This window comes from Vigna unguiculata, chromosome 11, assembly GCF_004118075.2.
Source record: "Vigna unguiculata cultivar IT97K-499-35 chromosome 11, ASM411807v1, whole genome shotgun sequence".
NCBI lineage: Eukaryota > Viridiplantae > Streptophyta > Magnoliopsida > Fabales > Fabaceae > Vigna > Vigna unguiculata.
Genome location: NC_040289.1, coordinates 31,929,025 through 32,001,113, shown reverse-complemented (window position 1 = coordinate 32,001,113; position 72,089 = coordinate 31,929,025). Strand labels below are relative to the sequence as shown.

Here is a 72,089-nt window from a genome sequence, read left to right as displayed (position 1 = left end):
GTACTCAAAAAATAATAATAAACACTAAATTGAAAATAATAAAATTTATAAAGGACATAAAACTTAATTAAAAAATATATACAAAATAATTATATTAATTTAATTTTTAAATATTAAATTACTTTAAATATTTTTTGAACTAAACAATATTACAAAATATATTATAAAATAATTCAAATATTTAAAGTAATTCAATTTATTTTAATTTACTCAAATTGTGATGGAATCAAGTTTTATTTATTTAAATTATTATAAAATTCAGTTTAGTTCTTTTAAAATAATTTTAAAATTTAGTTCAGAAAAAACCTATTCACGTATTGTTTTGGTTGGATGTAGCGGACAAAGTACAGAATATCCTATATGTTATGGAACCATAGCTAGTTGGAGTTGTTTAAGGATTTTTATCTTCCATCTTTTTATGATATTTTTTTCGTACTTATCTACTATTTATATATCTGTGTATAACCACTTGTAACTTTTGGTTATTTTATCATTTGAATGAGTCTTTTATCTATATATATTGTACTGTCAAGGAAAATGGTCCTGCTCATTTGGATTTCGACTCGATAAATATTTATCATAAAATAATGAGTTTCAGTCACAGACCGAGGTGACGAGCATTTGGGTCGAGGTGGCCGAGGTGACGAGCATTTGGGCCGAGGTGGCCAAGGTTACGATCATTTAGGCCGATGTGGCCAAGGTGACAAGCATTTGGGTCGAGATGGCCGAGATGACAAGCATTTGGACCGAGGTGGCCGAGGTGACGAACAAATATCCCTGGATTTTAGGAATAACCACCCCCCATGCGAGATTTCAGGAGAGAATAGTGGAGAAGTGGGTAGGTTGGTTAGCTAAAGATCTAGCAGTAAGATAGTAGTTTTAAAACTGAAAGACCCTATATATACATGAGGGATTAAGGAAAGAGGAGAGTTTTTCAGACGAGTGAAAGAGAAGAAATTCTTACGGCAGAGTTGATTCTCAGTTCTGGTTCGGTTCCTAATTCCATACCAGAACATTGGCGCCCACCGTGGGGCCCAGTAAAACGAGGTCCCAACCAAAATAATGTGAAAAAATCACGATGATAAAGTACTCCACGAAAAAAGCATCTATGGCGGAGTTAGCAACATAGAAGAGACGACAAAGGTCTTTTGATTCTCAACGACGAGGGCTCGCGATGATCTCTGATGAGGTTTCAGCGGTGGCAATCTTGACGAAGCTGAATGGAGAGGTGAGCTCTAGGCCGACCTCGAAGCAAGAAGGGGTTCAACGACAGTCAGCTCTAGGTCTCTCCACAAGCACGATGCTGGACAGAGAGGTAGGCTCGGGACCGACCTCGTAGCAGGAAGTGGGCCGACGTTAGTCAGCCAAAAATATCCCCTCAAGCACGAAGCTTAATGAAGATGTATGCTCTTTGTCGATCTCAATTGTATCCTCTTTATAAACTTTTTATTTGTATTATTTTACGTAACATTAAGAGCTCATGAATTACCAATTTTACAAAGCACCAAAAGACACTCAAACTCGACTAAAAAGCAGGTCGACCTGTGCAAAACAAAAAATGTCTGACAACTCGGATTCGACCTCGTCACGTGCGAGAGAATACCTCAGTATGCTGAGGACTAAACTCGGATCCGACCTCGCTACGTGCGAGAGAATACAACATTATGCTGAGGAATAAACTTGAATCTGACCTCGCTACGTGCGAGAAAATACCTCAGTACGTGAGGACTAAACTCGAAGTTGACCTCGCTACGTGCGAGAGAATACCTCAGTATGCTGAGGACTAAACTCGAATCTGACCTCGCTACGTGTGAGAGAATACCTCAGTAGGATGAGAACTAAACTCGAATCTGACCTCGCTACGTGCGAGAGAATACCTCAGTATGTGAGGACTAAACTCGGAGCTGACCTCGCTACGTGCGAGAGAATACCTCAGTATGCTGAGGACTAAACTCGAATCCGACCTCGCTACGTGTGAGAGAATACCTCAGTACGATGAGGACTAAACTCGGTCCGACCTCGCTACATGCGAGAGAATACCTCAATACGTTGAGGACTAAACTTGAATCCGACCTCGCTACGTGCGAGAAAATACCTCTATACGCTAAGGAATAAACTCGAATCCGACCTCGCTACGTGCGAGAGAATACCTCAGTACGCTGAGGACTAAAACTCGCATCTGACCTCGCTACGTGCGAGAGAATACCCCAGTACGCTGAGGACTAAACTCGGATCCAACCTCGCTACGTGCGGGAGAATACCTTAGTACGCTGAGGACTCAACTCGGTTCTGACCTCGCTGCGTGTAAGAGAATACCTCAGTACACTGAGGACTAAACTCAGATCTGACCTCGCTACGTGCGAGAGAATACCTCAGTACGCTGAGGACTAAACTCGGATCCGACCTCGCTACAAGCGAGAGAATACCTTAGTACATTGAGGGCTAAACTTGAATCCGACCTCGCTACGAGCGAGAGAATACCACAGTACATTGAGAGCTTCAATCGACTAACCTCAACTTAATGAGTTTATCTTTTTTATGTCGAGGTCTTCCTCGGGCCGACCTTATATGTTGAGGTCTCCCTCAGGTCGACCTCAGCTTGATCATTTTACGTATCTTATGTCGAGGTCTCCCTCGGGCCGACCTCATATGTTGAGGTCTCCCTCGGGCCGACCTCAGCTGGATCGTTTTACTTATCTTTTGTCGAGGTCTCCCTCGGGCTGACCTCATATGTTGAGGTCTCCCTCAGGCCGACCTCAACTGGATCGTTTTACTTATCTTATGTCGAGGTCTCCCTCGGGCCGACCTCATACGTTGAGGTCTCCCTCAAGTCGACCTCAGCTTGATCATTTTACTTATCTTATGTCGAGGTCTCCCTCGGGCCGACCTCATATGTTGAGGTCTCCCTTAGGCCGACTTCAGCTTGATCGGTTTACTTATCTTATGTCGAGGACTCTGTCGGACTGACCTCAGCTTTATCATGTTATATATTTACTTGTCCTATACTAGAATATGTGGACGATTTATGACAACTATTCATCCCAGCAAGTTGAAGACTCAAGGTTGGAGGACTGTGTACCGTCTAGGGGAATGGTCGACCTCAACATGCTCATTTGGATTCCGACTCGATAAATATTTATCATAAAACAACGAGTTTCAGTCACAAGCCGAGGTGACGAGCATTTGTGTCGAGGTGGCCGAGGTGACGAGCATTTGGGCCGAGGTGGCCGAGGTGATGATCATTTAGGTCGAGGTGGCCAAGGTGACGATCATTTGGCCGATGTGGCCGAGGTGACGATCATTTGGGCCAATGTGGCCGAGGTAACGAGTAAATATCTCTGGATTTTAGGAATAACCACCCCCCATGCGAGATTTCAGGAGAGAATAGTGGAGAAGTGGGTAGGTTGGTTAGCTAAAGATCTGACAATAAGATAGCATCTTTAAAATTGAAATACCCTATATATACATGAGGGATTAAGGAAAGAGGAGAGTTTTTCGGACGAGTGAAAGAGAAGAAATTCTTATGGCAGAGTTGATTCTCAGTTCTGGTTCGGTTCCTAATTCCAAACCGAAATATATATATATATATATATATATATATATATATATATATATATATATATATATATATATATATATATATTTGTTTGCTGATAAATTTTTTATTTGCTTCAAAGAAAATAAAAAAAGATATTATCATTCCAAAGAGCTAAAAAAAGGAGAAACTTGTAGACTTTTCTTCCATAAATAAACTATCGGTAATTAATATTGGATAAGGAATCAACGTTTATGTTAAACAATTAGCGAATTTGGAGAACAATGTATATTTATTGTTTATTATCTGCGTGTGGCCGAAGATATTTCATAGGATATAATTAATCCAATGTTCAATGAAATCAGACATTAATTAAATAGAGTATAATAAAAGAATATATGTACACATAAAGCAAAATTTGTCAGTGGATTCTAACTATGATATTCGTTAACAAATTATTGAAATGCAAAGTTATATATTATATCATAAGAAAACGAGCAATGCAATGAAGTTAATTTACAGAGAAGTGTCTGATACTAAAGTTATTTAGCAGAGCTTTTTCTAATAATATAGTTTAATAAGTTTTATTGAATTTATATAATATTATCTTAACAATTTTACACACCAATTACAAAAAAAATTAATTAACTTAGTTATAATTTGTGCTTATTACCATATACAAGTGGGCAGATTTTTACTAAAATTGTTTGGGAGCCAAAATAATATAATTAGAATTTATATATTTAACATTATTGTCTCTATAAAAAAACTACACTATCCAAATGATTGTTCATTATTTTTTCATATTCTTGCATTTATCAAATAATTCAATCATAACTAAATTTTTCAGCTATTTTTTTTCAATATAAATAATTATATTATTGGCTATTCATTTTCCATTTTACTATTGTGCACAGATCGATTCAAAAGTCATTACAAACATTTCATTTCATTGTTATACGATAAGTAACCATATCGTCATGTTTTGATCTTTACTCCTCTTTTATCAATTTTAAAAAAAATGAATTTATTCTTTTATTTTTCATCAATATACCTATTTTAAAAACAAGTTTAAGACTAAAAAGTAATTTATCATAATATAATTAAAAATTGAGAAACATAATTACAAAAAAATTATGATAATCAACTAACAATTAAAAACAGTCTATAAAAAATATCTTAATACATTACTTGCTATTCTATATTCATAAAAAAAATGAATATACAAAAGAGTCCTGACATAAAAATAGTGTTAAATATTAAACAAGTATTTCACTACTAAGTGAGATAAGAGAAAATTATCTTTTCTTAAAAGATATAAAATTTGAGGACAGAGATAATAAGTTTTTGTTTAATTTTTTTTTCTTTGATAATAAAAGAAATCAAGTAAGATTAAAAGATGAATACAACATGTGAAAAACTAAAAAGACAATGAAAATAAAAAATAAAAAATATCTTAATATTTTTTATATATTTAATTTTATATTTTATTATTTATTAATATTAAATGCGGCTTTGAAAGAAATTAAAAATACTAAATAAATTTTTATTAATTTTTTAATATATTACTATCTAATTTAAAAAGATACACATAATTTAAGAATTAAAAAATATACAGTTTAACAAAATTTAAACACAGATAATTAAAAGAAATAAAAATTAAAAACATTAAAAAAAAGTGAAAAAGTTTGGAGAAACCATGGCCAATGCTCCTTCAATGCTCCGCCACCGCCTTATTCAATGAAAGTGCATATTATGTTTAATATTCTAAAACAAAAATTTCAATAAAAAATTTAACAAATTCTAAAAATAAATTTTGATATGACATAATTAATTCACATAAAGTGAATTAATGACATAATTACTGCATTATTTTTCCATTTTCTTTCGCTGCATTATTTGAATTAAATTGTTGCACCATTATAACTCATTAATTAAGAAGCAACTAGACACGTTTATTTGTCTCCATTCAGTATCATTTACAACTTATTCTCTCTCCATGTCAATGATAAAAAAGTTACACAAGCTACAATATTATATTTATAAATAGATGTAATTATGATTTGAGTCTCGACAGAAGTAAGAACTTCTAGTATAGTATTTATTAAATTTTTGTGTTTTATTAATTTTTAATATAATACAACTTCTTACTCGAGACCTTTGATAGATTTTACTAATAATTATATCTTATATAGTCATCCTAATTAAATATCATCACATAATACTGACAGATTTTAATAATAAAATATGGTTACATAATATTAAAGACTTTAATGATGAGATCTCCCTAAGAAAATGTAGTTTATTTAACAAATGTTATTTTGAAATCAAAGATGTATTGTATTTAACTAATATTATTTTTAAAGTAAATAAAAATTATAAAATTAAAAATATAAAATTAAAAATATAAAATTAAAAGATAAAAAAATTTATAAATTTATAAAATATAAAATTACATAATTAGAAAATTATTAAATTATTAAATATAAAATTAAAAATATAATTTTGTAACTCTAATTTCATAACTTTTTTAATTATTTAATTTTACAATTCATATTTTCATATTCTACAATTTTGTAATTTTGTAATTTTAAAATTTATAATTTTTAATCGTAACTTTATTTTATTTTTGTAATTTTACAATTTCATTATTAAATAATTATACAATATTATAATTTTATAAATATATAATGGCTTAATTATATTAACCATAAAATTAAAAAAAAATATGAAAAAAAAATTGTTAAATTATATTTTTCATTTTTATTTAATAATTTAATAAGTTTATTATTATCTAATAATATAATTTTATAGTTTATAGTTTAATATATTTTTTATCTTTTAATTTTATATTTGTTAATTTTATAATTTTAATTTGCTTTAATAGTAATTTTAGTTAAATAAGTCAATCCTTGAAGAAGATTCTTGTCATTAAAATCTCTCAACATAGTATTAAGTTGAGATATGTAAGCAGAATGACAATATAAGATTTTAAATCATGTCATACACTTAATAGTCAAATCTAACAGTATGACTTAACTGAAAAGTTTTAAACTTTTGAGAACTCTGTCAACAAAAAAATTTAATAGGAACTTAATCAAAAATTTCCAAATTTATTAAAGTCTCAAAAACATGATTAAAACTTATAAATATTATATTTATATTTATCCTCACTAAGTTTAATTAAAGTAGAACATTATCTTGTTAATGTAAATCAAAGGGTTCTGCACCATTTTTTTAACCTTTCCATAAGTTATAGTATCACTTGAAGAATTTTTTTTTCTACACTTTTGTCATAAAAACTAAACTTCGCTCCATAATAAAATATAATAACCATAATACATTTAATTCTTTATGATATATATATATATATATATATATATATATATATATATTAATCAATTATTTCAAAGAATTAAGATGGTTGTTTTTTATGGATTCAATATAGAGACTTAATCTTATGAAATAAATATCTTCCTATTGTTACACTTTAATATTTATTAGGAATTTAATCCATTATGATTAAATTATTAACCCATTATATTTTCATTAAAAAAATATCTGATTTTTTAACTTTGAAGAGAAGTTATATTTTTATTTTCTGAAAGAACATATAAAACAGAAAACAGTGTAGTTGACCCAAAATTAGATGAGGAAATCAAAAGCCAGGGTATCAGAGATCGAATATTGCATATATAAAATAAGTGACTTATTTTGTTATTTAGGTTAATCAATAAGACATTATGTGTTTGCTGGGAACATTTTTAGTGTGAATTTGTTAATGGCCGGCAACTAACAACCTAAGCATAAACGGGGAACAATTTAGGAATATAATGCGAATATTATCCATCAACTTCTAATCACGAATCTTACGGGACGGCCAAAACGGGATTGGACCACACACTCTTCTTTCACTGCCTCCTTTTTTTTTTAACATCAATTTTCGTATCGCAATCTAATATATTTAGAGTTGTCAAAGTATATTGGAATCCCTGAATCAATCCGATATATTATAAATTTTGGATTGGGTTAAAATTATTTTACAAATTTTAATACAAGTTGATTTTTGATTCGGTTCACCTAGAACCTAGTTCACCCAGGTTGAATTCGTTGTGAGTTGGGTTAGCTCACTAATCCACAAAAAAAGATTTACAAAGTGTTCTTTGTTAAATTGGATTTTGTATTTGGATCAGGTTATGATGTTTTTTTTTAGCTAACACATAGATGATTTGTATTTAGATTGTATTAAAGTTTATTTAAATTTTAATTATAATTATAATTTAGTTTTGACTGAAAAAAAATAAAAAAATTATATTTTTTTAATTAAGTGAGTCCATGAACCAACTCGTTTAATCTACCAATCCATGATAGGTTGGTAAGTTGAGCCCGATTCAAATTTCTTTGACTCGCTAATAAGTAAGCAAGACTAAATTAACTTACTAAGTGATCAACCAATAATTAGTCGAATGATTAGTCGAATCAGATCGAACCAGATTGTACGTTTTGATAGTTCTAAATATATTTGCATATTTTGACGCAAATCTCAAGTTACACCTATCAACTACTCACCCAATACATCTCGTAAACCTCGTTAAATATATATTATAAAGTTCATCAATTAAAAGAAAAGAAAAATAATAATATATTTAGATGCCTAAAATATAAAATGGATACAGCGTGAGAAAAAATAAGTCGGTTCAAATACATCATGCTTCCGGATTAATTCCTATACATAAAAATTACACCTCAATCCAATCAACAATGTATTTCATATCTCTAATTCAATAACAAATCCTAGAATGTAATGGTTCTTTTACAGGTACATAAAAATTCAACTATCACTTACATAAACAACGTTCCTCATTGATAAAAAAAAAAAAAAAGTGTTGAACTAAGTATCGTAAATTGAAAACTTACCCAGTCATAATTTCAATTGATTTGTCTTAATTTATCAGAAGAATGAATGAGTTATCGGTTTAAACTTCTAGAGTGGATAAATAAACAAATTTTATAGAGATAAAAATTTATAATAAACTAAAAATAAAATTGCTATAATTAGTTTATAGATTTTTTCATTCTTTATCCATTAAAAATTATATCTCAAAAAGAATAATCCAAATCTTACCATATCACTTAAAAAAGTATAAGATTTAAAGTTTTTTATTACTTTTATATTTATTATAATGATAAACTTAGTTAATAATTTGATTTCTATATTACTCATTCCTTATTATATTATTCTAAAAACTATAAACTTATTGTTTATAATAAATCATCAATTCTAAAATTATAATTTAATAACCTATTTATAAAAAAATATTTTAAAAACTGAATTCTTTTTATTGTTTTTATCTTTCGAGATAAAACATATCTATATAATATATACTAAAGGCTTAATAGCATTTGGTCCATACATTTATTTGTATTCAATGTAGTCTTTATATATTTTTCAATGCTATTAAGCCTATACTAAAATATTATTTTATAATGATTCAATGTTATAATATCAAAACTAAAATACATAAAATAAATTATATGCTCTAAGTAAAACGTTGTTAATAAAATTACCTAGTGTGCATTAAATAGTAAATATATCTTTAATCAAATTATATTTTTATAAAAATTGATTATCTTAATTTGAAATATTTTTGGATATCTTAATCATATGAATTAGTATTTTTTTTTCACTTTAATTTTGAAGAACAGAAAAAAATAAGTTATGAAAAAAATAAGATTAAGGAAAAAAAAAAGTGGAAAGTACCGGATGCAAAAAGAAAGAAACATAGGCGCAAGAAGAAAGGACAAGAAGTAAAGTTCGCTGAAGTCTATCAAATGTTCACGGTAGCCCAAAGCCCAAAGCCCAAATCAATATATCATAACTAAGAAGTAAGAGAAAAGTTAAAAAGAAAACAAAATTAGAAAAACATAAATATATATTGCAATTAGAGTGGAGTATGTAGTCTCATTGGTTTATCAAAATGAACATCCGTATAAACATGCAGTATAGAAAAAATCCATTGGTATATTTTTCAGCTTAAATAAACTTTTTACTAATAATAAATATCAATTTATATAATAATTAAAAAAAGTTCGTATTAAAAAATTACTAAGAAATTCAGTTCGAATTCTGTGCTAACTGAATTATACTAGTAGCTCTGGAATTTATCCAGATACTCAACTTAATTAGAATTCAAAATTTACGAAAAAATTAAAATAGTCATAATAAATATTAGTGTGACTTTAATTCTTCATTTCTACTCCTATATGAATTTAATTTATAGACTCAATTGATTGAGAGTAAACAAGTTTTCAATTGAAGAGCTTCATACACTATATTAGCATTTTGTGAAATTTGATGTAGAAGTAAAAGTTATTGATGTAGAACATTTGACAAGAAAAAATATTAAAATTTGGGAAAATTTAAAGAAAATACAACGAAGAATTGGAGTGGACAAAAAAGAAGAAGAAAACTGAAAAAGAAAAAAAAAATAGAAACAAAATATTGATATTGACTTAGTTTAATAGTAAAAATCTGGATTAGTAAACCCGAAATTAACAATAGAATCGTGATTAAGTGGAGTGAAGAAAAGATAAATATGAGATTCATCTTGAATTCCAGAATCAAATAGAGATAACTTTTCTTGTTCCTTACCCATTATAAGAGACTCATTATGAGCATGAAGAACAAGTATGAAACGATCACCAGGTAGTTTTTGCTGAGTCTCAATTTCCTTCTTCAGATCTTCAATTGTTGCATCATTCTTCACTTCAATGTAGAAAAGTGTTCCTGTCAAATTCTCCACCACCACTTTCATGCTTTAACAATTTTTAGAACTTATAAAACAAACACAACGAAAATGATACAACTTGGGTAAAAAATTCGTTCAAGTTTATAATGTGTGGTTGTTTTCAGTTTCTTTTATAGTTAAAAAAACAGATCTAAAATTTTTATATCGAGATTACTATGTGGTGGTTTGTAACGTAATATTAGAATGTACAATTTCTGTTTACTTATCTTTTCTTTTTGAAAAATTTTAGAAAAAACTATGAGATTTTTTTTTCAAGTTTCGTATTTATCTTACATTAAAGCATTAAGCATTATACAATTTTGAAATTTTTTTAACATTTTCTTATAAAGTGGTATATATAATATATCGTATACCTACTGTATCAAGTTCAAAGTAATTGAGTCATACTATTAAACAAAAAGAAATCTAACTATAATATATATATATATATATATATATTTATATTTATATAATAATCTTGAAGGTTATGAAGTAGAGATATTAAAATGGGTTGGAACCCACGAGTCAATCTGGCTTACCACGGGTTCGGATTGAGTTGGGTTGAAATATTTTTACAAATTTTAATATGGGTTGATTTTTTATTCGTTCACCTAGAACCCGGCTCACCCAGATTGAATTCGTTGTGAGTCGGGTTGGTGAGCCAACCCGGAGTCACTCAAGTGTTTTTTTGTTAAGTTAGACTTTGCAGTTGGGTTATGTTAGGTTGTTTTTTTTAGCCAACACATAGATAATTTGTATTTTTGTGATTTTGGTTTGTATTTGGATTGTATTAAAGTTTATTTAGATTTTAATTAGAATTATAATTTAGTTTTGACTAAAAATAAATAAATAAAATTGTATTTTTTAAATTAAGTGAACTTGTGAGCCAACCTGTTTAATGTAAGGCCCACTTTTCGTGCTGCCCTTCTTCTTAAGGCCGCCCCTCACCTTTGGGCCTTAGGGCTGGCCCAATAAGGGAAAAAATGACCTAAAGCTATCCAAAACCCTAATTCTGGCATTTTTGCGTAAAACAGATTTCCACACACCCTTGAGCTGCTGCTGCCGTCTCTGCTAGGGTTTGGTCCTCCATTCCGTTCAAGTTAGTTCAACCCCGTTGCTCCTGCACGTAAGTTTGTTCCATGACCTTAAACCTCCTCTAAGTTATTTTCGTGTTCTATGTTGGGGTTCACCGTAGTAAACCTAATCTCCCCTCTGTGCCACTATCTCCAGCTCTTCAATCTGCTCGTGGGGCTGCTGCAGTGGTGGGCTTAGGTGTCAAAGTTTTTTTGCTAGCTCATTATAGGTAAGGGAAGCTAGGACCCTCGATTACTGGTGTTTTTCAGATGTTTTGTCGATTATTTCATGACTGTATTGGTTGGTGGTCGTTGTGCCCGATTGGGATTGATTTAAGCATGTTTTGGTTTGTGATTTTGGCTGTTGTACGCGAAAACAGTGGTGGGTGCTGGTTTTCTCGCCCAAGCGAGCTAGTCTCGCCTAAGCGAGACTATCAAAGGCTCGCCCAGAACTTTTCCTCTAGAATTGTCGCCTAGGCGACTTGTGTTCTTTTTGAGCGAGGGGTGCTCTCGCCTAGGCGAGAAGGGACCCGCCTGAGCGAGACCTCGCAGAGGCCTCTGGCCCCTTGTCGCGCCCTCGCCTAGGCGAGATGGGGTTCGCTTGAGCGAGAGGGTTCCCCTCGCTTGAGCGAGCTTTGTTAGCTTGAGCGACACAGAGGGCAGTTTTTGATGTTATGATTGAGTGGTTCACCGATGTTTGACTTGTTTATCTGCCCCAATTACTTTACTAGAAGGATTGCGTGATGATAGCATGATTAATATGTTACTTATGAAATGGAAATGGCATGATATTTGATTGGGTGTGAATTGGAAAGCATGACTGGTATGAATTGTGGATTACACATGATATTTATGTTATGGGAAATTATTGATTGGTGGGAGGAACATGTTTAAAGTATGAGTAGGGCATAATTCCATGACTCTTGTAATGAGGGATCTTGGTGGCGCCTCATCGGTTAGACGTAATTCCATGGACCCTCTTAAGGGAAGTCCCTAGTGGTGCCTCGACAAAAGGACGTAATTCCACGAGGGGTCGTGGTGGTGCCTCAAGGCCAGGGCGTAATTCCACGAAGGCCACGTGGTGGTGCCTCCTGAAGGGTATAATTCCGTGAAGGCCTCGCGGTGACGCCTCATTGCTAGGACATAATTCCACTGTCACGTGGTGGTGCCTCAGTTACGTATCCGGATAGTTAAATCTTAGGGTTCTATATGGATGGGTACTTCACATGTGAGTGTCTGCTATGTATGCTTGGATGTGAAAGGGTATGTTGAGTGCCTGATATGATGATTTATTCGCTAGCTTACCCTTTCGTTTGCTTGTGTGTTATGCGTGGTCTCTTCCTTTGCAATGATCATCAACCTTGTTGATGTGAGCAGATGTGAGAACCCTTGGCAGTGGTGAAGCTAATAGGGATGTTGCAGCTTGATGGATTGGATGGTATTGGGCCCACTGTGGGACCCATTGCTGGAGTACTTTTATTAGTTATGACTTTTCTCGTCTGAACAAGACCTAGTATGATTATTTGTCTTTCCAACATCTTTCTGTTTGGGCCGTGTGGAGCCCTTTTTCTTGTAACCTGGGTATATTTGATGTATTGCATATCTTTATACCTTAAACCTCGTACTCTTTGAATATTCATGTATGTGATGTTTTATTAAATTGAGGTTATTCAGTTTTTGGGATGTTACATTTATGGTATCAGAGCAGTCGATCCTTAGGTCTGTGGACTTAGGTGTCCGCTTAGCTTTCTCTGTATCTTTTTGAGTATTCTTCGCTAATTCCTGTCTTATCAAGCCTAACCATATGATTTCCTGTGTGTTAGTGGACTATGGCACCATCTCGTAGGACTCTGCAATCTTCCCAGGGCGATGTGTCAAACATCGCAAGGGCGATTGAGGCAATGGTAGCTGCTATGACACAGCAAAGCACGGTAATGATGCAACAACATGAAGCATCAATGCAGCGATAGACGACAACGCTTGAACAACAATAATTGATGATGCAGCAGATGGAGGCTGCTAGGGCGATTGTTGAGGATGCTCACAGACAGCATATGGAGGCCCTCCGCCAGCTGGAGGAGAACAAGGTAGCTGCCCCTGCTTTTGGCCCGGAGCCACGACCTACAGTCAGGGAGTGGAGCCTGGAGGACTTTCTGAAACACCACCCGGTGAAGTTTGGAGGCAAGACCAGTCCGGACGCAGCAGACCAGTGGCTGAAGAACTTGGAGAGGATATTTGATGCCAAGATGTGCCCAGAGGAGAGTAGACTGACATTCGCGGTGTATATGCTCACAGGTGAGGCTGAGCACTGGTGGGTCTGTATGAAGTCCATGATGGAGGAGAGGCAAGAAGCAGTTACTTGGGAGGTCTTTAGGAGAAAATTTCTCTCTGAGTACTTCCCCGACAGCGTTAAGTATGCTAAAGAGGTGGAGTTTCTACAACTAACATAGGGAAACAGATCTATGACTGAGTATGCGGAAAAGTTCAAGCATCTCTGTCGTTTCTACACCATGCCACTGGATGAAGAGTGGCGATGCAGGAAGTTCGAGAACGACCTTCGTAGAGACCTTCGTCTGATGGTGGTCCCGCTATCCATCAAAGACTTTGCCGGTGGAGAAGGCAAGGGTCATAGAGAAGATGAAGGTAGAGGTGGAAACTCAGTGTCCATCCCCGCAGAGAGTGGTAGGACCATCTGGGTCCAGACATAGGCATGAACAGAGGAGTAAGCCCTATACTAGGCCCCATTTCCAGTCTCAGGGGTCTAGGGAGTCTTCCCCCCAGCAGAGCAGGATTCAGTGCTACCAGTGTGGGGGACCACACAAGAGGAATGTTTGTCCATAGCTTGCAGGCTTTAAGAAGTGCAACAACTGTGGTAAGGAAGGCCACATTGGGAGGGATTGCCCCACCCTTGCTAGAGCAGTGACACGACCTCTAGTACAGGCTCCTATAAAGAACCAACAGAGGCACAAAGGCAACAGGCCTCAGGCGACCGACAAAGTGTACGCCATGACCGAAGCGGAGGCTGCAGGCTCAGGTAACCTTGTTATAGGCCATTGTTTGATAGCTGGGAAAGCTTGTTGTGTGCTATATGACTTTGGAGCGACACACTCATTTGTGTCAGATGCATGTGTGAAAAAATTGGGTCTGCCGGTGTTTGAACTACAGTGTGAACTTGTAGTGTCTACTCCGGCATCGGGTTTGGTCAGGACGTCGTCCTTGTGCGTTAGGTGTCTGGTGGAGGTAGAAGGACGGAGGTACAAAGTGAATCTGATTTTCCTACCTCTGCAAGAGTTAGAAGTGATCTTGGGGATGGATTGGCTCTTTGCCAATCGCATCCTTATCGACTGTCGAGAGAAGAGATTGTTATTCCCCGACTCAGAGGAGCCTAAGTTATTATCGTCCCAAGGGGTTTTGAAGGAACTGCGAGGTGGTGTGCAGTGCTTTGTGATCTTCACGCATCTAGAGGTGGAAGGAGGAAGGATAGAGTCCGCTATACCTGTGGTGCAGGAATTCGATGATGTATTCCCCGAGAAGGTGCCAGGGCTACCTCCCCACAAAGAGGTGGAGTTCTTTATCGATCTAATGCCAGGGACGGGTCCGGTGTCGATGGCTTCATACCGCATGGCTCCGGTAGAGTTGGTCAAACTTAAGAAACAGATTGAGGAGTTGATGGCGAAGCAGTTTATCTGACCCAACACTTCGCCTTGGGGAGCACCAGTTCTGTTGGTGAAAAAGAAGGATGGGAACTCGCACCTGTGTGTGGACTACAGGCAACTAAACAAGATGACAATCAAGAATAAGTATCCCCTCCCGAGAATCGACGACTTGATGGATCAATTGCATGGATCGTCGGTGTTCTCAAAGATAGATCTACGGTCAGGATACCACCAGATATTGGTGAAGGCTGACGATGTGCAGAAGACGGCCTTCAGGTCCTGGTATGGGCACTACGAGTACGTGGTTATGCCTTTCGGTGTGACTAATGCCCCGGCAGTGTTCATGGACTACATGAACATGATTTTTCGACCCTTCCTAGATAAGTTTGTCGTAAGTCTTCATAGACGACATCCTTATCTATTCCAGGACTCCAGTAGAGCATGCAGAACACCTGAGGTTGATGCTTGGTGTTTTGAGAGAGAAGCAGCTGTGTGCCAAGTTGTCCAAGTGCGAGTTCTAGATGGATGAGGTTCAGTTTTTGGGGCATGTGATATCCGCCCAGGGGATTGCAGTGGATCCAGCGAAGGTCGAGGTAGTGGTCAAGTGGGAAAGTCCTAAGTCGGCCATAGAGATCAGGAGTTTTGTGGGGTTAGCAGGCTACTATAGGAGATTCATTGAGGGATTCTCTAAGATAGTGACGCCCCTGACCTTGCTTACTCGGAAGGACCAACCTTTTACTTGGACGGATAAGTGTGAGGAGAGCTTTAAGGAGCTAAAGAGAAGGTTGACGAGTGCTCCTATATTGGTAATTTCGGATGTGGGGAAATCGTTTGAAGTCTACTGTGACGCATCTCATCTTGGGCTCGGCTGCGTACTAATGCAAGAGAATAAGGTTATGGCGTATGCTTCGAGACAACTTAAGGTGCATGAGCACAACTATCCCACTCATGACTTGGATTTGGCGACTATAGTATTTGCCTTGAAGATCTAGAGGCACTATCTCTATGGTGCTCAGTTCCGTGTGTTCAGCGGTCATAAGAGCCTTAAGTATCTGTTTGACCAGAAAGAGCTCAACATGAGGCAAAGGATGTGGATGGAGTTCCTTAAAGACTATGATTTCGAACTATTGTATCACCCGGGGAAGGCAAACGTGGTAGTCGATGCCTTGAGTAGGAAGATTGTACATACGGCACATCTCATGATAAGGGAGGTGGAACTGCTAGAAAAGTTCAGGGATGAGACTACAGGTGGAGTTGGGGCCCGAGTCCATTAGGTGTAGTGCCCTTACTATATCTAGTAACTTTTTGGACTCAGTCAGAGAGGGCAATTGTTGGATGCCAGTCTAAACCGAGTCAGAGAATAACTTGGGTCGGATGAGGCTAGAGACTTTGCCTTGGGTAATGATGGTATACTGAGATTTCATGGTAGAATCTGTGTACCTAATGATGCAGATGTGAAGAAGTTGATCCTGGAGGAAGGACACAAAAGTCGTCTTCGCTTGCATCCTGGCATGACTAAGATGTATCAGGACCTCAAGGAGACTTTCTGGTGGCAAGGGATGAAGAAAGATGTGGCCCTATTTGTATCAGCCTGCCTGACCTGTCAGAAGGCGAAGGTGGAGCACCAGAGACCCGGTGGGATTCTACAGCCTTTAGAGATACCAGTGTGGAAATGAGACAACATCTCGATGGACTTTATGACCCATTTGCCACGGACTTTTAGAGGACATGACACCATCTGGGTGATAGTGGATCGGTTGACCAAGAGTGCCCACTTCTTGGCGATGAACTTGAGGATGTCCATGGCCAAGTTAGCCCAGTTGTACATTAAGGAGATCGTAAGGTTGCATGGAGTACCTTTGAGCATAGTTTCTGATAGAGACCCATGATTTACTTCCTGATTCTGGCAAACCTTACAGGAGGCTTTAGGGACTAAGTTGAATATGAGCTCGGCCTACCATCCCCAAACTGATGGCCAATCAGAGAGGACCATTCAGTCACTTGAGGACTTGTTACGGACGTGTATATTGGATCACCTGGGGACTTGGGATGAGGTGTTGCCCTTGATCGAGTTTACCTACAACAACAGCTTTCATGCGAGCATTGACATAGCGCCATACGAGGCTCTTTATGGCAGAAGGTGTAGGACTCCTCTCTGTTGGTACCAGGACGGAGAAGTGGTACTGGTTGGATCAGAATTGTTAGAGTAGACCATTGAGAAAGTGAGGATGGTGAGAAACAGAGTGCAAGCCTCTCAGAGTAGGCAGAAGGCCTATGCAGACCGTAGGAGGAGACCCTTGGAGTTCGCAGCTGGCGATCATGTGTTCTTGAGGGTGACTCGAACCACTGGTGTGGGAAGGGCTCTCCGCTTGAGGAAACTTTCTCCCAAATTCCTTGGCCCATATCAAAGCACGAGGAGGATTGGACCGGTGGCGTATGAGATAGCTTTGCCCCCTCAGTTGGCAAACCTTCATCCGGTGTTTCATGTGTCACAGCTGAGGAAATATGTGTTCGATCTGGCCCATGTATTGAAAGCTGAGGATATACAGATCAGAGAGGATCTTACGGTGGAAGTACCACTCATCGCTTTAGAGGATAGAAAGGTTGAGGAAAGCCGAGGAAAGGCCGTCAGTCTTGTTAAAGTCATTTGGGATCGAAGGATGGGTGACTCGACTTGGGAGTTAAAGGAGGACATGAGAAAATCGCATCCACATTTGTTTACCAGGTAAGTTTCATTTTCGAGGTCGAAAATTTTCTTGTTTGGGAGAATATAAGACCCATTTTTCGTGCTGCCCTTCTTCTTAAGGCTGTCCCTCACCTTTGGGCCTAAGGGTTGGCCTAATAAGAGAAAAACTGACCTAAAGCTATCCAAAACCCTAATTCTGGCATTTTTGCGTAAAACAAATTTCCACACACCCTTGAGCTGCTACTGTAGTCTCTGCTAGGGTTTGGTCCTCCATTCCGTTCAAGTTAGTTCAACCTCGTTATTCCTGCACGTAAGTTTGTTCCATGACCTTAAACCTCCTCTAAGTTATTTTCGTGTTCTATGTTGGGGTTCACCGTAGTAAACCTAATCTCCCCTCTGTGCCACTATCTCCAGCTCTTCAATCTGCTCGTGGGGCTACTGCAGTGGTGGGCTTAGGTGTCAAAGTTATTTTGCTAGCTCATTATAGGTAAGGGAAGCTAGGACCCTCGATTACTGGTGTTTTTCAGATGTTTTGTCGATTATTTCATGACTGTATTGGTTGGTGGTCGTTGTGCCCGATTGGGATTGATTTAAGCATGTTTTGGTTTGTGATTTTGGCTGTTGTATGCGAAAATAGTGGTGGGTGCTGGTTTTCCCGCCCAAGCGAGCTAGTCTCGCCTAAGCGAGACTATCAGAGACTCGTCCAGGACTTTTCCTCTCAAATTGTCGCCTAGGCGACTTGTGTTCTTTTTGAGCGAGGGGTGCTCTCGCCTAGGCGAGAAGGGACCCGCCTGAGCGAGACCTCGTAGAGCCCTCTGGCCCCTTGTCGCGCCCTCGCCTAGGCGAGATGGGGTTCGCTTGAGCGAGAGGGTTCCCCTCGCCTGAGCGAGCTCTGTTAGCTTAAGCGAGGAAGAGGGCAGTTTTTGATGTTATGATTAAGTGGTTCACCGATGTGTGACTTGTTTATCTGCCCCAATTACTTTACTAGAAGGATTGCGTGATGATAACATGATTAATATGTTACTTATGAAATGGAAATGGCATGATATTTGATTGGGTGTGAATTGGAAAGCATGACTGGTATGAATTGTGGATTACACATGATATTTATGTTATGGGAAATTATTGATTGGTGGGAGGAATATGTTTAAAGTATGAGTAGGGAATAATTCCATGACTCTTGTAATGAGGGATCTTGGTGGCGCCTCATCGATTTGACATAATTCCATGGACCCTCTTAAGGGAAGTCCCTGGTGGTGCCTCGACAAAAGGACGTAATTCCACGGGGGGTCGTGGTGGTGCCTCAAGGCCAGAGCGTAATTCCACGAAGGCCACGTGGTGGTGCCTCCTGAAGGGTATAATTCCGTGAAGGCCTCGCGGTGACGCATCATTGGTAAGACATAATTCCATTGCCACATGGTGGTGCCTCAGTTACGTATCCGGATAGTTAAATCTTAGGGTTCTATATGGATGGATACTTCACATGTGAGTGTCTGCTATGTGTGCTTGGATGTGAAATGGTATGTTGAGTGCCTGATATGATGATTTATTCGCTAGCTTACCCTTTCGTTTGCTTGTGTGTTATGTGTGGTCTCTTCCTTTGCAATGATCATCAACCTTGTTGATGTGAGCAGATGTGAGAACCCTTGGCAGTGGTGAGTGGTGAGGATATTAGGGATGCTGCAGCTTGATGGATTGGATGGTATTGGGCCCACTGTGGGACCCATTGCTGGAGTACTTTTATTAGTTATGACTTTTCTCGTCTGAACAAGACCTAGTATGATTATTTGTCTTTCCAACATCTTTCTGTTTGGGCCGTGTGGAGCCTTTTTTCTTGTAACCTGGGTATATTTGATGTATTGCATACCTTTATACCCTAAACCTCGTACTCTTTGAATATTCATGTATGTGATGTTTTATTAAATTGAGGTTATTCAGTTTTTGGATGTTACATTTAATCCACCAACTCGTGGTGGACCGGATCGAACTCGAAAGTAATATTTTTTCAATAAAAATTATAAAAAATTAAGATATTAACAATTTATATTTTCCATTAAAAATGTATTATTTATGCGATTAGGTGAACTACAGAGTCCTAAGATAGTTGAATGTGTCATCTCCAGGACCATTTGATTGCTTTAATACAATTTAATAAATACAGCATCGAATTAACAACTCATGTTGTAAGAATTAAATTGATTCTTCTAATACTTAATATTGTGCATCTTAATTAACAAATTTTTATATTAGTTTATTTCATTATTGAAAGAGTTTGTTATTTTACTTTAGAATGAAATATTCATTGAGCTTAGAACGAAGAAATCTAAGATAATTTAGGCCCCTTTATTTTCTATGACGTATACTATTATAAAATCAACCTAATTATAAATCAAATAGAAACTTAGAAAAAGGTTGAAATTAAAGAAAGATAGAATGTATCAAACAAAAAGAATTCAAATGACTTCACAAAGTTTGCAACAAAAAAAATATATATTAACTTGATAATTTAGTCCATTTTTTTCATCAAACGTGCTTGGAATTTTGCAAATTCCTATTAAAATAGAACTTAGATCCATGGTTAACTCAAACAACAAAGCTTTTGAATTCAATTACTTAAAAAAACAAAATGAAAAAATGAAAAATAATTATCTTATAAAAAGGTAATACATATACTACATATTCACATTCACTAATGTGTTTTTCAAATTCACTGAAAAATTCAATACCAATAAAATATAGGTCAAATCCATATAAAAAGACATCATCTCCTTTGCAAAATCTTAAAATACTCCATTTTCATATGTCAAATTCCTAATAAAACAACCAATTGATTAAGATTTTAAATATATGTAAACAAATCATAATAGTTTGGATAATTGGTATCAATTTTTTTTATGCAAAAAAAGTTTAAAAGGACAAAGAAATCTTGACAAAGAGAATAAGAAATTGGAAATTCTTTCTGCACCTCCAAGATTTATTCTCCACCTCTAATAATTTTTTAAAACTCAAAAATATTTTTTTAACCATTTGAGAAATACTACGCACATCACACCCCAAAATTACTTTCTGATATTGACTTTCCTTAAAAATATTTCATGTGAAATACTTCCAGATATCGATATCCAATGATAAATTTAGATTTTCAAATGTCAAAATATATATATATATATATATATATATATATATATTCATTTTTATTTTTTTAAATTTCAAATTTATTTTTTAATTATATTTAAAGTAAGTTTATTTTTTAATTATACATAAAATTAAAAAATAATTTAAATTAATTTTTTATTTTATTTTTAAATATGTATTAAGAAATTTGAAAACATAAAAAATAAATAAGAAAAAATAAATTTAAAATTTAGAGAACATAAATTATAAATAAAATTAAACAAATTAATATATTTTTAATTTGAAGTTTAAGTATTTTTAATTTAATTTATATCTTAAGTATTTTTAATATATGTTTAAAAATAAAATTAAACATTACTATAAATATAAAATTTTGTTTTTATATAATATATTAAAAAATAAATTAAACTAAAAATAATAAAATTTAAAAACTGTTAAACTTTAAATTAAAAAATATGAACGAGAATATATATATATATATATATATATATATATATATATATATATATATATATATATATATATATATATATATATATATATATATATATATATATATATATATATATATATATTTTGGAAACAACGACAGACTTTAGAAGGTTCGAAGTACATGACCCTAGTTTTTATTTATTTTTAAATATTTAAAAAAATTGAATTGATTTCTATTTTGTTTTAAATATAATATTTAATATCTATATATATATATATATATATATATATATATATATATATTTATTGGAAACAACGACAGACTTTAGAAGGTCCGAAGGTGCATGACCCAAGTTTTTATTTATTTTTAAATATTTAAAAAAGATTGAATTGATTTCTATTTTTTTTAAATATAATATTTAATATTAATAAATAAAATAAAAATTAAATATAATAAAAAATAATAAAGTTTATTAAGATATTTTGTTTATTTTTTCCCATTTTAAATTTCTCACGTATTATATTCATTTATTACTCTTACATCTCTTTTTTTATTTTTTGTTTTAATAAAAGAAATAGAAGATTGAATATAAATTCATTCTTTGCTCTTAGTTCTCATTCATTATCTTTTAAGATAAAAAAAGGCAACTCTCTCTTATTGATAGGAAAATATTAATTTTATATTTAGTTTTTTTTTTTATGAATATAAAAAGAAAAGTTGTGTACTATATGTTTTGTCATAACCATTTCTTAAATGTGACTTGATTATCATATTTCTTTTAGTAATTACGTCTCTTGATTTTTGATTAGATTTTGATAAATTATTTTTTAGTCTTAATTTTTTTAAATAGGTATATTGATGAAAAATAGAATAATATATTCATTTTCTGTGAAGTGATAAAAGGAAATATATCTTTGAAGATAAAAATAATACAAAATTACTTTTTTACTTATTTTTAAGCATGATACTAGGAATTTAATTGTTGAATTAGAGAACCATTACTTAAAATTCAAAGAATTAAAATGGAAAATTTCATATTAATTCATATTAATTTTTCAGAACTTATTAAAAAAAACGTGCTCAAAAATGGAAATATACAAGGAAAGAGATGAAATTAGAAAAATTAATTTAAAATGAGTTTCATATCAAATACAATTTCAAAATTATAATTTTTATAAGGAAAAATATACAAGAATTTTAATACTAAATTATATATACTTTTGTTATATTAATAATAATAATTAAACATATAAAATTTGAGATACTATTTTGGCTCCTTCAAATTTTTTGACCAAGATCAGCCATTGTTTGGAAGTCAATTTCCGATAATATATTTTGACATCAAAAAGTATTCTTCATCGAAAGTTTACATCCAGAATTAATTTTGAGGTTATGATTTGTGTAACTTTGCTTAAATAGTCAAAGAATCTTTTTGAGATTTGAAAAACAATTGGAGGTGCAGAGGAAATTTTTGAGATGCAGAAAAAAAAACCCCTTAGAAATAAAGAAAAATTTAAAATTGGGCCAGGCCCAAATTCTAACAAGCAAAATAACACTAGTTTTTCTTTAATTAAAAAAAGTTATTTTTAATTAAATAGAAAAAAAAATTAGTTTTTTCTTTATAAATAATTACAATTTTTTTCCTTTATTAAATAAACGATCTAAATGAATAAAAGAAAATGCAGAAATTATAGTAAAAATATTTTGAATTAATATCAGTATCGAAAGAGAAAACAGAAAAACAACTAAATAATATTAATTTAAATAATATATTTTATAGATGTAAATTAATAATAAAAAATATAAAATTGGGCCTTCACATGAATTTAAATAATATATTTAAAATATTAATTTATGTTGTATTTTTTGTGTCTAAAAAGATTGCAAAAAAGAGTTCAATCTAACATTTTCCAAAGAGAAAAAAATGTTACTACTTCCTTAACCATGAGTTTGGACAAGCCATTCTACCAAGAAAATTAAAATATATGACATTTGAATTATTTTTAACAGAATTTTTTAATTTTCCAAATACATTAATTGTTTAGATGAATACCTCTCTCATATTCGAATTTCCTTATTGAGACAAAATAATTGACTTTCTCACCTAATTTTCTTAAAACTCAAAAATTTAAAATTAAACTTTGCAAAAATAAATATTAGTGAACTCTTAAACATTTAATAATTGAGAGAAGAAAACATTAATACAGATATATTAAATAATTCCCTTACTAGTATTATATAATAGTTAATAATTAAAAATGCAAATATTTTTTTGTGTGTTTTCTTTTTCTGCAGAGGAAAGTTGTTTCACCAGAGATTGTGTGCATTGAATAAAGAAAGCATAATAAATAATAAAGATATGATCACTGTGTTGTCACTACTTGTGCTTATAGCTTTCTGCTCTATATTTTCTGTCACATTTAAAACGAGCATAATGAATAATAAAGATATCACCATCACCATCACTGTGATTGTCACTACTACTTCTGCTTCTGCTCTATTTTTCTCTGTCACATATATGAGCATCTCAAAAGAATCCCAGAATAATAATAATAAGAACACATCAATAACATAAATTAATTGGAATGCACTATTATTATTTATTATTTATATGAATGTGTTCACTCTATCAATCAACAATTTTCATGTGCTGCAAAGTGGAAGCACACCTAAAAATTACTATACATTCCTGAATTCCAAGAGTTTTTCACTTGATTGCAGCAGCTATATATATAATATATATATATATATAAAGCATCAGAATCAATCCATGTCGGTAACATAAACCAATCACAAACGATCTCAATGCAAAGTTCCTTTGGAAACTAAGAATCATAGCTTGAGTTTGGAGATGCAGGTGGAAGCGGTTTGAAAAGCAGAAATGTTCAAAGAGATGGTGCAAGAGAGATAAACCTTCGCCTTCAACCTTATAATCTTCGCCATCCTCACTTTCCCAGAAAGTTTTGCCTCTGATGTCATATTGAAGGCCCCACCTTCCACAGCTACCATAAAGTTTGGATCTTTTAGCAATTTTTCTGTCTGAATATTCGCAGTGGTGCTCACATTCGTGGTGCTTCTTGCAGGGAATAACCGTGATTCTAAGGGTATTTCTGCAATAATGGTGTCGCCGTATTTGAGATACCCACTGCCATTTCTGTTCTTGAAACTTGCATAGTTTGGGTTCTGAATTGTGATCACCAAGTTCAAAGGGGCACCGCTAGAATTTGGTGAGAGCACTTGAAAGTTTTCGAGGTCAACAGGGTTGACGAACACCGAAGGGTCCTTGGGCTTGAAGATGGTGAAGATCAAGATCAAGATCGCAGCAACGAGGATCACAAGTGAGGACACGCACAAACAGATTCTGAGACCTCTTTGTCTTTTTGAAAGGTGGATTTTGAGGTCCCTTGTAGTGGTGGCCATGGCTTCTGGGTAATAGGGTTTGAGAACTTGCTTTTGAGGTAAAAACAGTGTTTGTGAACGGAGAAGAAACTGTGATTTCATCGTGACTTTATAGAGCTGAAAATTTTGGGATTAAGTTGGCAAAAATCAAAATCAAGAATTGGATTTTGCCTAAAACTTAGGCGGTTGAATCCTGCGTAGAGAACAAAACCGCGTGTGAACAAATTAATGTCTCCAACGACTCAAAGCTACGCATGCATTGCGTTTTGCGATTAAGGTAATGGCACCATTTCTATAAATGTACGAGGATATATACGAGAAATTAATTAGCTAAATAACAATTTCTTCTGATTCTTATCAATTTAGTATTAATTAAAGGTAAACTAATATATGCTAAATAAATGGTGCATTTCAATTGATCTTATTTGTTAATGTGTTCATATTTTTTTAAACTTAAACCTTTATGAAAGGGCAATAGCATCCATCTTTTAGGTTATCGAAATGAGTGCTTCTTTAAAAATTATGCATTTGGCTCACTTACATTCACCAAAAATTACATTCTTTAATTTTAAGTGAAAATTAAAATTATTAATTTTTAAAAATTTAGACTAATTTAGTCTCCAAACTTTAGAAATATTTATATTTAGTTCTTTTAATCAAATTTTATTAAATTTATTTGACGTTTCAAACACAATTTCATAATAATATTTGAATTTTTTACATTATTTGACACATTTCCACTTCACTTTTAGATAAGAAATGCGTTTCAAACGTCTAATAAACTTCACAAGATTGGACTAAAATGACTAGATGACTAATAAACTTCACAAAATTGGATTAAAATGATTAAATTCACGCATTTTCTAAAGATGAAGGACTAAATTGAACCAAAATTTTAAAGAATGATTAATTCTAATTTTCACTACAAGGTAAGGGATTAAAAACATATTTATTTATTTTTTACAGTTTTATTTAGATAGTATTCTATCCAATTTTAATTTAATTTTCAAGGATTAAGTAGTGTCATATTATTTCAGCCCATCATCTCTAATATTATTGATGATTATTCTGAGAAAATTCATACGAAAGATATTATTAAATACTATTAACAAATTAAATATTACATGGTAATAAATTAATATTATCAATAAATTATTACTATTAGTAAATCAATAATATTAATAATAAAGTATTATTGTCATTAATAAATCATTAATATTATTAACAAATTACTATTATTATTAATAAATTATTAATATCAGGAAATTCGCTGCAAATACTAACTTGGATCATTATTGGTAAAACAATAATCTACTTCTTTATATGCATCCAGCAATTATTGACATGCAAAAAAAAAAAAAAATCTGGTATGCACTTTATTAGCCAAAGCATTACGTTTTCTGATAATGAAAATCATATTCACTCTGCCGTAGTAAGTAAACTTAAAAGGAAAGATAAATCACTTTAAGTTTTGTTGTCCGTGATAATTTTGTTGAATTAAAATCATGATATTTATTGTGTGATAATTCCTAACTGGAATTTCATAAAACTTACATTTTCATTAATGTTTCTTTTAATTACTGATAAAAGTATATGTTTTTATGGTAAAAACTTTAAAATTTTAGATATAATTCTTTAATACCATATTAACATATTCAAATAAAAGAAATCTTATAAGATTCTGGTCTTAATTATATAACTCGTATACTATAATAAGATGGTGTAAAAAGATGGAAAAGTATATAAAACGTCATTTTAATTATTTTTTACGTAACATTCTAATTAATTTATTGAAGGACACGATTAGACCCCTTTGGCACGTAATGTCTCTTGGCTGAGTAAAGGGCTTATTGTAAGGCAAGGTCCTAATTTTCTATCATAAATTTAATATATTAATTAATATAACTAAATTATTGAATATGTATGGATGGAAAACCTAATCTTTCCCATCACCAAATTAATTTCTGAAAATGTAATAGTTTGTTAAAACTTTGGGTTTTGAAATCGACCAAATCATAATATAGTTCTTGGAATCGTACATTATGTCTCCTTGAATTTGTAAAAAGACAGTCATATTATTGGTCCATATGATACATAAAACAAAAATATGCTCCAAAAATGATAGTTATAAATCAATTTATTTTTTAAAATTGCGTATTCGTGTCTTTTAATTATCACTCCTCAATTTTCTTAAATTCGGAAATTTTGTCTTGAAACTAATTAAGTCGTGAGAATGTGGTAATTGTGTTAAATAAGAGAATTAGGTGTAATCAATCATTTATAATTAGAAACCGTTTTGTCTGGCTATTATAATTCCAATCACTAAACAGATTGCTAATTTATAATTTTAGAGATAATTTTTTTTACTTCAATTATTTTAGGACCAATTTATGATGCATTACGTTTTCAAAAATTCAATTGGTTGAAGATGTAGACATTGAAAAAAACAAGTTTTATTTATTTATTAATTTTTAGAATTAATTTGCCGGATTGTTAGAATGCATTATTGGTTTACTTTATCTAGTTAACTTTTGTAATCAAGAAGTTATTTAAGTACATATTTCAGGCATAGTTGATAATATAGTGACGATTAATTTCCAAAACAAAATTTCATATCTTTATATATAACATTGTTGTCTTTTACACTATTGAAGCATGTCTCACTTTTCCACATATGAAGACGTGATTATAGTTTTGAGATTTTCACATTACAAATGTAATTCTTTTTTCAAATTATATATATATATATATATATAAACATTTTTGTAAATTAAAGTTTAACGGATACGAGTTTTGATATACCACATGTATACGTCCCGTTAACATACAGATATCAAAAATACACATATTCACATGTATTTATTTTTAATATTTATTTTCTATCCAATACAAATTTTATATGTGAATACAGGTTTTTTTTTTTTTATTTTGAAATTCCTTATCGTGATACTTGAAAATACTTTGAAATTCATGATATTTCTAATCGGATGGGACAACAGATGTCCAACTACATAAGTTAAATCACTTATATTAATTTTATACAAACAATTTAAAACAAAAAAAAATGTAAATGACCTTTCCCTCTCACATTAAAGCATTGCAATTAACATATCTCAAGCCATTTAAGAGGCCAAACCACGTGTTTCCAAAAAATGATTGCGACACTTCTAATTATTTAGGCTTTATTTATATTGTTAACATAGTTTTAATATTATTACGAAATTCTGCATTTCCTTTATGAAATTAGAGAGCTTTGACAAATAGTTGTGGTCATACTTCAAATGTTTCAATAAAATGAGAAAACGAAGACTTCTGTAAATCGTTATTTAAATCTAAATATTATAGAATAAGAAAATAAATCCCAAGTATCATGTATCTTTTCCGCCATTAATTATTTTTTTTGTTAAATATGTTTTGCTCCCTCAAGTTTCAGTGAATTTTGAAATTAGTCCTTTTTTGAAATTTTATACTAATTTAATCCTTTATTTTTAGAAATGCATAGATTTAATTTTTTTTAGTAAATTTTGTTAAATTTATTTGATATTTTAAACACATTTTATGATAATATTTGAGTTAACATTGAAACAAAAATATGTCAAACGGTGTAAATAATTTAAATACTTTTATGAAATGTGTTTGAAACGTCAGATAAACTTGACAAATTTTGGTTAAAATGATTAAATTCACGTATTTTGAAAGATAAAAGACTAAATTGGTCAAAAATTTTGAAAATTGACTAATTTCAAAATTCACTAAAACTTGAGGAATCAAAAACATATTTAACTATTTTCTTTTATCTCAGCAGTATACTATATTTCATTTGTTTGGACGGTTAAACTAAATTTTATTACGAGAGCATAATTATTTTAAAATAAATAAAAATTATTGCTGGAAAGTGTAAAAGTATTATCATTATAACGTAAATAGTGAAAAATAGGTTAATTGTTTCTTCAATATAATAAATATTGATATGTTTCAACTTTAATAATTAGAGAACTGCAGTGTGTTTCCTTCAAAATTAATTGTATAATAATATTAATAATAATTACATAATAATAATAATAATAATAATAATAATAATAATAATAATAATAGGAATAATATCAATAATAACAAACTAAGATAATAATAATATTTATGTCATAGATATTAATGTCAACGCTAATATTAAAACTAATGTTAACGAAAATAATCTATAATTATATATAAAAATATACATCAACACAACAAAACAAATAAAAATGAAAAGTAATTGAAATAAGAATCCGTAGTGAACAAAATTAAGATGTGTTAACTATAATAATAATAATAATAATAATAATACCACTATAATAACATAATAATAATAATAATAATAATACAACAACATATACAAATAGATACACATTTTTTTGTCGTCTTTTTTTTACAATTTTATCATCTTAATTATTATTTGTTAAATTTAAATAATTCTTTATAATAAAAATTATTTGTCATCCTTATCATTTTACTAATTTTAGTAACTATTTTTTTAATTCAAATAATTACACATATATAGGGATAAAATGAACAACAAAACTAATAAAAGATGCAAATGATTGAGATATGATCCCTTAGTAAATAAAAGTAAAATGTGTGTCTAATTATAATAATGATAATAATAATACCACCGTAACAATATCGCGTAGTGATAAAAATATTAATAATAATAATAGTAATAACATACAACTACATATATAAAGAGAGATAAACATCTTTGGTGTATTTTTTTGTTTTTTCAATTTTATCCTTTGAATTGTTATATTTTAGATTTTTACAATTATTTAGAATAAAAAAAATTAGTTTTATTATTTTACTAATTTCAATAACTATTTTTTTTAATTAAATAACTGTTCAAAAATAAAGATATACGAACAACAAAACAAATAAGTAGGAGAAAATAGAAACATGATGGTACATAAGAAGTAAAATTAAAATATGACCATAATAATAAAAACAATAATAATAATAATAATAATAATAATAATTAAAGTTCTTAATAATAATAATAATAATAATAATAGTAATAATAGTAATATAATAATAAAAATAACTATAGTTAATGATAATGATAATAATACTTATAGTTGACAATAATAATGATCATAATAATTATAGTTTATAACAATAATGATAATAATAATAATAATTATAATTATTATTATTATTATCAATTATCATTATTATTGTAGTTAGGGTTAAGGATGGGTTGAGTAAGGTATCGATAATACCTATCCACAAAAAAAAATCACATGTTACCCAGCTGTTTATCTGTTGGGTACTCGTTTAAAAAATATTTGTGAATTTTTTTTAAAATCCGCGGGTACCCGTGAATACCTGCATACCCGCGAATATTTAAAAAATATATATATATATCATAAAATTTTTAAATAAAATTATAAAAAATAAAATTAAATATAAATTAAATTTAATTTAAAATTTAATTAAATTTAAGCTAATAAAATATAAATTTAATTCTAATTTTAATTAAGTTTAAATTAATAATATACAAATTAAATTTTAATTTTAAATTTTTGTGAGTAATGAGTACCCGCGGTACAAATAATATGATACCCGCACCTGACTCGTTTATAAGCTGGTATTAAAATACCTGTTACCTTCTACCCACGGGTATTTATTACCCACAAATACTAACTACCCACAATGGATTTTATCCATGGATACCTGTGGGCGCCGCTATTTTTGTCATCCCTAGTTAAAAGTGATAATAATAATTATTATTATAGTTATAATTGATAATAATAAGGTATAATTACTGATTTGGTATCCTAAATTTTTGGTTTGGTTCAAATTGGTTCTCATATTTGTTTTGTTGGTTCAATTTAGTATCCCAATTATTTTAAAGGATTCAATTTGGTCCTCTCTATTAAGATAAAGTTAACACCGTGTCCAAGACACATGTCAAGGTGTGAAATTTTGTATTTTTATTTTTTTTTTCTAAAAATTTATAATCTGGCACGTGTCATGTTAATGTCGTGCCACATGGCTGTTTACAATCATGACACGTGACAATGTAAAACTTGTTTTCAATTTATTCTTCTATCTAAAATTTTTTTGTTCAATTTAGTACCCCTATTATTTAAAATGATCCAATTTTTTCCTTTTCGATTTGAAAGCAAATTAGTAAATAAACTTAATTACAGCTTATATATACATGTTACAATATTTTTTTTTAATATATACATCAAATCACTTCAACTAAATACTCAAATTATTTTATTTTTTACATTTTTACCTTTATAAATTTTTACACTTGTAAAAAATAAAATAATTTAAATATTTAGGTGTAGTGATTTGATGTATAAATTCAAAACAATAATTTTAATCTGTATATATAAGTTATAATTAAACTTATTTACTAATTTGGTCTCAAATTTGAAAGGATAAAATTGGATCGTTTTAAAGAATTAGGGTACTTAATTGAACAAAATTTTTTAATAAAGGACTAGATTAAAAACAAGTTTTACCACTGTCACGTGTCATGACTGTAAACTGTCACGTGGCATGACAGTACCCTAACACTTGGCAGATTATAATTTAAAAAAAAATTAAAAAAATTAAAAAATTTAACGGCTTGACACGTGTCCTGTATGAACACGGTGTTAGCTTCATCTTAGCAGAAAGGGCCAAATTGAACCAACTAAAAATATGAGTAACAAAATAAACTAAACCAAAAAATTAGGAGAACAAATAAGTAATTATACCTAATAATAATAATATAAAAATAAAATGATAGATATCATGAAAATTATGTTATATTATTGTAAATGTTATTATTAAAGTAATGGAATAGTAAATCTAAGTGATACGATAATAATTACAGTAGTAAATATAATAAATAAAATTGATATCACAGTATATATGATGTAGTTAATTGATGTTATGTTACGAAATAATTATAATAGTATTTTTATTATTTCAATTTTTTTGAATAATAATATAATTGCTATTATATTTATTTAACCATTAAAATTACTAATAATAATATTAATATAAATTATAAATTATAAAAACTATAAAAGATTAAAAATGTTTTTTGCAAAATTATTTATATAATAACATTTTTTTATAATAAAAAAAACACTTCTAATAATAACTTCATTATGAATAGTAATAATAACGATACCAATAATAACAAACTAATGACATTAATATTGTTTATGCTATAAATATTAATGTCAATGTTAATACTAAAACTAATGTTAACAATAATAATCTATGGTTACATATAAATATATACATCAAGACAAAACAAATAAAAAAGACAAGTAATTGAAATAAGATCTAGTAAATAAAATTAATATGTGTGTCTAACTATAATAATAATAATAATACTATTATAATAATATTTTATAGTGATAAAAAATAATAATAATACAACAACTACATATATATATATATATATATATATAAAGAGATATACATTTTTTGTCCTCTTTTGTTTTTACAATTTTATCCTTTTAATTATTTTTTTAATTTAAATAATTGTTCATAATAAAAAAGTTATTTGTAAGTTTTATCACTTTACTAATTTTAGTATCAATTTTTTTTCATTCAAATAATTACATAGATATAAAGATAAAAGGAATAACAAAACAAATAAAAAGTACAAGTAATTGAGATATGATTTCGTAGTAAACAAGTAAAATGTTTATCAACTATAATAATAATAATAATAATAATAATAATAATAATAATAATGATGATGATGATGATAATAATAATAATAATACCACTATAATAATATCGCAAAGTGATACAAAGAATAATATTATAACTGCATATATAAAGAGATAGATATCTTTGGTGTTCTTTTTTACTTTTTTCAATTTTTAGAATTAAAATAATTGTTCAAATATAAAAATAAATGAATAAAAAAACAAATAAAAAGGTCAAGTAGTTAAATAAAAGTAAAATGTGCATCTAACCATAATAATAAAAACAACAACAATGATGATGATAATAATAATAATAATAATAATAATAATAATAATAATAATAATAATAATAATAATAATAACTATTATAATGATTATAATTCTTATTAATAATAATAGTTGATACTAATAATAATTATTAATAATATTATTATTATAAATATTATTTGTAGGGATAATGATAAAATTATAAGCAATATTAATATTATTAAAATAATAATAAATAATAATAAATAACATTATTATTTATAATATTTTTATAACTATTATAATTTATAATAATTAATAATAATATTATTATAAATATTATTTGTAGTGACAGTACTTAAATTATTAATAATTATTATATTATTATTTTAATTATCATTTCATAATTATTATCATTTCAAAAATATTATATTATTAACAACTATAATTATTATTATTTTTATTATATTAATAATAATAATTATTATTATTATTATTGTTATAAATATTATTGTTATTACTATTATCATTAATATTATAAACTATAATTATTTATTTTTATATTATTATTATTATTATCAAATATAACTATAATAATTTTATTATTATCAACATAATTATTATGATCATTAAGTATTAGCTATCATTACTCGTATAGTACCCAGTTTGGGGCTAGTGTGTCAAATAGGTAACCAGTTTAAAAAAAGTGTCAATTGCAATGACATTTGATAGTAATACTGACACGTGACACTGACAATGTCACGTGTCACACACAGGGAATTGACAGGTGACGTTTTTTTTTTCAAATTTTTTTTTAAAAAATTTAAAAAATTTTAAAAAAATCAAAAAAACCACAGACTGACACGTGACATGTTGACTAACGACGTTAGTCAACTCTGTCTAAAAGGAAACACTTTTCCAAAAGTTGGGATGCAATTGACACATTTTTTAAACCGGATACCTATTTGACACACTAGCCCCAAATTGGGTACTATACGAGTAATTATCCTAAGTATTATTATCAATATTATTAACTACAATAATACTTATAAAATATTATAAATAATAATATTACTTATTATTATTATTATAACAATAACAATATAATAATTATTAATAATTTTACTACTATCGCTATAAATAACATTTATAATAATAACATTATTAATAATTACAAATAAAATATTACTTATGATTATTATTATAATAATAATATTGCTTATAACTTTACTACTATTACTACTAATAATATTCATAATAATAATAATATTATTAATAATTACAATTAAAAATACTTGTAAAAATATTTAAAATAATAATATTATTTATTATTATTATTATAATACTACTAATATTGCTTATAATTTTACAACTATTACTACTAATATAATTTATAATAAAAATATTAATAATAATTACAAATAATAACACTTACAAAAAAATTATAAATAATAATATTACTTGTAATTAATATTATAGTTGAAATCATAAATAAATAAAAAAATAAAATCAAATTGATTTTCGTAAAATTTGAAATCATAAAAATACTAATATTGCATATAATTTTACTACTATTACTACTAATAAAATTTATAATAATAATATTAATAATAACTACAGATAATAATACTTATAAAAATATTAAAAATAATAATATTACTTATTATTATTGTAATAATACTTGCTTATAATTTTACTACTATTACTACAAATAATATTTATAATTATAAAAAAATCACAACTAATAATATTACTTATTATATTGTAATAATACTAATATTACTTATAATTTTACTACTATTATTACTAATAGAATTTATAATAATAATATTATTAATAACTAAAAATAATAATACATATAAAAATATTAAAAATAATAATATTATTTATTATTATTATTATTGTAATAATACTAATATTGCTTATAATTTTACTACTATTACTACTACTAATATTTATAATTATAAAAATATTACAACTAATAATATTACTTATTATTATTGTAATAACACCAATCTTGCATATAATTTTACTACTATTACTACTACTAATATTTGTAATAATAATATTATTAATAATTAAAAATACTAACACTTATAAAAATATTACAAATAATAATATTACTTGAAATTAATATTAGTTGATCATAAATAAATGAAAAAATAAAATCAAATTGACTTTCGTAGGATTTGAGCTCGGTCCTTCTATACCAGAGTTTTAAAATGACGATAAAACTAATTTTTGTGCCACTTATCAATAAAAGAAAATGGATAATATAGTAATTTTGGTAGTATCTTCTTTTCTTAATATGTAATAGATAATAGCTTCTTTTCTTAATATATAATATACTTGGGGTGAAATTGTGGGTTTGGTCTAGTGGGCCGACGCACAGGTTAGCCAAAAATTCGTAGGCCGGGCTGAGATATTGAACTTACTTGTCCGCAAAAGCTTGGCCCGCATAGTGCGCAGTCCGCGTAGATTATCCCATTGGCTCACATTAAAAAAAAAAACTTGCACTTGTGTATATCAGTTACTTACCTTTTGGACTTCTACATAACGTCGTTCCAAATTTTTGTATGATTGAAAAAGACAAGTATTATGTATTTTTGAATGTGCTAAAATTTGAAGAACACATCGTGTATGTCAAAGTACGAATATGAATATGATGAAAATATTGAATTATCAATTTATCATCTAACTCTTAAAAGTATTTGTTTAATTTTGTGAACATGTTAAAATTTATCAATTTGTTAAATATTGAAAGCTTTATCATATTTCTTTTTTACATAAAAGACAGGCTACCCCACTAGCCCGCACTTATGCCAGACTTTTCAACCCACATTGAAAATGCGGACCAAGTGCGAATCAGACCTAAACAAGCCAGGCTAATCCGCATTATCACCCTAGTAAAAACCATTTAAGAGCATTTTTTTTTTAAATTCTGCCCTACTGGAGTACAACAAATACATAAGATGAACAAAATTATAAAATTAGATTATATTTCATACAATATCAAATAAAAGAAATACTTGCTTAAAGTCATACATGGGGTGAGAAGGAGTTTTTTTTTTTATAATATTTTTATTTGATTAACTTTTGTATAATGTGATATTCAAGCATAATTTTCGAATTAAGTAATGACTATAGTTTTATTTTATCCATTTTATATAATTTGTTTTCTTAAAATATAGTTTAAGAACAATATAGTTATAAATTGACAACTAAGCAAGCATAATAATATTGAAACTTAAAGTTGAATTGAATTCTAACCGTGGGCTTTTAGTAAATTTAGTTATTTTACTAAAATATAATTCTCATCCAATACGTAAAATTGTAAAAGTAATTTTACAATCAAAATCTACAGTGTGAGTATATTCCAAAATACAAATTATATATATATATATATATATATATATATATATATATTTCTCACGTACATATATTAATCTTTTCAAAGACAATACAAAGACATAAGTATATAAATGTATAATAATAACTAAGGTTTCCTTCACTTTCATAACCATTGAAAGCATGTGTACTTAATTTCGATAGGTGTGAAAGGAGTTTGGCTCCACCAAATTTTTGTACGCGCGCGCGCGCAAACACACATATATATATATATATATATATATATATATATATATATATATATATATAAATTAACATATACATAAAATATTTTTATTTTATTTTATTATATTCTTATATTTGATAAACATTTAGCTAGCCATTGTGAGCTAACCATTTAGCTAAACATATAATTAAAAAATATTTTCTTTTCTTTTTTATTATTTTGTATTTCCTTTTACTAATTTTTGTTTTGTTTACTTTCTTTCATCCAAGTCTACAATAATGAGGAATGAGATCCCCAATTTTGTGTAAGAAGAAATTAAATCCTTATTGAGGTATGAGAAAGGATGATATTCTAGAAGTCATTATCATATTTTTTATTAAATCATGTTAGGAAATTGTGTTGATTACAACTAAAATATGATGGTTGAATTTGTAGATATTATCACCATTGTTTTTAGTAGCCTACTCTTAGTTTGTTATTTATACGATAACATGTTTAATTTTACTTAGTATATAAACATGTCTTTATGCGTGTCAAGGAGTTGAACTTCAAATACACTAGAAATTTAACAAAGGAGTTAAACTTGAAATACAATAGAGATATATATTATTTAATTTTATTTTTATTTTTTGCTTTTTAAGTGTTTTTTAATTATCTTTGTTAAACTTAAATAATATTTTTTCTTTCTTGAAAGTTCTCATGATTTTAAAAAGGGTTTAGGGTTGAGAAATATGTAACTCTATTATCCGAAAATAAGATAGTCGATTTAAATACATAAACATAAAACAAAATTAGTTAATAGAAATGAATTATGTCTCTAAATTAACAAATCAAGCATAACCAATGATTAAGGGTTTTAGATTATGTTAATCCATAACCAATCACATTCTACACGTCATAGTATTTTTGTGGATACACCACCATTCATTCCTTACTTGGGCATGTGAAACTACTAATTCTATATAGAAGATGAAGACATGTTTAATATTATTCTGAGATTCTTTTAAGTATGCATGGCACATGAAGTGTTTACGTAGTTCCCAGCATTATGTGGCCACCTCTAAGTTGCGTTTTCTCCATAATCAAGTAAGTGGTATCTGTCTGAATCACGTACAGGGTAGGCAAAAATTTAATATTGTTTCCTGCAGTGGGATATGGAAATAAAAGCTTCATTTTTAATAATAAAATAATAAAATTAAATTAATTACATAAAAGAGACGCTAATCCAATGGTTCGGGTTTATAAAACTCAGTTGTTAATCTTATGACTCACTAATATATCATCTTAGAAAAACTAAAACTAAAACTATTTACTTAAAATAAGCAAAATTATTAATGCATAGAAGAAACGATAATTGATGTTCCCTCATTAATATATGTATAGAAAGACATAATTAAGGCTGCATGGCTCAAATAAATGAATGGTTTTTCATTTATAGGCTATTGAGCTTTGGCATTCAACTCAAGGCTCCATTGTACTTGAAGGCTCTTGCCACCTTATATCATTTATGAATGACAACGAATCCGATAGGTACAGAAAACTTTACAAACATGCAAGAACCCGTTTTGACATTTTTAGAGTTATTTTTATTTTTAAGTGTTGATAATAGAATTTAAATTTAATAAATGTACATAAAGAGGTTGAGAATACCTTGACATAAGGAAGGATGAAGAAGTCTCACCTTACCTCAAAGACTCTATACAAATTTATTGATTTGTATTACAACAACAACATAATATTGAGGTTTACTATGATGCCTCTCATCAGGGATTGAGTTGTGTGTTGATGCAAGACCGGAAGGTGGTGGCTTATGCTTCGAGGCAACTTAAGGTTCATGAGAAGAATTATCTCACTCATGATCTAGAGTTGGTAGCGGTGGTGTTTGCCTTGAAAATCTGGAGGCACTATCTGTAGTATGGTGCACAATTTCGCGTGTTCAGTGATCACAATAGTCTCAAGTATCTGTTTGATTAGAAGAAGTTGAACATGAGACAAGGAAGATGAATAGAGTTCTTGAAGGATTATGACTTCAAACTTCTATATCACCCGGGAAAAGCAAATGTGGTAGCAGATGCTTTGAGTAGAAAGACAGTGCATGTGGCACACCTCATGATCAAGGAGTTGGAGTTGCTAGAAAGGTTCAAAGATATGAGGCTGCAAGTTGAGTTGGAACCAGAGTTCATTAGATGTAACACCCTAACTAGATCTAGTGACTTTTTGAGCTTAATCAAGGAAAGGTAGTCGGTGGATGCTAGTTTGCAAAAGGTGAAGGAGTTGTCTGGATCAAATCAAGTAAGGGAGTTTGTTTTGGGTGAAGATGGTGTTTTGAGGTTCAGAGGTAAAGTTTGTGTACCGGATGATACTAAGGTGAAAAGGTTGATCCTTGAGGAAGGGCATAAGAGTCGTCTTAACTTGCATCCTGACATGACTAAGATGTATCAAGACCTCAAGGAAACCTTCTGGTGGCAGGATATGAAGAAGGATGTTGCACAGTTTGTATCCACTTGTTTGACTTGTCAAAAAGTGATGGATGAACATCAGAGACCCGGTGGGACGCTACAGCCTTTGGATATACCAGTGTGGAAGTGGGATAACATAGCTATGGACTTTGTTACCCATTTGCCATGAACCTTGAGAGGTCATGATGCAATCTGGGTTGTAGTCGACCAGTTGACTAAGAGTGCTCACTTCTTAGCGATGAATCTGAGGATGTCTATGGCCAAGTTGGCTCAGTTGTATATTGAGGAGATAGTGAGATTGCATAGGATACCCGGTAACATTGTGTCTGACAGAGACTCGCGGTCCACTTCTAGGTTCTGGCAGACACTGTAGGATGCTTTGGGAAGCAAGTTGAGGATGAGTTCTGCCTATCATGCTCAAACAGATGGGCAGTCAAAAAGAGTGATCCAATCTCTAGAAGATTTGTTAAGAACTTGTGTCTTAGATCATCTTGGCAGTTGGAATGAAGTGCTACCGTTGGTAGAGTTTACCTACAACAATAGTTACCAGGCAAGTATTGGGATGACGCCTTATGAAGCTTTGTATGGGAGGAGATGTAGAACTCCCTTGTGTTGGTATCAAGATGGTGAATCAATGCTAGTTGGGCCGAAGTTGTTAAGACAGACCACAAAGAAGGTGCAATTCGTGAAAGATAGGTTGCAGGCATCTCAAAGTAGGCAGAAAGCATATGCAGATCGGAGGAGGAGGCCCTTGGAGTTCGTGACTGGGGATCATGTGTTCTTGAGGGTGACCCGAACCAGTGGTGTGTGAAGGGTCATCCGCTCAAGGAAGCTTTCTCCTAAGTTCCTTGGTCTGTACCAAATCTTGAAAAGAATTGGGCCTGTAACTTATGAGATTGCTTTACCTCCTCAGTTGGCTAATCTTCCTTCGGTGTTCCATGTCTCCCAGTTGAGGAAATATGTGTTTGACCCATCTCATGTGTTGGAAGCTGAGGATGTGCATTTTAGGAAGGATCTCACAGTGGAGGTACAACTAGTGGGCTTAAAGGATCGTCGAGTTAAAGAGCTCAAGGGAAGGACCATCACTCTTGTCAAGGTCATTTGGGACCGGAGGACAGGTTACTCTACTTGAGAGCTAGAGGAGGATATGAGGAAGTCATATCCACATTTGTTTTCTAGTAAGTCTTAATTTTTGAGGTCAAAAATTTTTATTGTTGGAGAGATTCTCAGACCCATTTTCTTTTTATTTATGCTCTAATAAGGTTTGGGCCTGGCTTAGTTATTCTGTCTCATTTTCAAGAAACAACTCCCTTACTCCCTCTATTTTTCTCCAACAGAGCTCTGCTAGGGTTTGAGCAAGTTTTCCCTACGAACTAGTCACAAGTTCTCTCCAAGTAAGTAATCTCTCAGCCTCTATTCCTTTTCGTTTTTATCTCTAAGCTTTGGTTTCAACCTTAATCCCTTTCTTGGTCTCATTTTCGTTCCCCTATGCTCCTATTTTCCAGCTTCTTAAGTTGTTCTGGATACTGGTGCTCCTTCGCTAAGAGTCTCTCTCGTAGCTTTCAGTCTAAAAGGTAAGGGAAGCTATAACTCCTTTTTCTTTGAAATACAATGTACTTATTTTTGTTATGAAATGTGCTAAGTATGTTTGATTGATGTGGAGCTACTCTTTTTTTACACTACACACTTTTCGTAAAATGAAGGTTCCTACTTCGTTAACCGTTGGATCGAGCTGACATTTTAGCAGCTGATCCTTAACACATAGTTCTTGACTTTGATTTGTCGGATCTTGAATCAGAGCTCTATAGTAAGAGCAGTTTTTATTGCAAGGTCATTGTAGTTTGGTTGTTGACAACACTGCACACTTTTCATAAAATGAAGGTTCCTACTTCGTTAACCGTTGGATCGAGCTGAAAGTTTAACAGATGATCCATAACACATATTTATTGACTTTGACCGGTCGGATCTTAAATCAGAGCTCTTTAGTGAGAGAAATTTTTATCGCAAGATCACTATAATTTGGTTGTTGACAACATTGACCTTTGTTGCTTGTTTGGTGCATAACTTTCTTTATAGTTATTCAATTAAGTTGATTCTTGTTCATTTGGTTCTTGATTCAATCATCTTTAATTTGAATATAAATACAAAATTTTTGGAGCTTTACATAAGCTGCAGTTTTATTTCTAAAATCCCAAATCGTTTGCATAATGTGTTGTTAAGTTGGATTGGTTAAAAATTATAAGAATTAGTTATTTTCCAAGAGAGAAATATGTTGTATGATTTTAATATGTGTCTTCAAATGCTTGTGTGAGAATATAGAAGATTCCATGGGGGAAATCCTATTTGATTTAATTAGTAGCGTGTTCATTGATGTAAGGAGTCAGTACTGGAGGTTTATCCTGATACTCTAATGCTCATTCAAGACTCATGTAGAGTGGAATGAGTCATCTGGTGAGAGGGGCATGAGGTCTTATCTTTAAGAACAACCTCAGGGTTCTTATGATGGTTAAATGGACTAACCTTGTGTGGTAAGGTGAAATTCATTGACAATGACTCTACAGGTAGTAGAGGCCACCAGTAGTGCAAAAACCACCAAGAATCATACATGTCTAGATCCGGATAATTGAGTCTAGAGTGTCATTTTGTGTGATAGGTTAGTTGATATTACTTAGCTTGGTGTTATTGATGCGTTGTTCTACAATTCTTTTGAGTGTTATATATATATATATATATATATATATATATATATATATATATATATATATATGTATATAAGTGTATTTCTTTTTCTTTTTGCAATTAGCTTATCCTTTCTCTCTGTGTTTGTGTTCTCTGTTTGACTTTTCCTTTTTGCAATGATCACCAAATATTTGGTGTGAGCATATGTGGGAGCTCGCGGTGATCGTAGTGATGATGAAGATGCTGCAATTTAGTTATGTTCGTTGGATTTTGCTCTATGATGGAGCCCCTTTTTAAGTATTGTTATCTTGTAGTTTCATGCTCTGTAAGCAAATTTTCAATTTAAACTAATCTGTGTTTAAATTATGTTTATGACATGTGTTTTGTGCTATAGTCTTCCTGTTCAGTATTTTTGGATGACTGTAAAAGATTAATTCTGATATGCTTCTGCCTTGGCTCTATTTTATTATGATTATGCGACTTTTTATTTATTAGATTTATCTATTAAATGGAATGTCACAACACCTCTACCTAATAAGAAGACCAATATACTTCAAGGTAATCTCGGTCTAACAAAAATAATTGATGAGCATGTATTTAAATAAAATTATAAATAAATTTGTCTTTTTAAAATTTAGACTAATTAATTATCTTTTCATGATTATTTTTTATGGTTCAAAAGAAAGTCATGTATAAATTAAATTAGGTTGGTCATAATTTTGATTTGGATAAGTTTTTGTTTTAATAGTTGTATTTTTTTTTTCTCTGGGACTTTTGCTGCCTTTGTTGGCCTATATTAGTTAAAAAGAGGATATTTGCATCGAGTAAGTTAATGTTTTGATTTGTTTGTATTTTGAAAGTTCATTGAAAGATTTTTATATAATCTTACAGCTAGAAGATAGTAATTAACTTTTCTTAGACACTAAATTATATTTAGATAAGGAAACTAATTGGAATTATTATTTGAAACTGTGAGATTGGTATAGCTATATGTATTTTTGTATTGCGTTGGTGAGAATATAATATTAGAGTTTTTCCAATACTGTAGAGCCAAAATTGAAAATAAATGGATATAGATATGTATAAGTTAAAATAGTAAGTTTAGACATGTAAAACTCATTGGATATACACACATTCAAAAGCTATGATAATTATTGTTTAGAAAAAAATTTGTTTTTAAAATATTACACCGATCGTTTGACAATATTTATTGTTTAAATTATTATTTGAAAGTAAGAAAGATGTATAAAAACAATTCTCTCTTCGTGGAACTTGTCAAGACCTTGTTGGTCTAATACTTGTCTATATCTAATAGACCATTTTTCAGTAAAATTTTATGTTAACAAATACTAATACAAGACCTGCATACGCACGGTCGTGTTTTTTGTTTTTGTTTTTATTTTTAAACTAGATTTTATTGTTGTTATATATGAATAATGCAAATTAATTTGAATATTTATTATTATTAATTTAATTATGTATAATGATTAATTTATTATTTTAGTATAGAATTGATTTAATTAATTATATAAATTTATTTTAGTGAAAATGATTAAAAAAAGAGTAGTAATAATAAGATTAAGTAATAAATATTTAAATATAATATTAACACAATTGTTAAACGGAGCATTTATTATATTAATAAAAATTTTAGTTATAATATTACATTTTATTCTTATATAATTAATATAATTATTGTTATATTAATAATAATAATAATAATAAATTATACTAATAATAGTATTAATCATAATAATATTAATAATAATAATAATATTAAAAAATAATAGATAGATATGGATTTGTTTGTTTTAAATTATGAAAATGACACTAATTGATTAGTATTTTGTAGTAAAATAATATTGTTACATATGATTAAAATTTGTAATTATACTTTTGAGTTATATATTATATTAAAATAATTTGTCTATGCACAATTGTGTGGTTGTTATTAAAGTAAAATCTAGATATATTGTATAATATAGTCCTATACAAAATAAATATAACATGAAATTGATGTTAAATTTTTTAAATAAAACATATGTTGATATAAATATATGTATATTATATTAAAATCAAATGCGTATATGCACAAGTAATTGTTAAGGTAAAATGTAAGTATATTGTGTAATATGGTCTCTTATAAAATAAATAAATAAATAAATAAATATATATATATATATAATATGAGATTGATGTTAAAATATTTAAATAGAAATACATGTTGATATAAACACATGTATATTATATTAAAATAAAATACATATCCACATGATAAAGAAAATGTAGACATACTGTATAATATAATATGATCTCCTATAAATTAAATATAATATAAAATTAATGTTAATTTTTTAAACAGAAACACAGATAAATATAAACTGCATGTTATATTAAAATTCGGTTTTGAAGTCCAATTTAGTAACTTACTGGATTAAAAAATTCGAAATCCATATAAAGGACTCATAGGATTTCAAAATTCAATTAAGCAACCCACCAAATTTCCAAAATCCGGTTAAACACTTTCCAGATTTCAAAACCCAGTTAATATATTTATTTAAATAGTTTTCAAATTTAAAATTTAGTAAACATTTTAATTAGTTTAATTTTTTTAAAATATTTATTTAAATTAAAATTAAAAAATATATTTCATTTGTGTCTATTTTAATTTATAAAAACTTAAATAAATTTAACTAAATATTTTAATTAATATGATTTAATATTTTAATATAATTTAATGTATGTTAACAAATTTCAAAATACAGTGAACATATTTTTTTAAAATATTTTTAAATTAAAAACTTAATTAATATTTTAATTAATATAATTTTCTTTCAAACATTTGTTTAAATTAAGATAAAAATAAAATATATTTTAATTGTGTTAAATTTAATTCAATAAATATTTAAATAAGATTTATTAAATATTTTAATTTGTATAATTTAAAATTTTAATAAACTTAATAATCATTTTAATTAATATAGTTTTATTTTGATTATTTATTTGAATTAATATAAATTAAAATACATTTTATTTGTTTCAATTTTAATTTCATAAAAATTTAATTAATATAATTTTAAATTTTAATATATGTTAAAGGAATGTCTGGTTAACATAGTTTTTTTAAAATATATTTAAATTTAAAACTTAATAGTTTTTTTAATTAATATGTTAATTAAAAATAAATAAAAATGAAACAAGTAACTTCAAAAAACAAAACATTGAAAAAAAAAAACTAAAAGGAGGAACTATAAACAAAAATGAAAATACGTACATATATTGGATTTCAAAATTTAATAATTACTTAGATTTCGAAATCCAGGAAATATAATTAATTGGATTTCGAAATCTGATAAATTCTGTAATTGAATTTTGAAACCGATAAATTTTTTAATAAAATTTTGAAATTCAATGAATTTCTTAACTATATTCCGAAATTCGATAAATCTTTTACCTGGATTTCTAAATGTAGTACATTCAAAATAATCGCAATAATCACTTAGGCATATATTTAGCATCACAGTAAAATTTTGGATACAGAAGAAAAGTTGGAAAAGTTAGAGGTGTAGGAAGAAACCCACATATTTTTTTCATCTCTAATCTCATCCAATTGTCATTTCTTCTACCTTACTAGATCTTCATATATAATTAGGTTAAATATATTTTTTAAATATATTTAGGTGACTTAAGTTTTAGTAAATTTTGGAATTAGTTCTTTTTTAAAATTTTATATTAATTTAGTCCTTCATTTTTAGAAATGTGTAAATTTAGTTCTTCTTACCAAATTTTGTTAAATTTATTTGATATTTTAAACGCATTTTATGATAATATTTCAGTTAATATTAAAACGAAAATATGTAAAACAGTGTAAACAGTTCATATACTATTATGAGACGTGTTTGAAACGTCATATAAACTTAACAATTTTTTTTATTAAAATAACTAAATTCACACATTTTTAAAAAAAACTAATTTCAAATTTCACTGAGAGACAAAAATATATTTTACCTTATATAATTTCATCACTTAAAAACCGATGATAAAGGCTATATCATTCCTGTCATCTTTGGAAAAGTTAAACAAAGCTCTTAATTATTTCATTACACGTGCATTTCATTTTTTTTTTAATCTTTTATAACACTTGTAATTTTTTTTTTCACATTACTATTAATCTTAGCTGAAACTGAACATTTTTATTTACATCTTTTCTCTAAATCACATTGCTTTTATTTAGAATATTAAAATTCAAAACTTGATTTAAAAATCCGAAAACAAATTCCATTTAGACAAGATGTTGTGTTGATAATCTTTGATTGTAATAAATGGAGCATTCTTTTAATTAAAAGTATATCTTAAAATTTCATAAAAAATAATGGTAATGCAAACGTATTATCGATAGAAACAAATTTTCTTTGTGCTCCTTGTCCACAAATCCATTCCAAATACACACTAAATAAATCATGTTCAACCGCAAGAGTAAAACAAAATACAAAACCCAAACAAATTTTCCTTGTTCTCTCTGCTCACCCAAGAGTCCGAACAAGTAAGAAACAGAAAAAAGTTATTCATCGAAAAATAGCAAAATATTGATTCAATGTTAAGAACATGTGTTCCAGTCCAACAGAAGAATCAGTGAATTTGCCCCAAATTCACCCTCAAAGGATAGTTAAGCAGAAGTAGCACTTTCACATTCTGGCCTTAGCAACCACAATAGTGCCTCCACCAATATCAACAGCTCCTGGCCTAGTCCATGATTCCTTAAACTGTTCTTCAGTTACTCCTACACAAACATCAAAAAGGGAAACATTAAATGATTAAAAATCTTTCTAATGACAGTCAAAAAATCATCAGTTTGTGTTAGACATTTCAAAATATACAAGTGAGTACAAATTTCACCTTACAAACTGATTTTGTGGAGTTGAATTAAGTTTGAAGTCCGATTCTTTAAGGAATACTAACAACTAAGATTGCAGATATAAAAAAGAAGGAAAAAAACATGATGTATTGTAAGTGTGTGACAATGTATGACTTGCCTTTTCCCATTGCAGCAGTTGAAGCCACACCTCCTTGGACAGTCTTGAGGTATCTGTCATAGTAGTTAGCACCAGCCCATTTCTGATGAGCAAGTGTGTCAACTCCATTGTTCCTCTCCTCTCTCTGAATCTTCTCAACATAAGCCAGCATGCCCCTCTTGGCAAAGTCTCTTGCAAATGTTGAAGTGATGAGTGCATTAGAATGCAGACCCCCAACTGTGATGAACTGCCACACATACCCCAACTTTGCAATCTTGGGAATGAACTCTCTCATTTCCTCATCACTCATGCCAGAAGCATCCCAATTGAAAGATGGAGACAGATTATACCCAAGCATCATCTCAGGGTGCTTTGATCTAACCCCCTCAGAAAACTCTCTGCACTCCCCCACATCAGGCCTTGCAGTTTCCATCCATATCACATCAGCATGTGGAGCAAAAGCCCAACCTCTCACAACTGATGCTGTTACACACTTTTTGAACCTGTAAAACCCTTCTCTTGTCCTAGGTAAATCCCAATCCCAAAACAACTTCCTCACTCCTAACCTCTCTGCAATTTCCCTACCTTCCTCATTGGAAATGCACCTTTCATAGCTTGAAAGGTGCATCCACTCATTCAACTTCCTTCTCTTCTCTTCCTCTCCAATCTCCTGTTTCTCTATTGCTTCCATAACTGCTTCTGACAGAGTCTTCAACTCTGCCTTTGACAGCCACTCATCCTCCAAAGCCTGAAGCTCTGCCCCACTTCTCCCACCAGCCATGCCTTTTGCCATAAGACCTGCCAGGCTTCTTCCTCTGAGGCTTGGGTTGGTCACACCCAAGATAAATTGGTGGTCCCTTGTGTCAATGTTAGATTGAATCAAATTAGCAGCTTCTGCATCAGTTCTAGCCACCAGCACAGTTTCCACCCCCATCACATCAAACTGAAGCCTTGCTGCCACCAGCCTATTGATGTGTTCACTGATGGCAACCAGAACTTTCCCTGCCATGTGCCCACACTTTTTGGTCACGGAAGACTGGTCCTCAATGTGGATCCCTGCAGCACCTCTCTCCACAAAGAGCTTGCAGAGCTTCACAGTTGCAGTGGTGCCACCAAAACCTGTGTCACCATCTGCTATGATTGGTCTCATGTAATCAACATAAGGGGTCCTTGCCCTCTCTTCCCTGCTCATGTTCATTCTCTCCTCTTTTTGTTTCCTGTCATGGTACTGCTGAGCGAAGAAGAGGTGCTCCACCTTGTTGGGGACTGTGTCGTAAGGGTAATCGGCGAGGTCAGGGCCTGGCTCGTTGGTGGTGGTGTGAGTGGCTGAACACTGCCATCCTGAGACGTAGATTGTGTCCAAGTGCTTCGCCATCTGAGTGACCTGAACAGGGTCGAGTGCACCGAACGTCCTTGAGGCTGTGCCGTTGGCTTGGTGGTTCTTCAGAATGCGCCATAGCTTTTTGGCCATCTCGCCTGAGCCATAGCTTTGTCTCAGGTTGCCTCTCAGGGACACCACGTCTCTCTCTGAGTATGGCCTTTTGGTTAGCTTGAACCTCTCAGAGTTCCACCATGCTTGCACCTCTGCCACTTCTGCTTCGAACCTCGCTTCTTCTTCCACTATCTGTTCATGTATAATTTGCATCAGCATTTACTCAAGTCTGCTGAGATAGCGAAACATGTATTGTATAAATTTTTTCAATTCACAATAAGTTTTCATAAGAATTATGTTGAAGTTGGTTTTATGACTGTGTTAACCCGTAAACTTTTAAATCTAATTCAACTCTGATAAAGTTTATATCTATTTATATTTATTTTTTAAATTGTATTTATTTCTGATCAATGTCAAATTTTCGACACAAATCTAAAATTGGTTCAACTCATAGATTGGTACTGTAAAAATGAAAAAAAGTAAACTTTAAATCTGACTCAATTTTACAAAATCGACTTATAAGATGATGTTTGTATTCACTTCATTTATATTATGACTTCGAATATACTAAAATAAAAGTTTTATTAGTTTGCATTAAACAAGATTTTGCACAGAAGTGAAGTTGAAGAAATGAGGAAAAACAAAACAGAGCAAAAGTGCAGGGAATTAACGAGCTTACGGATGAAGGCATAAAAAGTGATGAAGCCATGGTCAGAACTCTTTCTTTTCTTTTTTTGGTAAATGATATAACTTGAACAACTTTGAGAAGCTCGCGAAAAAGGTTCTCAATTTATACAGCAACAGGGTCACTATCTAGACGAAGTCCTTGAAAGAATGGTAACTTAGATGAGACTACGCAAAAGAGAAACAAACAAAAATCCAGAAATTTTATCTGATCATATCTAATGTCTTTTGTTATTCTCTTCCTTCGAAAATTCGAAAACGTAGCTCTTGAAAGCTGCATTTGCAAGCACTTATGGTGGTGCCACTTTGCTAACTCTCATATATGTCATCTTCCATTTAGTATGATGTCAATCACAACACTGATTTTGTTTCAAAGTGCATTCACATTATCTTGAAACACCAAAAATTTCATACAAAATGCCATTCATATCTTGTGGTAATTAGGAGTTATTCACGACTTTGATCTTACAAATTACTTTTTAATGAATAATCACTTGAAAGAGTGAGATTTGTGTTTTAATTATTAGTAAACGATTAATATATGATATATGAAAATCATTGAAAACAATTTTGACATTATGAACTCACCCTAATTATATAAGAGGTTCACATAAAAGCAACTATATATGTGAAGACAATAAAAGACATACGTTTCGTGCAACTTCAGCATTTATCATAGTCACAACCTGGTTTTGACTTCTACGCAATGTTGCTACAGTCACAATACCGTGATGAAAATCACACAAGAAAACATGACGACGCAGTTTTCTGAGGATGTCTTTATGTTTTTGTTTTCTCACGATTGTCCTTACACAATATTAACAGAAAAAGAATATCGTCCATAAAACCTTTGATTGAAAAAAACTAAATTAATTTCACTTTTAAGATTAAAAGGTTAAACTATGTGAATTTTTTAACAAATTAAAGTGGTACATATTTGAAAGACTAAAATGACTTTTTTTTTTTCAAAAGAAGGGTATTAAAATAAAATATAGTTAAATATTATATAATATCTATAATATTTAACTACATTTTATTCTAATAAAGGAGAAGCGGAAGAATTGGGTAGAATCTCAAATAAATATTTAAAAATTTATAAATCATATATAGAATATGCGACTTTCAAGATAAAAGAAAAGTTTTTCAAAGCATCTGAAAATGTAAATACTTTGTTTCTCTATTTCTTTGGTGTTTCTATCAAAAAAAGTATGATATTCGAATGGAGGACAACACAACAGATACATCAATGTAAGTTAACTAAATTAATGAATGCACAACAATACATTTCATTCGAAACACAACGTCAATAATATTTATTTTATTGATACAATGCTATTTATATTTAATTAGACAACTTTCTTAATATTGCATTGAATATTAGCATAAAAAAAAACTAACATTTTGTCTTATCAGCATAACAAACGCATAAGTGTAAGCTAACTAAACTAAATTAAATGAAAGTACAACAATACATGTTCATTCAAAACATAATATCTACAAACAATACTCGTTTCATTAATACAATGTTCTTCATATTTAATTAGACAACTTCCTTGATATTGCACTCAATACTAACATAAAAAGGACTAACATTTGTCTTAATTATCATTAATAGTATGTTTGGTTTCTGGGTTATCAGGTCACATTTTACTTTGATCCAATTGATAACCTAAATTCTCACAGTTAAATTCCAAAACTTTAGGAGAAATCAGAACTTCTCTCAAACATACATAGTTAACAACATATTTTAACTATGAATTAAAATAAAATATAATACATAACAGTCATAAATTTCAAACAAAGTCTAAATAATCTATTTAAATAGTATTGAATGACAATTTACAAAAAAATATTTTTTTTTAAAATCAATTGATAAAAAATAACACATTTAAAATCAATGTGTTAATATTTCAATCATATTTTTTTAATTTAAATTAGAGTATATGAATATGAGTTTCTATGGGTATAAATACTATATATAATATTTGTACTCACCCATTTAACATGCGTGTATATAAAATATTCGTACCCATTATACGTGAATATCCATTTATAATATCTATTTTCTATCCATTACGGATTTTATCTACGAATACTTGCAGATACAAATATTTTTAACATCCCTAGCTGAAACGCATGTGTTTCGTAAAATAGGAATTATTATATCTAAAAATAATGGTGGTTGAGAAATGTGAATTTAATAAATGACTAAAATTTATTAGTTATTATAATAATTTTTATAACCAATATTTTCACTTTTAGTTTAATAAACATTTGAATTCGTATAATATTAAACTATTTAACAAGAGTAACGTGCATAGTCTTATGGAATAATTTTATTCTTTTGCAAGATTTTGTCCGGTGGAATTCTTCTCCTACCTTCACGGAAAGAGTTAGATTGTGTTTGGATAAGGTAATTTATAAGGGTAATTTATTTATTTTTTTTAAATTTAAAATTCTTTACACTAAAATGATTTGTTTAGACAAAGTAATTAGAAAGAAATTCAAATTTAAATAATTTTGGAAGGTATTTGAAGAATAAAATAGAAGAATTTCAAATTCCATAAAAAATATAAGAAATTTGAAATTTTACTCTTTCTCACTCCACTATCACTCTACTCGTAAAGGTCGAGCCAAGTCGACTCGATTGATAGTTGATTTGAGTTAGTTTAGACTAGTGGTTAAGTTGAGTTGGTTGGCCTAATGGTCGAGTTTGTCGGGCTGAAGATCGAGTTGAGATGATCATGATCGGAGGTTGAGCTGAGTTTGTCTAACCTAGTGGTCGAGTCGAGTTGGCCTGAGACAAAGGTCAAGTTGAGTTGGCTTGGATCGAAGGTCGAGTCGACACGACTCAGGCTGATGGTCAACCTGAATCGACCTTGACCAATGGTCAAGCTGAGTCAGTGCGAGCCAAAGGTCGAGTCGAGTCAACCCCGGTGGAAGGTTGACCCAAGCTGGCCTTAGTCAAAGGTCCACTCAAGTTGGCTCCAACCAAAGTTCGAAAAAACTCAGTCCGAACCAAAGGTTGAGCCGAATCGTCCCAATCCAAAGGTTGAGATGAGTCAGCCCTGGCCGAAGGTCGAGCCGAGTCAACTCGAGTTGAAGGTCGAGCTGAGTCGGCCCGAGTGAAAGTCTAGTCGAGTTGGCCCAAGTCAAAGGTCGAGCTGAGTGGGTCCTGGCCGAAGGTCAAGATGAGTCGGCTCTGGCCGAAGATCTAGCCGTGTCGACTTAGCCAATGGTAGAGCCAAGTCGACCCAAACCAATGGCCGATCTAAGTTGGCCTGGGTCGAAAGTCGAACCGAATTAGTATGGGCCGAAAATTGAGTCGAGTTAGCCTATGTTGAATTTGATCTAAGTCGGTCTCGGTCGAAGGTCGAGTCAAGTAGGTTTTGGCCGAAGATCGAACTGTGTCGATGGTCGAACTGGATCGATGGTCGAACTGATTTATTCGAGACCGATGATCAATCTGAATCAGTTACAGCCAATAATCAAGTCAAATCGGTCTGGACCAAAGATTAAGCCGTGACAACCTAAACCAAAGTCTAACCTAGTGTTCTAGGACAGTTTGGATGGGTAGAAAGCCGATCTTGGATGATAAGAATGAGAATTAGATTGAGGCTTGGGAGGCATAAAAAAAGCATAAAAACACAAAATGTTAGACTTTTGCTACAATTATATTAACACTATGGTGGGAGAATGAGAAAATATGCTAGCGTAAAATAAGAAAAACCTTATTTACTTTCAAAGAAACTCTAAATAGGTAAAATTATTGGGTCTAAAGTGCCTATAACAAACATAAAATAAAGACAATGTGTGGCTACTCATAACAATCCTGTTTATACAAAGTCTCCATCCATTTGAACTTTATGTGTTCACGCCTGAATCTGATGGAAGTGTTGGTCATACTGTATCAATTGAACACTTTAAAAATACTTATACAATTATATATATATATATATATATATATATATATATATATATAATATTTCATCTTCAAACTTCTTAGACATTAAAATTTTCGAAATGGTTAGAGTTTGTGAAATGCCTTGTAAGAGGCTGTGATTTTGGATTTGTTGAATACAAAAGAGGCAAAAGAAGTATGGGATTGTCATAGTTGATATATATGCTTGGAACAAGCAACATAATAATATGATAATAATATGCTTAGTTGGTAGAAGAGAATGGAAACTATAATTGTGCAAATATAGCAATCAGAGTGGTCCTAGAGGACATTGATATTGATATCAGGGTTTTATCATTTTTTTTTTCTCAGGTTTCTTGTGAGTTTCAGTTACGACTTTTATTCCTTTCAAACATATCTAACTAGTAATAACCTGTTATCCAATCCCCTCACTGCATGAATCATAACATTTTCTATTCACTTGGATGAGGCCAATGATGATGCATTGCAATATTATTGACAAATAATTACATTCATTTTTCCTTTCCTTTTAAGGGGATGGAGATTGTGCATATGGCATTTCAAAATATAGAATGGGTTGGTGAAGATACCTAACAAGACTCACCCATAGCCGCATATATCTAAAATAATAAATTATTTGTTTAAAAAAATTTAAATGAATTAATAAACTTACTTTTGGCCAAATATATTTATAATGGTTTTTGTTTTTAAATTTTTAATTTTCAAGAATATCCACAAACATGTGTAAACAGTCATAAATAGTTTGTGGATATCTATACATGTATGAAGAAGGACAAAACAAAATTCCATCTAACAAGTGATGTGACAAGGGAATAATAGTCGTGTTTTACTATCCTGTCTATCATCAGCCTGATTTTGGGAGTATTAGAATATTAAAATTAACCAAAAATGATAATTGTATTTTTAGTCAATAATATTATGTAAAAATTAAATTAATTTTATTATTAGGATAAACAATTTCTTATTTGGCTTTCAAGTTCTATTTTTTTTTGTCGGTATTTGTCTACAGATTCACCACATGCGTAGCTGAGAAAAGATAAGTATTGATTTCTCAAATACGTACAGTTATGTGTTTGTTTATTAGATTTTGCTTCCTTAGAGGATTTCTAAATATCTTCATCATATTGTATTTGAAGGAGTAGAATTTATTAGGAAGTAAGACATTGCAGTTAAGAAAACTAATATTTATGTGAATTAGACCGTGAGAGTAGAGAAAAAAAAACTATATAGGGTAATTAGAAATAGAATGTTTTTTTAGCATAATTTCTAAAAGAAAAAAATGATTTCACTTTTAAATGGTTTTGAAAAGATACTTTACATAGTAAAATTGTTTAAATGAGTTATACTGGTTTAGTCTATATTTGTTTCTAAAAATAAATTTTGAAAAATAAATTTGAGAAGAAAGAGAGATGAAAATAAACTAGTTTAGATTAAGAGAAAGATGATAGTAAATGAAAAAAGATGAGAGAAAAGATTATGAAAGTTGATGAATGATGTGATCGATGAGTTTAATGGATTAAAAAATATTTTAATTGATAAGATTAGATTACCATTTTATCCTCAATCATAAAAGTAATTTAAAATAAAATATAATTAGTGTAAGTTATGTTAAAATAAAATGTGATATTTAAAATAAAATAAAAAAAGTTTAAATTGATAAAATTATATTGAAATAAAAGGGATTGGTAGAAATTAAATTGAAATAAATTAATTGTGAATGAGTGATTAGTTTAAAAAATAATAATTATTATTATTATTTAATTTATACATTATTACTCTTGAAGATGAAATATAAATTATGTTAAAATGATTCTATTATGAGATATGATAAATTGAAATAAATTGTTGAGGTATGATGTAAAAAGTTAGAAGTTAAAGAGGAGTGATTCCCAGTAGACAGCAGACGATATGATTATTTAGTTAAGATATTTTATGTATATTCAGGTTTTACTAATAAATCAAAGTCATATAGATGAAGAAGTCATGCTTCCTTAGTGAATTGCGTGATTAGTCATTGGTACTCGATGACATATGTAGTAGATCATTGTATTATGTGAAAATGTTAGATGAAATTTATTAATTAATAATTTTTTTATTTTATAAATTGATATTTAAATTGATTATTATAGTAAATAATAATTTTTTGTCACCGTAACTAATTATTAATAGAAAATTTTCTTGTGACAACTTTTAAATTTTATAAATACTACATTTTTTAATTTAAAAATAAAATACATACTCTTTGCTTCTGAAAATCCAATTACCAAACACGTATTCTATATAGATTATAGAGTTACTCTTTCATATTAAAATAGTTGCACTTTAATTTATTTACGGATTAAGGATAATAATTATTGAAATGTTTGTTTAAAATAATTTCACTCCTTTATCCAGTACATTAAAAAAGCATTTATAAACATAATAATTATAATTAATTTCATTCTTTTAACAAATACATATATCAATTGCAAATGCAAACTTTCTTTATTAGTTTATTTAGACACCTTAAATAAAATAAAAACAATATTCATTGAAAATTGAAAACATCATATCATTTAAAATTTTGTAAAAATTAAAATTACAATCACTTGGAGGAATATATTACAATGTTCTATTTTAGATAATTCCTAAATGGGCAAAACCATGCCCATAACTAGAAGAGTTCATATGCAACTGCAGTCGAAATCTTTGTGGGACTGAAACCCATAAGTAAACAAGTTTTTGCCCCTGAATCGAAAGCTACAGTATTGTCTAAGTCTTTATATATATATATATATATATATATATATATATATATATATATATATATATATATATATATATATATATATTGTCATTATGATAGTTAATTTTTGTTAAAAATTAGTGTGCTTAATGAGTTTCATAAGAAATTTTGTGAGAACTGCATGAAAGTAAGTAAGTGTAGAGTTCAAGTTGTTATGTGAAAGAAAGATACCAGTAACCAATCTGGTATGTGTACTGCAACTGTAGCATAATATCAATAGTACAGTTTTTTTTATCCACCCCTTAAATAGCATGAGGAAAATAATTTTTTGTTTTCACCTTAAAGCATGAGAAATAAGAAAGATGAGATTGAGTATTTTTGGAAACTATTTTGGCATGAAAATATCTGAATCATAGATTGCCTAAAACAGATAGGAACATTACGTGAAGATAAAGTAACAACATTAAACATAAGGGCTTTTAGAATGGCATACCCCTTTTAGTTACAGCAAAATGCAAACACAATTAAGAACCAATAATATATAATTGGAACAACTTCCATTTCATATCCCACACAAAATTTTTCTTGCTTCATTCTCAGCCATTTCACTGGCTGCTCGAATATCTTGAAGTCCAATACTTCTCTATCTCTTCTGCAGTTCTTCCAGGAATTCTTCCAGCAATCAAAGACCACCTAGTTAAGGAAAAACTTAATGTCTCATAACCTTCATCAAAAGTGAAAGTGGTTCAACAAAACGAAAGCATTTATACTAACCTCTCCCCGACCAGATTATACACCATGGCAATAAGGATTTCCTCAGCCTCAGAAAATTCCACAGTCGAAGTTTGTAGGGATTTCACTGCATAGCACAAATCAACTCCTCAGATTTATAAAGAAAATCAGCATTAACGAGAAATAAGTCTAATTTACGTATAAAAAATTGACACCAGTTGTCTTAATCTAAAACTTTATAACGATATGTTTATGGAACTTCATTCTTAAATGGTGCTTAACTTTTTATTTTTATCGAATGTAAAACTTAGACTCACGCATGACTTCTTAACACATATCATATAGCGTAAGATCATAGTTAAAGTTACCAGAGGTAATGCAATGTAAATGAAGAACTTTGTGTTTTCTAACATACCAAAATGTTATCACACATTAAGACTAAAAACTGGTAATTTCAGGTGGTAAAAAAAACGCAATGTAATGGCATACGAGGACTGGAGAATGATCCAAAACAAGCGTTGAGATAATACTGCAGAAGATTAGTTATCAGTACGTGTGTACCCTAAAATTTGTGAGTGCATGTTATAGTATATAGACACACAAGGAAACTAGTAATAATTATCTGAAAATAAACTTGTGTAGGTATGAGAAGAGTTGGATTTTTAAAGGGTACCTTTAGAATCAGGAGAAGAATTATTAGAGGAGCGATCTATGTCAGCCATTGCAACAGCAAGTTGAAAAGAGGTTTGAAAGCTTGGGTGTTGAATATTGAATATGTTTTGACAAAAAAGTGTGTGTATAGAATAAGGAAACGATTGAGTGGTATTAATATATAGGAGGGTGTAAATGAGAGTGAAAGGGTACATAGAAAAGAAGAAGAGGGAATGAAGCAAAAAAGAGAGTGGAAAGTGGTAGTTGAACACATGGTAGTTGGGTTGGACGTGTTAGTTGGCGTGGAATTTTGTAGATGACAAAGGTGTCGGTGTTAGATGCACACGAATATCTAAGAAAAGTAATCATAGTACCAAGATGTGTGTTACAGTATATCTTATGTTATGATCTGGTGCTACGTTCATTAAGGTAATACTCGTGCAGGAGTAGTTGTGTATTGTATTTTGGGTTCATAGATATATTTGACTATATTTGACTGCAACAAAATATTTTGGTACAAAAAATTGTTAATTATTATATTGATTAATTTAGAAATTAATTTATAAATAAAAAAGTATTAGTTATTAAAATAGTCATTATCATAAATAAAAATTATAATTAGTATTTACAAATTAATTATTAAAGTTTTGACTATTAAATTTTATAAATTAGTCGATCAATATTAACTACCAAGATTTTGACTATTAAAGAAATTAGTTTTTGAATTACAAAATAAAAAATATTGGTTATTAAAATAATCATTATAATGAATAAAAAATTATAATTAGTTACTAAGGTTTTGACTACCAAAAAAATTAATTTATAAATTGGTCACTCAACATTAGTTGTCAAAGTTTTAGCTATCAAAGAAATTAGTTTCTAAATTAGTCTCTAATTAATTAGTGATAAATTTAACGATCAATTATAATTTTTTATTCATAATAGTGACTATTTTGTAAATTTATGTCTAAATTTGTCACTATAGTAACTAACAATTTTTTATGACTAAAATTGATTATTATTTGAGAGTTTTTTTATAGTGTGTTACTTAAGTTAAACAAAAAGCAGTTTTTGTAACCATTATTTTTCCATGGTTAAGGAATCAAAAAGTGTTTTTTTTTTCAAAATAGGTTTTTAGTATTTAAAATTTGATGCAAAATTAAAATTTGTCTATGTCTAAAACTTTGATATATTTTGGTTTCCAAACATAAAAAATGAATGAATATAATCAATTAACCTAATTATATTAGATTTTTTTTGACGTATAAAACACATTTTCACATTGATATCGAAGTGGAGACATATTAAATGGTGTCAACAACTCAAATGTTCACATATAATGCATTTGTCACATAAAAAAAAATTAACATAATTGCATTAAAAGAATTATATTCATTATTTTTAAAGTTTTAAAATCAAAAGTTATCAAATTTCAAACATGAATAAATTTTAATTTGGCAACAAAATTTAGGAACTTTAAACACATTTTTTATATTTATCAGTTCTTAATGTACCTTAAGAACACTTGATAAAAAGAAACGAAAATGTATTTTGTTAATTCCTTTGAAATGTTGAAGCAAATTAGTAGTTGTTGGGAGGGTGGTAGCTGGTACACATTTTGCACTGATTCTGTCTGTTTCTTCAATAAGAGGGAAATGCCAAAATAAAGTAAACAAAGGACCTCGTAAAACACACTGATGCAAAAATTTTATGTCACCCCAAAACAAAAACAATATAATAATCAACCTTCTAGATTCTAAACATCGACTAATCAATCATCTAGAAACTCATATAACACCTGCACCAACATCGCTTTCGCCCCTTTGCTATACCCAAAGAAAAATTTCTTTGTTTCTTTTAGACGCAGAAAACTCAAATTGGAAAAAAAAAAAAGAAGAATGTTTTGCATGAAGATGGTTGAAAATAAAAACACCCTAATCAAAAAAGCAGATACCTTTTAAAAACTTTAAGTGTAAAAATAAAAAAATAAAAAAAAAAAAGTTGAGTTTTTGATGGTTGAAGTTGAAGATGGAAGCCATTATGTTGAAGGTTGAAAAAGGGAGAGAATTTGGTATGATTAGAAAGGACTTTGCGTTTACCAGAACATCTTGCACACGTTTTGTAAGAGAAACTTAATTTACTATATACAATGTTACGCAATTACAATCAAACAAAAACATGTTTTGTTTTGTAATGCAGTTTATAGATAGGGCTGAGTCATCTTGAAAAGGATAAGAACGTGGTGACAGTGTTAAACTGCTAAAGTTGTCACAACTTCTAATCAATGCTTCCAAATAAACCAATTTTTTTTTTTTATTTTCTTACAATAAATATAATTTCTAAGATCGTATATTCCTATTATTCACTCTCCATCGTCTACAATAATATAATACTTAATTCAATAATATGCTACAAACTAACAAATTGTGTCATGGTTAAGAGATAATTTAATCTATTAAGTATTTGGCCAGATCTTTGAGTGAATCACTGTGTCTTCTAACTTCTTATAATGTTATTCTAACCTCTTAAATCAATTTTAGAATCCAATGTTTAAATTTCACAGAAGATGTTTTTCGATTTACAAAAGAAGGTAGAATCTTACAAATACTTGACAAAACTTTAAATAAACCAATTTTTTGTGTAAAAAAAGTATACAGCCTTTAATATGATTAATATATTTCTGAAAATACTTTGAATATGATTTTTTATTTATTAATTGTTGAACCATTATTTATAAAATAGTATTTAAATTAATAAGCTGAAAGTTGTTATTTATGCGAGGTGAATTATCAAGTAATTAATGAAAGGTTATATTAATTATTCACTCCATACCCCTTGAAAACTGTTAAAGTATAATGTTTAATGCCATTAAAGTATTTCATATTATTTTAATAAAGAAATATGTTTTAATGCACTATTCATTATTTTTAGAAATATTAAAATCCAGATTCTGTTGCTGATGTTGTTATTATAATAATTATAATAATATATTCTTCGTTGAATATGATTGGCTAGTATAACTTCACTGTGGCCTGGTCATTAAAAATATCATTAACACTGATTATTTTATTTATTGGTTGATTAAATGATAATATATTAATCGAAGATAAGTAATTAACTTCTTTAGTTACATTATAAAAAATTAAATTAGTATTATTATTTGGCAATTAGTTTTGTCTAATTTATAATAAGTGTATAAAGTATTTAAGAATTAGGTAGAGATAAACAAATAAAAAAATATTCATATATGCCTCAATTTTTTTTTAAAAGATAGAAATTTAACGAATATAAAGGCAAATCAAATTAAGATTTAAGAAAATTATACGTTAAATTATTCATTTAGTTCCTCTGATAGAACAAACTTTATTTTTTTCTTCTATACAAAAATAAATAAATTATTTTGATTATTATATATATTATGTTTAATATCTATCAGTTTCAATGAATTTAAACTATAAGAAGTAAAAGAGGCTAAAACTGGAATGTATAGGAATTAATATATATATATATATATATATATATATATATATTGAAATGAATTAATTTTATATATAAAAACTGGAAGATAAAATTTGTATAATTAAAGCCTAAAATATAACATTTTTGTATAGTGTAGTTCGTAGCATATAATTTGATTTAACTAGTTTTAAAATTTCATAAAACCTCTAAAATAATATATATGTCACTCAACTACACAAGCTTATTAAATAAAAATATTAGTATTCGTTATTAAATAAAAATATATCGATAATATATTACTAGAATTTTGATTTCAATGTTTAAGTAATGGTGGATTACTGAATAATGGATATTCAGTTCAAGTATACACGTAATTATTTTGAATATAGGATTTAGAATTTGATTATCCCAAAAACAATACATCATTAAAAATAATAATTTCAACATGTTGTAAATATTTTTACCTTAAAAGCTTACACATGATACTTGTGCTGTATATTAAAAAACAAAATGAAAGGCCATTGACGGCCATGGTGACATATACCTTCTGGAAGAGAGGAAATATTAAAATGATTGCCAAGGGCCTTCAAATCTATCTTACAATATTAGTATTTTTATTTTTATTTTTTTGATTTGGAAAGAAAAATATAAAAAAAATAAGATAAAAAAACGAGGAAGCAGACGGAAAATGAATAAAATTTTCTTCTGCTTTTCTAATTGAAAAAAATTAGTAGAAAATGAAAACAAATTTCTCGGATATATATTATTAGTTCCCAGTTGTTACTGTTATAAAATAATGATCGTAATAATTAACAAATTAGATTATAAATCACTCAAAAAACTAATACTAGTTTAAAAAAAATAAAGTATTCATATAAAGAAGTTTAGATGCTAACAAATTCAAAATGAAATTATATAAATACATTAAATACAGCTGTTTTTTTTATCCATTTATTCATCAAGAGAACCATGATATATAAAAACAAAAGAAAACTGTTATCATTTACTTAATTTTTTCTTTTTTTTTCAGCCTACATCAAACACGGTATGAAGCGAACTAAAGACAAATCAGATGCCAAAAAAAAAATCACTCCTGATAAATAAAAATAAATAAAAGCCCAAGTGTAAAAATTATTATTCTTAGTTTACAAAAATATATAGTACAAGTCATTATAATAACAAACTGTCAAAATAAAAAAATAAGTCTTCAAACTAAACAATTAATTTTTGCTTATATGAAAAGAAAAGAAAAATATAAAAGAGGCTATGTTGTATAGATAAAGATTCAATTTTTATAATTACCTTCTACCGACTTTTCACTCTGCCCTCAGTTTCTTACAGTAGCAAGCAGGGTTAAGGTTGGTGTGTAACTCAGTTTCTATCAAGTTAACCCAATCAGTTAACAAAATTTGGCAGGTCAATGACCAAAAACAAAATGCAACCAAAAAGGTTGAGTCACTTGCAGAGGGAAGAATAATCACAAATTTATTCAGGACAATTGTCTCAGAAATAGACATTATCCTTACCATTTATCCCTCAGCAGTAACTTTCCAGAACAGAAGATTATATATGACTCTAGCTACAATATAACAGAATCTTGATGTCACTAATAATTGCTTCAATTCACATTTATAAGAAGCTGCTGCTGATATTCAATGTTGTCAGCAGACCATACGTATTTAGCAAGAACCCAAATTGCCACTGTTGCTTAGATCTTAGAAACCATGAAGCTTTATGTGTTCTTTCTTCACTATGCCAGCCTGTTTGTAACATCACACAGGAATTTAGATATCACAATCACAGTACTATTTTAGAAAATGCTTTTTTTTTGTAGTAAAGAACAAGAATTTGGATTCTCGGTTTTTAATGTATTATTTCTTTGCTGTCCCTTCAAAATAACTAATTTTAAAATATGTTAAAAAGATTTTTAAGATATCAATATAGTGTATTTTTAATGTTCAATAAAGGACAACAAAAAAAATAAAAAGAACCGGTAGAAAATCTAGACTCAGAGAACAACATGCACACTTTATCATATGTCTTACTACCTGCACAAGGAAAGTAGAAACATTCTTTCTTTGATCTCCCTGAAGTTGTATAACCTGCATATGATAAGAATGGTGAGAGATGATGCACCCAATGGCATTTGTTGAAAATCACGTAACATATGAAGAATTTTTTTTTGGTATGAAGAACAGAAACACACAAACCTGGCCCAACTCAGGGTCTTGAACAACAGTACCATTGCAGCAGAATTCTTTCTTGAGGTCTTTGAGTATTTTGCTATAGCTATACTCTTTCTTCAATCCTTGAACAGTTGTTAGGCTTTTCCTTCCGTTACGTTGTTGTACACGAACATGAACATACTCTTTCGTCCCAGCACCTGAGTCCTCAGCATTTGCCTCAGCAAAGGGATCTATTTTTCAATTGTCAAACCACATCAGAGAGTAAAACCATTGATAAAGTACTGCATTCTAGTTTCAGACTAACAGAATATCTTTATGCCATAAAAAGTATATATAATATACATATATATATAGAACAGAGATATTCAACACCCACCAAAAGCACTTGGGATGTTTGTTTCGAATTCAGACATGAAAGTTGCCCTTGGTTACTTGTAACAAACAAAGTCCTTCTGAGGTAATTAATCAACAAGCACTGGAAGAGAGAAATTAAATATACTACAAGTCAGATATGAGATTTGATATTTGACATTTTCGATGATGCTACTCTTGTCTTTATGCTCACTGCTAATTCTCATCCCAGAAAATATGAACAAGAAAGACAGCAACTTTTATCACCTTACCACAGCACCTTAGAATTCTCAATTTATATGGTCTCATGAGTACAACATTTGCATCCGAAAACACAAATTTCTTTATTTCACCATCATCAATAGTAAAAAGGCCAATAGAAAATAGCCCAGAAAGGGAGGGAAACTATGAGATCTGCATAATTCTATGCGTATAATCATTAATAAAAACACAACTAGCACTATGTATCAACTACCAAATTAAGATTAGTCTAATGAAAAATGTCAATGTATATACGCACAGAATGTATCAAATACCGTATATACGAAGAGAAGAACCATTTAACTTTGTAACTAAAATGTATCAAATACATATTCACAAGTTAAGTTCAATAATTACAATAATCTACTTCAATTGCACATAATCAGTAAAGACCAAAATATCAAAGAATAAGCATAATGAAAACCCCACAATTCACTACATCACGTTGTTACACTGCATTAAATCTCGAAACAGTGTCGCTTAATACAATATTCTCAAATGGAATGATATATGTATTTGGGACAAGTCAATGATTCCATAAAACCAAAGGTTAAACCAACAATCTCTTACCCAGAAACTAAAGAATAATTATAGAAAGAAGGTAACAGTGGTCTAGCTTTTGCAGACCAAGAAAATGGACAACAAATAAAGCATGATTCACTAGCCATTTCTTTCACCAAAAGTCTAAAGAAACATAGAAAAAACAAAACCATGACAATAATGCCAAATAAATTGAACCCCAATTGAAAACAGGGGAAAATATTGACTACTCAACAAAAAGAATGAAACTGGTATCATGATCATGCAAATCACAAATACAAAAGAAACCGTCTTCAAATCCCGTTAATGCACCGTCACGTTAACGAAGAACTAACATCAGAATCCAAATGAAAATTAATATCTGGGTATTAAAGAAACTCTTTTCGAAAAAAGCGAGGGGTTAAAGTTACGAACTTGCGTTGCGTACGTAAAACGCGGAATGAATGAAACAAACCCAGTAAGCAATGATCAAATAAATAGAGCGATCAGAACAATAAAATGAAAAAGAAGCAGGGAATAATGCAGAAAAAGTAAAAGAATGATGAAAAACGAAATACCTAACACTTGCGAAAAGGAGGAAAGAAGGAGCAAGGACGGAAGGAAGTAAATAACGAAAAACGTGAGAGAAATAGGAACAAAAGGTGGGTCAAGTTTATATATAGAACAATTTAAGGTACGAGAAAAGTGCTCCCAACCACCAAATTAGTTAGCCAATTTCATTGTCGAAATTCATATCATCTTTTCCCCTTATATAATATAATATATTATTATTTTTAATAATGTTTTAATATTACTTCACTTCAAACTATTACTAAAGTTATATTTTGTTCGTACATTGAATATGTATTAATTTTGTTCCTAAAGCATGTAAAATGTTATCCGCATCAAACAATAGTTATCGACTTTAGAGTTTTCTTTTTCTCAATGTAATTCTCTCACATCACTACAACTCTCTTTTCTATGGTGACATGTTAGTCCTCAGTGCAAATGATAATGTGTGTTTGGCTCGGCAGACTAGTCAAAAAGCCCGTCAAAGAAACGTGAGGCAGACTAAGATATTGAGTTTTTCAATTCCCAAAAATTTGGCGTGTGTAACTTGTAGCTCGTGTGGGTCGGAGGTAGGGTGGGTTAGCCCACGGCATGCATGAAATAAAAAATAAAAAATAAAACTCGTACTTGTGTCTGTTGGTTACTTTTCTTTTGGACTTTTGCATGAACGTTCTAAATTCTTGTGTGAGTGTAAAAGACAAATGTTATGTATTTTTGAATATGCTAAAATTTGAAAAATTCATCGTACATGTCAAAGTAAGAGTATGAATATGATGAAAATGTTGAATTATCAATTTATCATTCAACTCCCCCACAATCTTTGCTACATTTTGTGAAATTGTTGAAGTTTTCCAATTTGTTGAACATTGAAAGCTTTATCATTAGAAATTAAATTAAAAAAATAAGTGGATCGGCCTACAGGCTCGTAGGTTAGAACATATGTGGGGGGGCCAAGTGTGGGATGGGCCTAAACGGGTCGAGTCGACCCGCATTTTCATCCCTAGTCCTGACAATGGCTACGAAGGCTAATGGGGGTTGATGATTCAGTAGTTGGAGGTGGTGCAATCGGACATGGAAAGGGGGTTTAGGGTTTAGGCCCTGCGTTTGTACCTATAACGACACAGTCAATGAAGTCGTCAATGACAATAAGTTGTTTGATGGTCGGCCAAGAGGAGGAGGGATGCATGACGAGGGAGGCCTCGAGAGCCTTTACAACTGTAGGCGAAAGGCAAATTTGAGGTCGGATTCCATGGCCTTTGTGGTGGTGAATAAGTTTTTGCCAATGTCTAAGGAGTGTCAAGGTACCAGAAGGATACTCTTCAAATATTGAAATCTTAGTGTCTACGTAGGATTTGAAGCATAAAGTCTCATGATTGTTATATCTTAATGCAACAAATTTTACCAGCTATTTACGGAATTTCACCCAAGAATGTCAGACAATTAGTGCTCATTTTAAATTTCAATTTGTAGTAAAATCATTAATGTTGTAAAGTTATATGAACTTCAAGATGAGATTTATCTAATGTTAGTTAGAGACATCCTTCATTTTTTGACATCATGGTACATTTATTTATTCATTTAGCGAGAGAAATTAAATTTTGTTGATCAATTGTTGTATCGTGCTGAGAATTATATGAAAACTTTAGTTGTTCAATTATGGAAGATGTTAGTCTCTTTACCAATTTTTTAGTGTTAATTATTGTATCTACTTAATTACTTATGTTTTAAATTAATTGATTTTAGGTATATGTTTCGATTATGTTAGAATGAAGGAATATGTGTATATGGATTAATGGATCCCCAACTTATTCATCCATTGGGGAATAAGAAACCTAAAACCCAAACATACACCACCATCTCCTTGGTTCAAGGGGGAAGCAAATATATTTTGTACCTTATATTTGTGAGTAAGTGTAGTTTGTTGTTTTCAAATCATATTTAATCATTTTGAGATGTCAATGATAATTATTTTCAATGTAGTTGTTACTAGTAGCTACTTGTCATTTTTCTGATTGATTACATTGCTACCTAGTTTGGCTCATTGCACAAGAAATCCCCTACACATCTTAAACAAATAGTTGATTTGTAAGAACACTAATTTATGTAGTTTTGTTTTACATAAGCAGACCTTAACTAGTGTTTTTTCTTATAGGTGTGTAATTTGGATATAAGAAGTTGAAGGGCATATCAACTACAAGATAAAAAAAAATCTCACATTGTTGCCACTCAAGGTTATCATTTTTTGTCCAAATATAGATGTTTGGTTATTTTTCTTTCTTAATTAAAGATGTTAATTGTCTCGGTATTCAATTGTAGTATAACAAACAAAAAGGTATGAGTGTGGATATTATGTAATACAAAGAAAGGCGATCATTGTTCAAACTAATATTGATATGGGTTGAGACCAAATAATAACCTAACTAATTCATAATTAAAGAACATTTCTCTATTTTATGTACTAATTGAAGTTATTATTTTTTTCAATATCTCACGATGCTCAACCTTTTGATTCTAAATCAATTAAATACATTAGGAATATTTGGTCAACTTATTTTATAGAGTTCTACAACACATTAGGATAGATGATTTGTTAACTTGTTTTTGTAATTTTAATTCCAACGATTTTAAATTTTTAAATATTGATAATTTGTACAGCTTCTTTAAGTTCAAATGATAATATTTATTTGTTCGTGGTCTAGTTCTGGTTTTGTTATGTGTATGTTACTTAATTAAGAGAAGAAAGACTACAAACAAAATAAATATTAAAAAAACAAATAGGCAACGCTTAAGTACAAAAATGTTACATATATGTACTCAAACTACGATTTCACACAAACATAGCCTAATTGAGTACTTATAGGCGATGATAAGAGTTAAAATTCACTACTAAAAAAACTCATATTTTTTGTTAATTTTGTTTTGAATTTTTTTGTATGAAATACTTATAAATTTTGTTATGAAAAAAAAATTTGTAGGAAATTGCTGTCAAATTTTTTGCAAAATATTTTGTATAAAATACTTTTCGCTACAAATTTTGTAAAAAATACTTGTGAATTTTATAATTTTGTAGGAAATAATTATCCACAAAGGAGTTATCTGCCAATTAAAATTCTTAGAAAAAAATAGAAGAAAAAAGTCTTTTCTTGCAAATTTTTTAAAAATTTTGCAAGAAAATTCCTATGTAATATGAGAATTTTTAGTAGTGGTAGTTTATTAGTATATATACGTGACAGTTCTTTGGTACAATCATTGTCTATAAATAAATTGTTTCTAAGAAAGTGTCCATATAGTCCAAGAAAACATGACTAAATTACACATTTTCTATTATGCTATTCAACAAAATATAAATAAAAAAAACTACACATTTTTGTCATGCTAATTTAGAAAAATTTGTTTATAAGACGGTTGTTTGAGTAATTTACTATAAAGATTACAGTTAAAGATCAAAGTCTCAACGTAAATAATCATTAAAAAAATTATAAAACAATTGTTAGGTGGGTTAAATAGGTTAACTCACCTTCAACTCGGCTCGAACCCATTTAACCCGTGGGTTAAATGAGTCGGGTTGAGTTTAACTCACTTTTGAAAAAACTAAATTTTTCTCAACCCAACCCGGCTCAAATCTGTGGTGAACCGGGTTGACTCACGGGTTAAAACTCACTTTGACATCTCTACTTCGTATATCCGTCATTTATGACCTTAAAAAATATACCAATTTAGTTTGGTTCAAATTATAAACTATTCATTTTGCATTGAAGATAAATTTTTTTTCATCTTGTATATAAGTTTTCAAAATTGTATAATGTTTTTATATAAAATAAATAAAAATGTAACAAAACATCTCATAATTCTTTTCAAAAAATTTAAAATATGGAGAATGAGTAAACAAAGTTTATACTTCCTAATATATTGTTACAAACAACCACCATATATTTCGGATAGAGAAGTTTTTTTAGATCCGTTTGATTAGCCGTGAAAGAAATTGTCAAAACAACCAAACAATATAATTTTAACTAATTTGTGACTAAAGTTGTATCAGTTCGTCAAATTTTTAATATTTAAAAACTAATGACTATAATATAAATAATAGAACAGGGACAATTTGGGCATACCAACTTTAGTATGCATTCAATGTGCGTAAACTAACTCCCTACAATGCCATACACATGAACATTCTTTAAAATCCAATTCTAACTCTGTGTTTGTTTTATAAGTTAAAAAATAAGAAGATAGGAATAATAATTGTTAAAGCATGAAAGTGGTGGTGGAGAATTTGACAGGAACACTTTCCTACGTTGAAGTGAAGAATGATGCAACAGTAGAAGATTTAAAGAAGGAAATTGAGGCTCAGCAAAAACTACCTTGTGATCGTTTGTTACTTGTTCTTCATGCTGATAATGAATCTCTTATAATGGGTAAGGAAGAAGAAAAGTTGTCTCTATTTGATTGTGGAATTCATGATGGATCTCATATCTACCTCTTCTTCTCTTCGGTTGATGACGAATCTACCGATAATTTTAGGTTTACTTGTTCAGATCTTTAGAGTTAAACCAAATTAACATGAATATCTCTTATAGATAGGACGGATGGAAGTTTCTATTCAAGGGTGATTACCTCGCTCGAACGATATTACCTTACTAAAGATAAGGTATTTTTATCTAATACATTATATTTCGGTTGCTTTAAATTTAAATTAGAAAGATAATAAAAATAACAACTAATAAGTAAAAGAATAAAAAAAAATCAAATGATACGATTCTGAATAGAAAATATGCAAATATTTAGAGATTTGAATCGATTAAAAATCCAAAATTGAGAATTTTAAATAAAATAAAGAAAAATTAGATAAGGGAATAAGAATTGAGAAATTTGAAATTCTTGATAAGATTGCACGACTTAGGGAAGACATTAACAAAGATAACTTATAGTTATTATAGTTATTTTTGATAAAAGTGTTTTTCCTATTATGAATTTTCAAACGATTATAAATACAAAATAAGTTAGCACTTTTGGGTTCAAATCCCCAATACAATCATAGATGTAACCAATCTTGTGTCATCAAGGTGTGAGATGTTCAAGTGGGCCTCTAAAGATGAGTTACCTTGTGTTGCAATGTCTCTTTGAACCTTCTAGTCCTTCCTCTCATCATCATGGGTCACCTAAGGGGCTTTTTTCCTGTGCCTCCAAGTATTTATTATGGACCTCCAAAATTTTTAAAAATTCTAAAAATATCCTTTGACTATTTGAGCGAAGTCACATAGATCACACCTCCAAAATTGTTTTCGGATGTCGACTACCAGTGAAGAATACTTTCGGTGAAGAATATTTCCAGAAGTCAAAATACATAACCGGAAGTTGACTTGTGGAAAACAAAATATAATCGGAAGTCAAAATATATAACTGGAAGTCGACTTCCAATGAAGAATACTTCTGGAAGTCAAAATACATAATCGAAAGTCGACTTCCGGAAATCAAAATATAAGCGAAAGTCGACTTTCGGAAGTCAAAATATATAACTGGAAGTTGACTTTCGCAAGTTAAAATATATAACCAGTAGTCGACTTCCGGAAATCAAAATATAAGCGAAAGTCGACTTCCGAAAGTCAAAATATATAACTGGAAGTCAACTTCCGGAAGTTAAAATATATAACCAGAAGTCGACTTCCGAAAATCAAAATATATTACCGAAAGTCGACTTTCGGAAGTCGAAATATATTACAAAAGTCAACTTTCGAAAGTCAAAATATATCACTAGAAATCGACTTTCGGAAGTCAAAATATTGACTTCCGGAAGTCAAAATATACTATCGTCGACTTCCAGCAGTCAAAATATATTACCGAAAGTCGACTTCCAGTAGTGAAAAACACATGGCAATTATTATTCATGACTTAATGATTTAAAAGGTGTTAGCAAAAAATGATCAAATTGAACAAAATTGACGAAAATTGGAATTTATTTCAGGACAAAATCAAAATTAGGACTGATTTGACAAAACTTGACGAAAATTGGAACCAAAAAGGTAGTTAAACCATATTTTATCTATTTGCACCTAATTTAAATGATTTTTTCTAAATACTTTAAATATAGACTTAAATAGTCTTCTGGTCCCTATTTTCGTTGTGTTTTTCAATTTGGTCCTTATCTTTGTTTTGCATTCAATTAGGTTATTTTGTATTCAATTAAGTCCTAATTTTCGTCAATTTAATCCTTTCTACAAATAGTGTTTAAAAAGTTAACGCGTGTGAAAAGTGTATGCCATGTGTCAATTTTTTTTCTAATTATAAAAACTTGTCCACATGTCAAGTAAACATCATGACACGTGTCAATGTCAGTGTCATGTGTCAATTTGTAGTTGAGTTATTGTTTGTTGTTCAATTTAGTCCATATAGTTGTTATTTTTGTTCAATTCAATCCCTATATTCTTTATTTTTTTACAATTTAGCCATAATTTTGGTCAAAATGGAGCAATTTGTCTCTTTCAAATTGATACTAAATTTAATTTTTTTAAATATTATACTAATATTTTTTTAAATATAATTTTTTTACTAATTGTTTTTGAAATTTGATTATAAATTAATTATAAATGAAATATAATTCTTAAAGTCAATTCTTAAATATAATTTAAAATATTATTAGAATATAATTATTAAATATTTCCTTCTAATACTTATATTCTAAAATATTAGTATTTATAAAATTGACATTTAAAATATTATAAATAATTTATAAAAATATACTAATATTTCTAAAATTGATATTTAAATATTAAATATTTTAGAATTTAATATCTAAAACACAATAAAAATATTAAATGTTTTACATTTGAATGTCAATTTTAAAAATGTTCGTATATATTCTTAAAACATTTAATTATTATATGATAATAATATTTTAAATGAATATATTTTATTTAACCATTGAATTGAAGAATTATATTTAATTTGTATCTAAATTTAATAATTTATAATTAAATTTAAAAAATAATTAATAAAAATGTCAATTTTATAAAAAATATTATTATAATATTTATAAAAATTAAATTTGGTCTTAACTTGGAAGGAAGAAAATACCTTTATTTTAATAAACAAATGGAACTAAATTAAATAAAATAATGAATATAGGAACTAAATTGAACAAAGAGAAATAACACAACCACAACTGAACACGTGACACTGACATTGACACATGACACGATGTTGACTTGACACGTGAACAATTTTTTTTAAAATTAAAAAATTAAAAAAAATTAAAAAAGTCAAGAGTTGACACATGGCATGTTTTTTTTTTATCAGCTGACACATGACATGTATTGTTTACATATGTTAACTATCTAAACATCGTTAGAAAAAAAGACCAAATTGATGAAAATTAGGACATAATTGAACCCAAAATGAAAATGAGGATTAAATTGAATACAACGAAAATAGGAACTAAAAGAGTATTTAAGTCTTAAATAGTCTTAAGTGCTTGGCAGTAGAGGTTTCTTCCTATGTAGAGTTTTCTTGTGGTTCAAGCTTTTATTTTAGTGTTTCAACCTTGAGGTTTTCTTCCTAAGAAGGTTTTCTTTGGGCTTAGCTCTTCAGATTTAATCTATTTAGGTTTCATTCACCAAAGGGTTTCCTCCTAGGTTTAGTGCCTTTCTTTGATGCTCAGTTATGTAAAACATATTTGAATTTTTATTAATCATCTTCCAACGCTCAACCTCAATCATGGAGCTCAATTGTACAACTCTTTTATTCTTGCAAAAAGTGTTGCATTTTAATAAAAAATATACATTAGTTTCATACTTAACCAATTCTCCAAATAACATTTTGCATTCTAAGCTTAAACTTATTTACTCGAATATATATATATATATATATATATATATATATATATATATATATATATATATATATAATTCATGCAATTTAAGTGTCAAAAATATGTATCAAATTAAGTAATTGAGACACTTATCAACCATTAACTAGATTTGTGACCTCATGTAAAATACTAAACTCTTGTATTATTTTTCGTATTTTTCTTATGGTTAAATAAGCTTTGCAATCATTATATTAAGATTTTGTTAGGAGGATATATCAGTTAGATTTGATACCAATGTGTCATGAATCAATTTATATAAGAGATTATAAGTCATTTTTTCTATAACACTTTTCACTCTTGGAATGTACCCTCATCATTGTTCCACCGCTTCCTCCTTTAT

General features: G+C 29.6%; 4 protein-coding genes and 1 long non-coding RNA gene across 6 annotated transcripts; 1 reads left to right on the top strand and 4 right to left on the bottom strand.

Annotated features, from left to right (window-relative positions):
• Positions 1–23,873: 23,873 nt before the first annotated feature.
• Positions 23,874–24,968, bottom strand: LOC114169186. The gene has a single exon (XM_028054225.1). It carries the CDS (start codon positions 24,805–24,807, stop codon positions 24,139–24,141), a length of 669 nt encoding a protein of 222 aa, XP_027910026.1. The 5' UTR covers positions 24,808–24,968; the 3' UTR covers positions 23,874–24,138.
• A 13,951-nt stretch (positions 24,969–38,919) lies between these two features.
• On the top strand, positions 38,920–39,813 carry LOC114170372. The gene is made up of 3 exons (XM_028055847.1): positions 38,920–39,050; positions 39,180–39,468; positions 39,595–39,813. Exons 1-3 carry the CDS (start codon positions 38,920–38,922, stop codon positions 39,811–39,813), a joined length of 639 nt encoding a protein of 212 aa, XP_027911648.1.
• Positions 39,814–45,749: 5,936 nt separating this feature from the next.
• Positions 45,750–48,585, bottom strand: LOC114168199 (isocitrate lyase 2). Its single transcript, XM_028052937.1, has 3 exons — positions 48,484–48,585; positions 46,394–47,996; positions 45,750–46,140 (listed from the first exon to the last, which is right to left on the bottom strand). The coding sequence occupies exons 1-3, from the start codon at positions 48,511–48,513 to the stop codon at positions 46,046–46,048; spliced, it is 1,728 nt and encodes a 575-aa protein (XP_027908738.1). The 5' UTR covers positions 48,514–48,585; the 3' UTR covers positions 45,750–46,045.
• A 7,159-nt stretch (positions 48,586–55,744) lies between these two features.
• On the bottom strand, positions 55,745–56,750 carry LOC114170444. The gene is made up of 3 exons (XR_003601058.1): positions 56,562–56,750; positions 55,931–56,015; positions 55,745–55,849 (listed from the first exon to the last, which is right to left on the bottom strand). It is a non-coding gene; the product is annotated as an uncharacterized LOC114170444 (long non-coding RNA).
• Positions 56,751–61,357: 4,607 nt separating this feature from the next.
• Positions 61,358–64,056, bottom strand: LOC114168844 (protein translation factor SUI1 homolog). 2 transcript variants are annotated; one of them, XM_028053806.1, is made up of 5 exons: positions 63,894–64,056; positions 62,561–62,659; positions 62,209–62,414; positions 62,047–62,100; positions 61,358–61,758 (listed from the first exon to the last, which is right to left on the bottom strand). In XM_028053806.1, exons 2-5 carry the CDS (start codon positions 62,595–62,597, stop codon positions 61,714–61,716), a joined length of 342 nt encoding a protein of 113 aa, XP_027909607.1. In that variant the 5' UTR covers positions 62,598–62,659; positions 63,894–64,056; the 3' UTR covers positions 61,358–61,713. The 2 variants fall into 2 exon arrangements, with proteins under 2 accessions (XP_027909607.1, XP_027909608.1); XM_028053807.1 differs by lacking the exon at positions 63,894–64,056 and adding an exon at positions 63,751–63,772.
• Positions 64,057–72,089: the final 8,033 nt, after the last annotated feature.

What these genes read in the sequence shown, in the direction of transcription:
- LOC114169186 (XM_028054225.1), bottom strand. Translation starts at nt 24,807, where the DNA reads ATGAAATCACAGTTTCTTCTCCGTTCACAAACACTGTTTTTACCTCAA.
- LOC114170372 (XM_028055847.1), top strand. Translation starts at nt 38,920, where the DNA reads ATGAATCTGAGGATGTCTATGGCCAAGTTGGCTCAGTTGTATATTGAG. An exon ending in TCTAGGTTCTGGCAGACACT is followed by an intron (nt 39,051 to 39,179) that starts GTAGGATGCTTT and finishes TCATCTTGGCAG; the next exon opens with TTGGAATGAAGTGCTACCGT. An exon ending in GGGATCATGTGTTCTTGAGG is followed by an intron (nt 39,469 to 39,594) that starts GTGACCCGAACC and finishes TTACCTCCTCAG; the next exon opens with TTGGCTAATCTTCCTTCGGT.
- LOC114168199 (XM_028052937.1), bottom strand. Translation starts at nt 48,513, where the DNA reads ATGGCTTCATCACTTTTTATGCCTTCATCC. An exon ending in CACTTTTTATGCCTTCATCC is followed by an intron (nt 47,997 to 48,483) that starts GTAAGCTCGTTA and finishes ATACATGAACAG; the next exon opens with ATAGTGGAAGAAGAAGCGAG. An exon ending in AACTGCTGCAATGGGAAAAG is followed by an intron (nt 46,141 to 46,393) that starts GCAAGTCATACA and finishes ATGTTTGTGTAG; the next exon opens with GAGTAACTGAAGAACAGTTT.
- LOC114168844 (XM_028053806.1), bottom strand. Translation starts at nt 62,597, where the DNA reads ATGTCTGAATTCGAAACAAACATCCCAAGTGCTTTTG. An exon ending in AAGACCCTGAGTTGGGCCAG is followed by an intron (nt 62,101 to 62,208) that starts GTTTGTGTGTTT and finishes TATCATATGCAG; the next exon opens with GTTATACAACTTCAGGGAGA. An exon ending in TTTCTACTTTCCTTGTGCAG is followed by an intron (nt 61,759 to 62,046) that starts GTAGTAAGACAT and finishes TGTTACAAACAG; the next exon opens with GCTGGCATAGTGAAGAAAGA.